The sequence below is a fragment of the Geospiza fortis genome, unplaced genomic scaffold, assembly GCF_000277835.1.
Source record: "Geospiza fortis unplaced genomic scaffold, GeoFor_1.0 scaffold192, whole genome shotgun sequence".
In the NCBI taxonomy this organism is placed as follows: Eukaryota; Metazoa; Chordata; class Aves; order Passeriformes; family Thraupidae; genus Geospiza; species Geospiza fortis.
The window spans coordinates 6,043,313-6,095,154 of NW_005054315.1; the positions used below are offsets into that span (position 1 = coordinate 6,043,313).

General features: G+C 38.0%; 1 protein-coding gene across 1 annotated transcript; it reads right to left on the bottom strand.

Moving 5' to 3' along the window:
• Nucleotides 1–18,105: 18,105 nt before the first annotated feature.
• Nucleotides 18,106–51,419, bottom strand: MRPS9 (mitochondrial ribosomal protein S9). Its single transcript, XM_031056144.1, has 11 exons — nucleotides 51,354–51,419; nucleotides 44,932–45,111; nucleotides 36,437–36,499; nucleotides 36,317–36,347; nucleotides 34,000–34,079; nucleotides 27,802–27,884; nucleotides 25,018–25,093; nucleotides 22,215–22,383; nucleotides 20,708–20,816; nucleotides 19,698–19,867; nucleotides 18,106–18,313 (listed from the first exon to the last, which is right to left on the bottom strand). Exons 1-11 carry the CDS (start codon nucleotides 51,417–51,419, stop codon nucleotides 18,222–18,224), a joined length of 1,119 nt encoding a protein of 372 aa, XP_030912004.1. The 3' UTR covers nucleotides 18,106–18,221.
• Between the last annotated feature and the right edge of the window lie 423 nt (nucleotides 51,420–51,842).

Below are 51,842 nucleotides of genomic sequence, written 5' to 3' on the forward strand. Positions count from 1 at the left end.
GCGCACCCAGCGCTCCCAGCGCTCCCAGCGCATCCAGAGCTCCCAGCGCTCCCAGCGCATCCAGCTCTCCCAGCGCACTCCGCACATCCCGAGCACCCAGCGCATCCCGCGCACCCAGCGCATCCCGCGCATCCAGAGCACCCAGCGCATCCAGCGCACCCAGCGCATCCCGCGCACCCAGAGCACCCAGCGAGGCTCCGGCAGCGCCGGGAGCACCGCCTGCTAGCGGGAGAGGAACAGAGCCATTAGAAGCAGGCAGTAGGAACGGCTCCTGTGGGAATTGCTGCGCTTACAGGGGAGATGCACATGGTCAGAGGCAAAACTCAGCAGGCTGCGGCTGGACAGATACCTCTGGAAAATCACGAGTGATGCAATGGAGAAGGCTGTAGGCAAAGGAGTGTTAGCCAGCCTTTAACCATGGACATGGCAGCTTCACTCTGCCACTCACCTCCTTCAGCTTCCTTCCTGCAAAAACAATTTCGGGTCTCTGACATGCATGAAAAAGAAGGATGTTGTCTTTTCACTGAGGCTGGCAGCTTGCTGCATTTTCTTTGGATACATTTGGGGTTTAGGTCTATAAAACCCATTAATGACCCCTGACACCTCATGCAGAGTGGTGCCAACAGGCAAACCTTTCCAGATCCATGAAGGAAAACAGACTCCACGCTGCTTCATGCCTCAGCACAGCATTGTCTGGCCCCACAGCACAGGCAGGGATGGGCACAAAAATGAGGCTCCCACACAACTCACTTCCCACATCTGGGAACAGCTGCTGCTCTGGTTCCCACATTACTGCATCCCTGAGTGGTGACCCCCAGGGTTCTGTGTCTGTTACAGACTCTATTGAAATGTGAGATGTCTGTTGAAATGAGAGCCACTTTATCTTACTCTGCTCTGAAGCAGGAGATGTTCTAATGTGGGTGTATCTTTTGGTCACCCTTCCCTGGTGTCTCTCCTGAAGTGGTCCTGAGGTTGTGAAGGAACATTTGTTCCCTGGTCATTTGAATAACTCCATGTCTTGGCCCAAGGTATGGAATTCCTATGATGCTCATTTTGCTTTGTGCTCAGTGCTTTCCCTGGCAGCCCAACCAACTGTGACACACCCTGCTCTGAGGAGGTTTGCAGATCATGTGTTTCACTTTTGGGTGTCAGAAGGGATGAGATATCACCACAAGCAGCGACCTACTGATGCAGTAGGGCAGGAAAAAATGTTACCAAGAAGGATGATAGTGAACAAGGATTGAAATCAGGTAATTCCCGTAAGATCTTGTTCACTAGCTCTTAGAGGATAATGCCTTTGCATGAATTAGAGCACATTTACAAAAAATACTTCCTTGTGCTCATTTTTGGACCAAACTCACAGTAAGAAGGCTGATCCTTTCATAGAATTGCAATGCTGAGGTGCCCAGAGGAGCCTGGTTTAGCAAAGCTTACTTGCATGGAAAATCAATATGATTTTACAGTGCTTTGATAACCACCATGGAGATTTTTCTCAGCCAGAGGTAAAGATCTGGACTTGGGAAGCAAAGGTCTTTGGCACAAGAGCACACTGGCAAGTGGGTTTTTTTTTCCTGCAGAAAATAGCTCCTTTGAGTACTCTAAACAATGCAGAATAAAATATTTTTTTCATCAAAATTCTCTGGACTCTTGAAAGTTAAAAATGTGAAGCTGAGTTTCATACAAGTTATTGGGCTGAAAATGTGCCCAGGGAGCCATTGACAACCATCTGAAAGAACATTTTGAGCTTAGACTATAAAATAAACAAAGAGGAAATGGGTTTGTTTCTTGAGGAAGAAGGAATTTAGTAATTGTCCTGTAATTCTAACTGCACAGACGAGCTCCAGGACAGGACCACTCCACTGCAAGAACACATACCAGGCTACTCAAAGGCCCACAGAAATATCTTAAAAATTTTTTTTAAAGAAGCTTTTTAAAAAATACTTTAAAGTCCAAGCTTTTTGGTGTTTGGATTAAGAAGCCTGAAAGTGTATCAAATTAATTGGTGACTGCTAATTTAGATCCCTCTACTAGCACAAAGACATATCTGTTCTCAGTCTAGCTCCTGAATATTCTCCCTATCAATGCTTAAGGCAAATCTTATTATTGAATTAAAAGCTGAAAAGAAGCTTCATTTTTATCTAACAAATTAAAAAACAATATGTAACCAGGAGGTACCTCAATTTATCTACATTTCACCTTCAGTTGCAAGCAAATCTTAATTAAACTGTCACCTTAATTCAGATGACATTAGAGAAATAATTTAGAAAAAATAGTTCAGATGATTTAAAACAAAGAAGCTTGCCTAATTCAAGGAGTTGATGTAGAAACTCTAATAAATTAACTAATAAAAAAAAAAAGCAAGCCCACTACCTTGAAAGTAAGATTGTTTTTTCCTCTGTATTAACATTGCTGTGCTAAGCTGGTTCTCCTTTCCAGAGAGGTGGAACCATTGGAGGTCATTGGTAATTAATAGTTTTAAAAGACTGAAGATTCAGAATAAAGAAAATCCATAATCTATTCAAAATACAGCTGGATCATGCAGACCTGTGAAGCAGCTATGCTAAAAATGCCATTGTTACAAAGCCAAAGGGGAACCTTTGGTGTTCCACTCTGCTGTAGGGTGGCAGTTGCTACAGTGACCATAAAAGGGGCAAAACAGGGCTGATAAACTGCAACAGCTGTGGTTTTCCTGCAAGCTTCAGAGGACAGCTTCACACACTGCTCCTGGGCTGGAAGCAGCAAAGCAGGACATTGTGCATTTGATGTGCATGTGTGTTCCCCTTCTCAACAAATTAATAGAAAAATATGTGCTAAACCAATTTAAGAGGAATCTGCTCTTCACTGAAAAATTCATTCAAATAGAGGAAAGCTCAACACAAGCAATATAACATGGAGAAATATTTTTTTTCCATTTTCAAGATCACTTGTCATTGACAGTTCATATGATTAATATCAGTGTAGGAGAAACTTGTTTCTATGGTGCTTTACTAGTACTCAACCACTACCATTTTATATTTAACAATAATTCCTAAGCCTACTTCTACCTGTGAAAACACAGCAAGTCTCATCTTGTAGCTCTGGTAACTTCTTTTGGATCCATTAACTTTGCCCACTTTCCCATCACTTCTCCCCAAGTCCTTTGCCTCTGATGCAAATAATTCGCAGTGGAAGATGCCCTATGATCACAAACAGCTTTTATTCCCTGAATAAGGGCCCATGCAAATGAGATGCTCAGCTAAATAAATCCAACCAGTAAAACAATGTCGTGGAAACAGACCCCCATAACCTGCCTTTGCTTTTACCCACCACTTGTCAGACATGATCACAACAATAGCAAATTAACTTTAGGGGAAAAAACACCCTGACAGGGCAAAGATACTTGGGCAATATTCAAATGAACCACTTAACCTTTTGGAACTAAAAGCTTCCTGCAATAATGACACATTAGTCATTAACTCAATATGTGCTTTGTTAAATATTAGACAAGAGCTCACATTCAATTTAGCTCTCACATATACTCAGCAACAAAGAGCCATCACCGCTGACTAGAATCTCCAGGATGGGAAGTGTGCTGTGAATGGCACTCCAGCCTAGCAAAACTCTGCTGTACTGGGGAAAAGTACACAGCAGCCAGTACAGCAGGGGAAAAGGTGATCCAGAAAGGAGAATAATCCTCTTCATGAGGCTACTCTCCCTCCTCAGTGCTACTGATCCTGTGCAAGCACAAAGGAGAACTGAAATAAAGGAGCTGCATGTGGCTGCTGGGTAAGCAAGGAAAAAGCCCTGCCCAAAGCAGAGCCCTGCCTGTGACACCCCCAGGGCTTCCACAGCAGGCTGCATCATCTCATTCCTGACAATGGCAGCTGCCATCCACCAGGTCACTGGATGGCACAAGCATCACACCAGAGACAGGGCTTGCATGTGCCCCTGAGGCACTGATTTCCCTTGAAGCTGGGGAAAAAAAGGGGAAGAGAATGATGATTTTAAAATATTTGCCCAGTTAAGTATGTGGACAAAAAAGCTGCATGAATGGGACCTATATATAAAGTGTTTTGAGTTCCTCTCCAAGTACAGGAAAAAAGGAAGAGTAGATTTACTGTCTGTCAAAAATTAATTTTTGTTTTCTTGTGTTCAGTGCAGAAAATTGTTGTGTACCCTCATTACCTGCTGGCTCTCACTTCCTTAGCCCCTCCTGGCCCCCCAGCCACCCTGACTGATGTGCAATTGTCAGTTGGTAGGTAAAGTCAGCTGGGCTTCATATCTTCTCCTATGTTTGACATGAGGTAAAAAACATCCTGACAGACCTCTGCTGGTCACCTGATGTTAGCCCAGAGCACATTAGTAGGTCCTCAAACAAAAGTCCTTCAAAATACCTAGGTCTGAATTTCATTTACTGTATGATAAAAAAGACTTCAAGATGAGCTCCTGGGCTATAAAACACCCCATTTCTTTGTTTTAAACATGTGTATTTATATATATATATATATAATTATAATTATAATTGCTTGCGTTAAAATAAGAAATATTAGTTTTCTGTCACCACATGTGCTTCAACTGCCTGAATTTTTCTTCTTGTTCCACAAGAACTCAGGAAGTGCTTTAGACAGCTCCTGACCAAGACACAGTACAAGTGTTATCTTGTTTGGATTTAATGATATTGCTCTGGGCAAGGTCAGATATTTCATGTTGTTCTGTCAAGAAAAGAAAACTTATAAGCAATAAGATCTGAAAGGTTTCAGGCCTCCTGGGAATCCTCCCTGTAAAGATCACTACAGCAGAGCCTCAACAGGAACAGCAACAAAAATATGTAGCAAGAGAAACAATGTTCCATAGCATAAATTTATATTTTCAATAATTTCTAAGACATTAGAATCAGAGGAATGTTTCTACACTTTCTACTGATCTCTCTACAGAAGGCTTCTCAACAGCACTTGAAAATTCAGAGGATTCTTCAACGTTACAAGTTCCTGATTTGTGCCATATATCCAAACAAAGTAATTCTTATTTGAACAACTCAATTAAATTTCTGGAAGTGAACTGAGTTCACTTAGTTAGATTTACAACTGAATCCCTCTACTGTGAGCCATGATTTCTGTATATTTATGGTTTCTGTGAAAGTTAGTTGCTCCCTTCTTTCCAAGGACAGAAACAAGCTCTACTGAATCCTGGAAAGTCTACAGAAACTTTGCAGTTGCAGGCCATAGAAGTTTTCAGCTGGTGTCTTCTCCTTCTGCTGGAAGATGTCAGACAGAAACACACGTGTTAAAAACAATTGAAAAACAGCAAGAGATCTGCTACAATTTGTCCTGTATTTGTTACTGCAAAGATTTCTCTCAACTACTTCTCTATAATACCTTGCCAGACACAGTGAAGAACTGAGAATACATTGAATGCCAAAACATAAAGCTGAACAGTTCTTGTCACAATACATTATGATATGATGATAGTGCTTTTTCTGAATTGTTCCATTAGAAAAGCTATTCTAAGGGGGAAAAATCTGTGGTTAGCAGTCAAAATATTAGGAAGAATTCTTAGTAAATGACACCTTTAAAAGTCTACTAGAATATCTATGGAGATTGCACACATATGGGAAAAAAAAACCCAAAACCAAACAGTACCTGGGTTTGACTGAAAGATTCAATCTACATTACTGCTGTATAGGTGAACAGGAAAATATATATTTTTTAGAAATGTTTATGGATTTGGACAATAATACACAGGGTTAAAGGTAACTATAAAATGAATCTGTAACTGAGGATATATGCCTATACTGAGAAATATAAGCAGGCTCCAGCCTAATAATGAGAAGCTGTGGAAACATCAATCCAACTTCAGTCATAACCTGGAAACAGGACCTGAGACAAATGTTTTACTCTAGGTTACAAATGAGCACAGTGAATTTTAAAAACTCACACCACCTCATCCCCATGAGGGGTTATTTGGGTTATGGTGACTGGTTTTACAGATGCACAAGTCTCTGTTCCCTATTACCACAGCACCTGGTATTAAATTCAGAATCACAAATACTGAAGTTCAGAAGCAAAGAAAAATCAGATCCCAACAGATTTCTCTACTACTTGCAGATTATCTCTCCTTTCTGGAGAAAGAAAAGCAAAGTTGTCCTGCCAGAGCCAGCACAAGATGGTTCTTGCTTGGAGAGCTACTGCAGGGTTGGATGCCAGGGAATCTGCAGACACCATCCCTCTCCATCATTAATCCCTTGCAAGCTCTCATGGGGCACTGCCAGGCTCAGGGTTAAGGTCTGGTCAGGAGCTTCAAGGCTGTGAAACACTGAGATTTGGAGACTGAACAGGGGGCTGTCATGGCATAGCACTGTCCCACCGCTGTGGAATGTTGCTGGTCAGCCAGGGGGGCTGGTGTCCTACCATTGACCCTCTTCAGTCAGGGTACTTCAGGTGAGGGGAATTAATCAACCTGAATTAATTCTGGTTATTACTTAGGGTCTGGGTATTTTCCCCATTTAACAAACCAGCACCCCATGTATGTGTGAATTGATTATGGTGTAAATGTTACTATCTCAAATCTATATATAGACTGTATCTTAACTGTGGTCATTGTTATATTTGTAGTGAATTGTATTGAATCGCTTTGTAAATGCTAAAGTACTCAATGATTAAGTGCTGCTAACACCTTTTCTTGAACCCATGCAACCTTATCTTGAACCCATATCCTTGGCACCCTTTTGCATTCCTAGCTTCCATGTAAATCATTCCAAATTGCTTCTAACTTTCTCATCCAATGGATGCTTTAAATTGTCCAGTAAGTCATAGAGTGAACCTTGCCATCAAAATTTGTAAGTCATATTTTCACAAATTCATTTAAACACTGCTTTTGCCAATACCTTTAACAGTGTTTCTTTCAGTGGCCAAATCATTCAATCATGACAAAAATTCACTGCAGTAAACAAACAGGTCCAGAGGAGGATTCCAAGCAAAGTTTTCCACAGCTTTGGAATGAGTTTGCTGCTCATTTCTGAGCTGCTCAGAGGTGGTAACCAGCCCCAGCTGCCCCAGTGGGGACCTGCCTCCCTTCCCTGCACTGACACTTTGAGGAAACCTGGCCAGGACCACCCCCAGGGAGCTCTGCTGGCCAGCTCCAGGGCCCTGGGGCTTGGTGGGGGACCCCCACAAGGGTCTACTGCAGGAAAGCTTCTCTATGTACATAACTACATGCACTATGTATTTCATCAATGTACGTACAACACATATATTATTTTTCATTTGCTTTTATATATATACAGATATATATATATATATAAATATGCATGTGCACTTATACATAACTATAGAATTGTCATTATTAATGACTGATTCCCACACAGAAGCAAACTAGGCATCATGTGGATGTCTCATATAAGTGTAACAAAGTTTTTCCAGATTTGGGGAGGGGGAAAAGGGGGAGAGGAGAGGGAAGGAAAAGAGAAACTGCATGTGAACACTTTTGTTTGGGGGGATTGAAGGCATTTAAGGGACCTTTACAAAAATCACATATAAGAGACCTCTCGTTCATCTTCCAAATAGTACAAGAGCTTGCAGGAAATGATAATTATCTCCTACTACCACTTGCTGGTACACTATAAAATATTCTTTTAAAATATCTAATGTGTTGAGGTGTGTCAAGTAGCTTTTTCACCACATGATGTGTGATAAACAGGATATCTCTCGTAATCAGAAATCTAAAGCACGCGGGATGTAAGGTTTAAAAGAGCAGTGTTTTTCCTTAAATGAATGTAATCAATGTGCTTATTAGTTTGCTGCAGCAGAAGGAGGGAGTGGGTGGGTGTTTCAGAGTTGGCACATGTCTATTTGGCAACAGTGAATAGCCTGAGTGTTTATAGAGAGAGCTCTGTGGAATCCCTAGATTCTGCAGATTTTCTTACCAATTTTGTCTCAGATAATTAAGGATTTTAAATAATAAAAGAAAAAGTTAAAGAGGAAGTATGAGCTCCAGCTGGATCAAATAAAAAATAATAAAAAAGAAAGAAGGGTGTTTAAATTCTCAATATTGCCTTAAAACTAAAAATCAGCACTAAGGCACAATTTGGCTCTTAAAAGTAACTATGGAAAACTGGCACCTGCTTCCTCAACAGATCTCCTCCCTGGGTGTATCCAGAGATATATCTTCTTAAAGTAGTGATTTTAAAAAGTTTCTACAGCTGTTGGACCTGCAAGATACAACCCATAAATGGGACAGGATTGAGCTAGAGATGTCCTGGTCCATACCTGACCAAACTTCTTCACTTCACTGACACTGCAAGCAACAACCCCAATGTCTCGAAATCCCACCCTCCCCTGCAAGTAAGGATAAAAGGTTACAGCAACCCTAAAATGAAAGAAACATATGTAAGCTTGCACAAATGCAGGTGAGTTGCTCTCTGGTCATGTCAGGGAATAACTGTGGCAGACTCCAGCCAGACAAAGCTTCTCTTTCCTGCCTGAGGAGCAGGACAGGTGAGGCTTGGGCACAGCATCATCTGTGGGAGGAAACTTCTCACTGCAACAACCTGGCCACGGTGTTAGTGCCCCTTTCATGCACACCACAGCCAGCTCAGGCACCAGTGCTGACATCAAGGAGGAGGGGAAGACACAGAGAAAGGATCTAATTCAGTTTTGAGGAATGATACCCTGCCACCCCAAGCAGTGGTCATTCATGGCATCTCCAGCATTGCTAATGGCAGCAGAAACAAAAGGTCTGACCTGGCCTCCTGCCCCACCTGTCCTCCTTTCTGTAGTTCAGACTCTCATCCTAGAAGCACAATTCTCTTTCATCTACAGCTCCAAAAAGCCATAGGCCAGTTTTGAGCATCAGCTGAAAGCTGTGTAGCCTTTTAAGGTTCAGTAAGCCCTAAAAGCCAGTTGAACTGAGAACCCCCCTCAGGGGTCTTGTGGCAGGCTTGGAGCAGGTGAGGAGGTTGTGCTTCCCTTCTCCAAGAGCAGCACCTCTGGTGTCATCAGACACAAAGACTTAGCTCAGGACATGCTGCAGCATGAGGGCTGCAGCAGAAGCTGCAGGCTGCCTGAGAGCAGCCATGAGGATGGACAGACAGGACCAGGGTGACTGGCTTTAGCATGCTCATATCTGGATTCTCTTCTGAAAGCCTGGACACTGCAATGAGCCAAACAGATCCCCTGTGCCATTGCCTCTGTTCAGGTATCACCAGAACCTGCAGCCCATGATCAGGCATTAAGCAATTTCTCCACAGTCACATGCAAGCTCTGGAAAGGAGCAGGAGCTGAACTATGTGCTTGCCCAGCATCATAACAACTTAGTAACTGCAACTTTATTCTCAATTGTTCCAGTCCTTATAGCTAAGTCATGACCATAGCAGAGTTGTCAAATTAGCTCAAGGAATAATTTATTTCTTTAAATCAGAAAGAATTATATATCTTCCCTAGTTCTAATAGATGTAAGTGTGTAATACCTGGATGCAAATGTGTGTTCTGTATACATCTATACAATACACTGATCAAACATTACTTTATTATTAGGCGTTAACATAAGGTTGACCACAATCTGTTTCCTGCTTCTATTCTGACTAACAGAGATTGATACTCTTGGGCAATTTATTCTTTTGCCAGTTATATTAAATTAAAAGCTAAGCCATACCAGCAGCTACTCAAAATAGGGAAAAACCTGTATATTGTAAAGATGTTATGTCTCATTTTGTCCAGTCAGTGACTAAATGAATGTAGATTATATTCAATAAAACAAAATATATTTCTTAAAATGCATACCTACTGGGTGTACTTTGCCCTTTTTTATTTTTAAAATTTAATGTCTAAAAGTTACACTGAGCCACTAAACCATACAACACCAAGGCTATGTGTAATCTTAATTCACATGTCACAGGTCTGTGCCAGACCCCCACAAGGGAGGCTCCTGCTACCATGAAGGCAGCTCATTCTCAAACATCGGCATCCTCCTCCTTCCTCCCAAAAAGAAAGATCCTGTGTTTTTATACCCTCTCCAAGAGCCATGCTCATGCACTGGTATCAGACCCAATGTCCAATGCCAGTTTAAAGCAATCTCTGTTTTAAAGCCATTGCACTGAGCCCTCCCTGCCCTAGAGGCATCCTCCCTCCTGGGGAAATGCTCTCAGGGATCCAGCAAGGGACCCCAAAAGGCACAGCAAGGCTTGCAGCTCTCTCAAGGCATTAGTGCTCAATGCCACATCGAAATGGATGGTCACAGCTCCAGAGGCTTTGCCAGCTTCCAGAGCCTCACCAGACTCTTCTGATCAACAGCTGCAGAGCATGGAGGAGCCTCTTAGCTCAAGACATTTCTATCTGGTGTATGCAGAGGGACGAGGGACAAACCTCCACTTCATTCACTCTCCAGTGAACCTGAAAATCTGGAGTGCAGCCCATAAACCACACTGTGCCACACACATTGATAGGAGTTCACCAGAGGGTTCTTAAATCCTTAAAAATGTAAGGACCTGATGTAAAGGTTTCCACTCACTTCAGATCAGGTCCTGAGTGTAGCACCAGTGGGATATTATCCTTAGGCAAGTCCACAACAACACTCATCTGGAAAGGTCAGGCTGAGGAAAGAGGTGTTGCTCATCCTGAGCTGTGGGGTACATCCAAAGCCCCATTCCACATCCTTTCTCAGCACACATAGCATCTGGATTGAACATTTTAAACTGTATCCTTCAAAGCACTTTCCCAACTATTCAGCTTTGGCAGTGACCATTTTCTCATGAGATTTTGATTACCCCTACCATTTCCATGACCATCTATTATACATAATGGCCATGCACAGAAGTGTGTAGGTGAAGCACATTAATTTTGATACTGCTCTGTGATGGGGGCATGCAAAGCTGCTTCTTTGGAAAGGTCCCTCCTCCCCTCCTATTTTGATTTTTCTGCTTCTATACTTGATGACTAGCAATAAAAATGGATAAACAAAGATCCAAGGGAAATGAAACTACATCTGCAGAACATTCAGAGCCAAAATACACAAGGTGGATAATTTGCATGCTGTATGTAAAAAGTAGTTATGCAGCTTTCTTCCTACTCTTTACATCTCCATAAAACATAATAATAGATTTCTAATTATACATCCAAATAATAGGCAAGCTGCAAGATGCTGGGAGAAAATTAGAAAGGGGGAAAGAAACCAACCAAAGGTACAGATGTAACTAGGGTAGTGACATTTCTATAAAGACGCTTTAATGGTTGTTAAGTAGTCATTTTGAAACAGAAAATTTTTAAGTGTCCTAATAGGAGTTTTCATTTTCAAACAATTTGCTGTGCAGTTAAGTGATGTCAGACTACAAGCTGCAATCTACTACAATGACCAAAGAAGAGCTGTTTTCACACCCATCACAATATGTAATTGATTCCTAAATTGGCTTTCTACAAAAGAAACCAATCAGATTTATGCCAAATTTAGGCAGTGGATGAAGTCTTGACTTTTGATGTTAGACATCTGATAAACTTTATGCTAACATAACAAGCTACACTAAATGATAAGTTCCTTAACATAAAAATAAGCTCACAGTGGATCATGAAACACAGCCAGTGTCCTCTTTTTGTTGGCAAATAAAATCAGCTGCATTGCTGTACAGAAGGGGTATATCCTCTGCCCTGACACAATGGGAGAGTTTCAGCCAGCAGTTCCTCCCTCCCACAGTGAAACGCTTCCCTGACTTTGCTCTCCAACCTGAGAGCAGCCCAGCTGCCAGGTGGGGGAGATCTGGAACCCCATCCTTCATGATTGAAGGGTGATATCCCAAATAGCTGAAGCACTGGACACCATCACTGCATCAGTCAGTGCCACAGCTTCCACACTGAACAGCAATTCACCCCCTGAGGTGGCTCCTCTCCTAGGGCTTCTCCAGACTTCAGCAGCTGGCAGGGCTGGCCTGGTGCTCCTGGAAGTTCAGTTGCCCCTGACTCTCTGCAGCTGCTCTTTGCTGTTCTGTCTCCTGCCCAGTTTTTGTTTCATATTTTGGAGTATCTTCATGGGGCAGCTGTTCTGCACGTTCCTGGTGTGAGGCAGGAGTCTTCCAGAGGGTGAAGTGTATGCTTTGCACTCAGCCCATCAATATCAGCTCAATCAGCACACCTGCTGCAACCAGCTATCCTGATGAATTAAGGCAGAGATCACACAGAAATCTGGCTGTTAGAGAAACAAAGAAGAAAATGTCTTTCTAGCGAAATTTGCTAGATATTGTTTTCCTTTCTCACTTTGCCTTAGTCAAATAAAATCATTAAGGGATCTTCACAACTTGAGTACAAATGAATCTTTCAGCTTTGGAAGCATGACACAGAAGAAAATAATCTGCCCACTTGCTTAACCTCTGAAATTATACAGAGTTCAGAGGTAATACAGGGGGAAGAATGAGAATAGGTCTCAACATGACTTTCTCACAGGGAAGGAAACTCTTTGAGGGAAGCTGAATGTTAAACCTGTGTCAGCTCTCCTAGCAGAAGCAATAGCTACCAGAGATATCTCAGATGAAAGATGCAGGAGGTACCCTTGTAGCCTTGGCTCAAAAACACCCAAGAGATGCCAGCATGTCAAGGTCTCACTCAAGAACATGCTTTTTAATTCCTAAGAATTTAACTGCAGCTGAGTGAGGAGAAAAGCAAATTCCTCACTTCCTTGTGGGCAATAACAGCTCCTAGATCTCTATTACATGAGCAGGGGCAGCCCTTGCTTCAGCATTGCTGGGGTCCCTCCCCACCAGGACACTCCAGCCTCAGTGAGATCTTTCTGAGCTTCACTTCCCTCTCACAGCAAACCCAGACACCAACACACCAACACCCAAACACACCAGCACCGTGCCTGAACTGCAACACACCCTGCAGCAGCTGCCTGGGGCTTTCCTCAGCTCTGCCCAAAGGTTATTACTGAGATGGGAGTGTCCAGCTCGGGTTAAGCATGACAGGTGACACATAGTAGAAAGGTGTAAGATCCTGACAGCCTAGCTGCCCATTGGTTTTATTTGGGAGCTGAGCAAGGAGGATATTGTGCAACCATGTGCTTGCATTCTCCTTTTACAATGAAGTTGAAGGAAGCAGATGTTGTCTCACACAGCCCTGTCAGTATTCATGTCACAGCCTTCTGGGGCATTGCTGCTCCTGCCTAAGAGCACTCTGTGAGGATTTTGCTGGCTCACCTCACACTTGCAGCAATGGGTATACCATGCTCAGACCAAGGGTGAAGAGTTTTGTAAGACAGAGACACAAGGTCCTTTACAAAGCAACAACCTCTTCCTTCTCTGTTACACAGTCTGTAACAATATTCCTACCTTTTGATTGTTGACAATGGATAATCTATACTCATTCTTGCTTTGTAAAATATTTTCCCCTAAAACCTCATTTGATGTTATATGAATACAAGTTTAAACCAACAAAAATATATTGTTGATATCTCCACCAGTACAAAAGCATTTCAGCTGCCACTGCCCATACGCAATCTAGCACTCAAGGAATTAGGTATATTTGGCCAAAGTTCTGGTGGTGCCACCAATCCAAATCCTGCAGGGCTACTCTGGGACTTGAAATAAGAACTGTACCAAGACATGTTGTAATTTTTTGTAATAACTTCTGCCCTGGCACTGTTAGTGTAATCAATTTTTTCTTAGCAATATGTCAGTTACAACAGTTACTAAGCTAAAGTATTACCAGGCCAGCAGGAAGGGGTCAGGATTGGTTCTGGAATCAAGGAGTTTTCTTTTGTTGACCTCAGAGGCAAATCAGCACTTTCAGAAATATTTAACCATCTTGTACCTCCTGCTAATTATCTCTCAGTCTGAAGTTGGTTCTGTGATGTACTAGGCTGCTCAGGACATGTGACAAGCACACACTACTCTGCTTGCATTATTATTATTATGTCAGCATCATCAGCATCTGAAAGTGACATTTATTAAAATGATTAAGAAATAGTCAGGGCACACCTTGAATGCCTCAAAGATTCAGTGTGTTGAAATACACTGTGCTGGGAGTGGAACACTCAAGGTTTTCTTCCTTCCTTCAAACTGAGCAAGTGCCCAGCAGAGCAGTAGAGTATCCATCACAGCTGATGGGGCTGGTAACTAGGAGAGAAATGGCAGGTGGACTGGAATTGCCCACCAGACTTCAACAATTGGGTATTTAATACTGAGAACTAACAGAGAAGGTGATTTCTGACACAGTGGCTCAGGGCAGATACTAAGTACCATGAAATCTAAACCCATTACTGCCCATTTGTTTGCTTGCTTTGTTCTGCTCCCACACTGTTTATGTGGGCAGGTACATGGGCAGTGATTTATGTTTACTTGTTTGTCTGGACACTTAGTAAGATCCCACAACTTAAATCCACCGTGCGCTAGCACAGCATAAAAAATGCTTTCAATTCCAGCCCATGAAATTTTATCCATATAAAATATCAGAGAATACTCAGAAAAATTAATTCAAATATTTACAAGAATTTTGTGAAACTGTACAGATAAAACAGAGTTTCAGTAACAAATCTCCCTCCCTTTAGCCTGATTTCTGGCTTTTTATTTAAATAATTATATTTATTATGTTATGTATACATTTGGTATGATTTCTGAGGGTAAGTTTAGGTTGGACATAAGGCAGAAACTCTTTACAAATAGGGTGGTGAGATACTGGAACAGGTTGCTCCAAAAAGCCATAGCTGCTCATCCCTGGAAGTGTTCAAGGCTGGGTTGGATGGGGCTTTGAGCCATTTGGTCTAGTGGAAAGTGTCCCTGCCAATGACAGGGAGAGTAGAATTAGATAATCTTTGAAGGTCCCTTCAACCAGAACCATTCAATGATTTTTGATGACTGGCACAATGCTACAGTACCATTTCCAGTCTTCAAAGAGCAGCCGGCATTTCTCAGCATAATGTACTACTAATATGAAGGCATTACTTACACACTGAAATTAGATTGCTGAAAACCAGTATTAACTGGCACTTATTATTTCTCACTAAAACCTTTTCTCTTGTCATGAGAAAAAGAAGTCCTGGAAAGACAATTCGATTATACCCTTTTGAAACCCAATACATTTATTCTCATATTAACCTGTGGTTATGGAAGCAGCGCTCATGAGGAAGATTCCTCCTTTCCTTCCCAAGCATCCTCATCCCACTCCCGGCTCCACATTCTGTTGCGAACTGCGCCACCTCGTGGCGGCGCGGCAGCACTGCCCGCACCGGGGACAGCTTAGCTCTGCCCGCAGAGCCAGGGAACGGGACGAGCACACAGACAACTTCCATTTATCTCACAGAAAATTTTGGTATCTTACAGCAAAACCATCCGTTTGGTGGAGAGGAACGAAAAACAAAAATATCCTGGATGAATCAACACCGCCCAAAAAGCATGGAGGGCTTATTTCTTTTTGCCCACATTCAGAAAATATTTTAATGTTCAGGGTATAAGAACCTGTCACAGGACAGTAAATTATGAAATCTTGCTGCTGAGATAGATTGGTCCACATTGCAAGTGTTCAAAACTGAGACCTAAGAAGCCTGGCTTGAACACAGAAGCCAGGTGTTCAGGGCTGCTTCTCTCAATAACTTTGGAAATGCAATGGAGTAAGAGGAGCAGGAAGGTAAAACAGATTATTCAGATTGACTAATTGATTCTACTGCTGTGCTGCTGTCATAAGCAACAATTAACAACCCTGATAAATTTGTTTCTCCCACATGATACTTATTCTAATGTCTACAAATATGAGTGAAAAAATGCTAGTTTCACCTCATCAGCTTTAATGCTACAGATAACAGTAATATTTCTTAACACAACAATTTAACTTCCTAACTCCTAAATGTTGACACATATTGCAGATGATTGAGAGGAACGTCCTACAAATGAAAAAACTGTACAATTCTGTGTTGTTTTTTTTTCTCTTTTAAAAATGCTTTTTGGCTCACTTTCAGATTTAGTTGAAAGCCTGAGCGGGTAGCTACTAAGCAAGTGACCTGGCTGCATAGCACTAACTAGTATTCCTAGTGACTTTCCTAAAAAGTTGCGGTAAATTCTGAAACTTTATCTCATTTTCTTTGCTCAGTTAAAACATCAAAAGCCATGGTCATACTTTTTTGAGAGGTAAAACACTAATAATTCCTTTAAAACATGATAAAAGGCTTTGCATGTTTTAAGTGCTGATAGGCTGTTGCACTTGTAGCTTCTTGCCTAGAAATGAGGCAAGTAATGTGGCCAAAGTGAACAATTCTCATTTGAGAAGATGATACAAATTCTACTATTTAATCTTTTCCACAATCTTCTTGATCTAGCACCTTCAAGACTACGTGATTATGTTCACTTCACCATGTGAGCACAGAAAAAGGATCCTTAGGTACCTGTCCCAGCATGGATGAATTTTTTTACTACATATCACAACTTCTGCTGATACACGACATAGAGTTATTTAGCTACACACAAGCAATTCAGATTTAAATTTAAAGAAGTGCTAGTTAAGCCTTTCTGTACTTGCCTTAGTAGAATCTCTCACGTAAAACCCCCATTTGTTTTTCAAAGGGAGAGGTGAATTGCCTCAGCTGTTGAATTCAATTTAACCAGTCACAGAATCCTCTGTATTGGAAGAGACCTTTAAATTCAGAGTCTGACCATTTATCCAGTACAGCCAAGTCTGCCACTAAACCACGTCCCCAAGTGCCACATCCCCATGTCCTATAAATACCTCCAGAGATGGAGACTCCACCACTTCCCTGGACAGCCTGATCCAGTGCTGTCCAGTGCAGACAATCCTTTAGGTGATGAAAGTTGTCCTAATATCTAATCTAAACCTCCCCTGGCACAACTTTAGGCAGTTTCATCTCACTCTATCACTTGCTACTTTGGAAAAAAGGCCAACATCCAACTTACTACCATACCCAGTTTCTGACCTCCTCCGTTTTGCTCAGCTGGTGAGGTCTATTTATTTGTTACCCCCCTGAATGATGCTTGGGAAAATAATGACTGTATACATCACTTACAGTTGCTTATCACCAGCAGTGACCTGCTGGCACCCTTTGTGACCTCTGAGGTGTGGCTTTTCGTATGACCTACAGCAAGTAAGAAGCAGAGCAGGTACTCTAGCACTTAAAAAATCTGGCTGGGAGAAAGAATTCCAAGTACTGAAATGTTCTAAATTTAAAAAAAGCTGGAAAGTGCCCTGTTGTTAAAACTACTGAGTTGTGTTTTTCTGCTTTTCCTGGTGAGATAAACTATCTTCTTTTTTGCTGTGGCCCACTTCCTACAGGACAGATGAAGGATATGCTCTTCTTTGAAAGTATTTGACCTCTGTCCCAGGAAGGAAGTTGGCAATAAACCAAAACCTTAAGCTTTTGGGTGAGCACTGTAACCACTAATCTATTTTGGAAGGCTACAATTATAGACAGGAGGTGGGCAGCACTGTCATCACCTCCTGCTTCTGATTTTAAAAGAGAAAAGTTATGACTCTATTTGGCAAAGAGTCCAATGCTATCTTTGTGCATTAGCCATATTCGGAGCACGCCTCCTTGAACAGGCCCCTTGAGATTTAAGGGGTGGAGAAGAGTGTTCTAAAAGACAACTTCAGCTTAATCCCTCCAGCTCTTTCTGCATTTGGGGGAAGAACAGAAAAACTGACTCCTCCAGAGGATGATTCAGAGAACCTAAATTTAGGTACTTGTTCTGAATCACTCCCTACTTAACCTGGGGAAGCATCCTGAAGAAAACTGATTCCACAGGCAAAGGTTATCCTCTGTGACAGTTCCTCTCTCCATATCCCCTCAGCTGTCAGTACTATTCTCACTGGCTTCTCAACTCCACCACAGTCTAGGCAGGAAGTTGTTGCTTATCCTCAGATACCTGCAAGGCACAAAGGGAGGCACATTGAAGATGTCCGAATACCTGGTTAGGAGCTGCCTAATTTCAGAATTTAAACTGCCAAATCATTAAACAAATAAACTGATTTTTAGAAGTTATAATCCACCAACAGTTTCATAAAATGTTATTGACTTCATTGGAGTTAAGATGCAAAGTTGGCACTTAGCAACTATTTTAGATTTAGCATTCCATCAAATTGCACCATGATTTTCCGCAATTTTAAATAAATTTAGAGTTGTTTGTTGCTCTTTAAACAGAAGACATAATAATTATAAAGGGAAAAAAAGTCTTTATTACTAAATATATTCATACAACACTTTTAAATCATAAATCAATAGGTTTTGAAATTGTGGTAGCACTTTTTCACTCTTTAAATACTCAAGACTTATCGCTTTTTCCAGGTGAATTTCCGTCTGGGTCCCTCTTGACCAGGCTTTTTTCGTTCCTTCACACGTGGGTCAACTGTTAGTAATCCAGCTACAAAACACAGAAAAGCATCCATTTATTTACTGCTACCAGCTAATATTACAGGTATGCTATGTGTGAGCAAATAACTCCGACTTTCATCCAGAGGGCTAAAGGTTCAGAACCACAAAACACTCAAAGCAGTGTCATGAGACCCTCTAACTTCTCTTTAGTAACTGAACTTCATTCATATTTTCCTTTACACAGCACTAAAATAATCACCCATTGTTTCTTATCTACCCATATTGCTTAAGCCCTTAAAGCAGTGGTCTCCAAACTTTTTTAATCATGCAGTCCTAGCAGCATTTCTGAGCATGTACTCCCAAATATATTTATATATTCACTTATGAATTATATACAGCACATTCTTACTGAATCCCAATGCATCAGTTGCACAATCCCCAGTCTAAAGACCACTGTTATGTGGTATATTTATATATAAGTACAAATACATTTACATATATAAATATATTTAAAAGTGAATTTGGCAATGTCCCAAACATGTTCACAATTACCTGATCTTAGTAAACATAGCAAACTCATTACAATGTCTATTTACAAGGCTTTTCCTAGCAAGTTATACTTGCCAGTGTTGAAAAGGTACAGTCAAAGCTGTTGCAAAGCATGAACACAGCTTTTGTTTCATGGCTGGTAATAGAGTGAAAAAAATCACAGCTGCTCTGCCACTAATACAAGCAGGTATTCTTGCTACTAGTCCAGAAAGAGCAGAGTTAAAAGCTCACTGTTCAAAACTCTGTTCATAACACTGTTCATAACAGTGTTCATAACACTGTTCAGCATTTGCTGAAACAGCATAGACATCACCGAGAAGCATCAAATCCTGCAGTTATCTAAATAAATCCTATCTTATCCTAGGTAACTTGTAAACACTAAATACTGCAAGAGAGGAAAGAAGCTCCCTCAGTTTGGCTTGTTGCATGTAGTATGTTGCTCATTACTCTCTCTTCAAAGCCAGCCCTACAGCATTTATGTTGGAGAAGAAAACTTTTTAAAAGATGAACAAGACATGAACAGCGAAGTAAAACAAACCACAATCTCAGTGTCTTACAGCTCACTAATGTCTGATTCAAATTTATTTAGTATTGAATACACATTCATGTTTTGTGATTCTATGTTGAGGCAATATAAGCTGGTTAATAGACCTAAAAGAGGTCATGAACAGATGGAAAAATGCTTGAGAAGTCATCCAATACATACACAAAGGATGCTAGGAAAAAAGTGAAAACAGTCTATAAATCAATGCACATCCCTTTCATACAATACACAAGGTTTCACTGGGATTATTTACTCAAATCTGATCCTTAATGATCCTTGTATGTATTCTGTTAATTACCAGAAACATATTAAGAAACATTGAAATAATTTCAATTCCTACCTTGCCTCATGAATTCCACCTCCTTTTCTGTCACAAAACTCCTTAAGGCTTTTGCAGAGGCTAAACGTATTGCTCCAGCCTGTGCAGATCTTCCTCCACCAGAGACTGTGCAAACCATATCATGTTTTCCAATTCTGCCAAGAAACTGGAAAGGGAACAATAACTGTTCCCTAAGGGAAAAAAAAAAAGAAGAAAAATTAAAACATTCATGTGCATAAAGTTCTATGCTATGCACATTTCTTATCATTGTATATTAAAAAACATAGTTAACTTTTGGGCAGAGATCCAGAAAGACATTCATATCTCATCCAAATCAATAGGAAGTTAGCAGCGAGGAGCATATTCCAACTGCCAATGGTATGTACTTTAGGTTCAGTTTTACAACTACTTTTATTCCACTACTTCTCTAAGGAAGCCAAGATCCATCAGCTCTGGATATTGAAACTGAGCAACCTCTCCCTTTATGCTTGAGCTTAAAAATCACAATATAAAAGAAAAATAAAAATCACATTAGGAATAGAAACTTTATGTCAGCCTAATGACAAGTCTTCTCTATATCAGACTGCGCACATCCTCCAAAATCTGAAGCTTTATATGAAAAGCCTCACGTTGTTTGCTTCCACTATGTTACTGTGTACCAGAGTAATTACACATGCATGCAATTTGCAAATCTCTTGTGAAATACTTAGAAATGATAATGCTTATTATTAATTTTTAAAATAAATTTCAAGCCCTTTCTAAGGGGACTAAAATTTGAACTATTAAAACACTCCGTGCTCTTGGTTTTTGCATCCCTTCAGAAAAGGTGAGGCAAGGAGCACAGAGCAAGGCTTGCCTATCAGTAAATTCCTGAAAATTAGGAGGAAATGCAAAACACATTTTTATGAAACAGATAGTTATACAGAGACAAGAACACAGAATCAACATAGCATCAACATGTAACTGTATGGCATTACTTTTGCTGGAATAATTTAATTACAGTAAACTACAGCATTTCATAGTGCTCTCACCTGTCCTGCAGCACTGGGAAGTAATGTAAAATGTCTATTCCATTCACTGTAATTTTTCCAGTCCCATTGTCATAAACTACTGCAGTAGCTCTGGCAGTTTTTCTTTTACCTTAAAGGAATTAAACCAAATCTCTTATGAGGCTTCAATATTCTCCAGAACTTCAAGTGCCCAAGTAGTTAAACAAATCTCATCACATTCATACAGTGCCAGCTGTTTGGTTTTACCGGCTGAGGTAAGAAAGAAAAATGCAAACAAAGAACAGCTATCTTTCAATATACTTTAATCAATGTCTGTTAAGTGGAGAAGCGTGTGTTGGGAAACCCAACTCCTTCAGCACAAAGGAAGCAATCATTCTGATAAAGAAATTATGAAGCAAATAAGACATTCTTCTTCATTTTGGGGGTGATGGGGCACAAACAAGACTGGTTTTGAACTTATTAAACCTGGTGGCTTTTCTTAAATCACACGGGTTGCGTGCTCATCAAACTTCATTAACTAATGTTCTGAAGATTCTACTGAAAACCAGTGCAAATTAAATCACAGCTTGCTGCTCTCACATCTTTGCTGTCATGTAATCTTGAAGACAACCCAGGTAAAGCAGCTCTCTAGCCATTCTGCCCCTCAAATTCTCTGTGACCTTTGTTCTTATTATCATTGCTGCCTGCTGCATAATACCCATCATCTCTAAAATTCCTTTTAAATGTACAGCATAAAGTGTGTGTGTACACGTGCTTTGTCCAGAAAATCACCAGCCTTTTCTATACATGTTGTTGTACATTTTTTCTATGCAATCACTCATATCCTATATCCTATATTGCTTTCCAGCTGTGTGTCTCTCCAATGAAAACATAACAGCCTATGTTTGGAAGATACAGAGACCTTCATGGCTTTTGTCTAACATCCCCTCCATCTCAGTATGAATGATCAATATCCCATTGTCCATCTCTGTCCCATATTTAGAAACTTCCTCTTCGCATTTTCCTAGGTGTTTGTAAATATCCAAATGCCTTGCTATTTATTCTTTGCATATTCAAAGTTCTCCTTTGCTGGACTGCCTACAAAAATCACGATAAAGGTTACTCACTAGTCTAAGCATGCCATTTTTATACTAAGCAACAACACTGTTACATCCATGGAACTATTCATATTTGTTTGTGCAGTCCTCTACTCTTTATGTTCAGCAGTCAGCTTTGCCCAAAAATCAAAGTCCTTTTGTATCCTACATCCTGTAACCCAGTGGGGTCCTCTCTACAGAGCTATCACTGTATAAAAATACATATAAAAAACAGATTATAGGAGTCTGGGCCAAAAATTTGTGCTTTCTGACCAGTCCATGTCTTAAGTTGGTGTTCCATAACATCACTAACAGCTATACGTGCAGTATACATACATATAAGCAAATAAAATGAAGTAGTGACACTTTCAGCAGCGATGCACATAATATAAAGAAAGCAGTGTGAAGAGGAAAAAAGTTTGCATTGTTACAAATCAGCATGAAATTATTACCTTCCCCAGTGCTGAAGGCCACTCCTCGCTCGTCATGCTGCAAGGGCTCAGGAACCACCTTCTGCAACTGCACAGGAACTTCTTTGGAAAACTTCTGTATATACTTCTCCTCGATGTCAGCACATGGCAATGCCACCAATTTTTGTAAGAGTTTAATAAATCTTGAATACTGTAAGACAACAAGACTTCATTAAAGTATGCAAGTGTAATTGCATTTGCGAAAACTTTCTATTTTTATTTAATGGATCTTTCTTACTTCACTTTCATTGATGATTTCTGACAAGATGACATTTTTGCACCTACATGCTGATTTAAGAACAGCATGCAGTTGCATCATTTTCAGTGTGACTAAAGGCATCTAGTTCTTTCTTCAGAAAACAGTTAAACTTTACTCCAAAGCATAACCAACCCCTTTTTAATAAAGGATTACTGTATTAGAATGAAGTTCCTCTCACTTAAAAAAAAAGAAAAAAAACATTGAAGGGATGTCTTAATTATTTTATTATTGTCTTATTTAAATAGGAAAAGATTTTCACTTGCTTTTTAGTAAGTCAGCATATTCACTGATTTGGAAATAATTTTATTTCACTGAACTGAATCTCATAAATGATTATATTTCATAACATATACAAAAAATGCCTATCTTTGGCTGTTCAAGCTGAGTTACTTTAATGTTTATGATTTCCTTTAAAACTGAACAATCAAGGTATTTAAAAATTCAAGAGATACTTGACTAAAAGGGCAACCTCTTGAAATAAATTATCCTTCGCTACTGTGTGGTTCTCCTTCCCCCTTATACCTCCCTCCAAAGTTCTTCAACATGTGATTAAAGAGTACACACCAGTGTGTTAACCCATTTGTACCAAAAGCTGGGATGTCCTGTTACCAAGAGTTACTGGCAGGAGCTCCAGATAGCTGTCACCAGATATAAAGTTATCATACCATCAAAAATGGATTTTTCATATAGATATCATAACCTGATTTTTGAAGTTTTTTTCACTTACAAGCAGTTATTACAAGTATTTGTTCTTTTCTCTTTTACCAGAGTCTTCTCTAGCACAAAATTACTACTTTTCTTGTAACTTAACAATAGTCCCTGAAAACTACTTTTACCTAACAATATGTGCAGACTTGTGGTAAAGCCTTTGAAGAGCAGAAATATGGAAATAAAAACATGTAGAAATTATAGATACTATAGAAGTAGAAAACTTCCAACAGTTTTTACTTGGAGAGTGCAAAAGGAAAAGAATCAATAGCTCTGAGTTTGTTTAATAATGTAAACATCACTGAAATTTTTCTTGCAGTGGAAAAGGTAAGAATTTAAGCAGGAAAGACTGGCTGCTTATACTGAGACATTTCAAATTTATTTAAACAATGTATTCTACTATAGACTCAGGCTTTGTAGTCTTACATGGGAGAGGCCAGTACAGAGAAGGGTTTAGTGTAGGTTTTTGGTTGGTTGGGGTTTTTTTAAGTTTATTGCAATGTACTTTCACAGATGTAAAATGTACTAATGTACAGAATGTACTAAAACCAAGCAGTGAAGAACACCAAACTGTTTGGTTGTACAACTAGACCTGGCACTTGGAGAGGAAAAATAGCCATTCCAAACGCAGGAGCTACTGAAAATACTGAAGTCTTAATGGCTTCTACTGCAAGTAAGGTAGAGAAAGTCTCCTGAGTATTATCAGGATGGAGAATTTACAACAACTACTTCTAACTGATGCTTATGCACCACAATCTGCTGGAGACCTTTTTAAATCCCCCACAGATGAGGAAGCCATCACATGCCACTGCTCCAGATGACAACTGAGCAAAGGGCATGTTTGCTGCGGTTATGCTATTTTTGCAAAGCTGTTGTTCACAGGACAGACAAGATTGAGGAACACTGCTTCTAGGTGAGAAAATACTTGTGATGTTCAGACAAATAGAGTTACATTCTCTGGTACTGTCATATTCAAGCTTCCAAAAGCTGGCCACATAGAATGAACCTGCTGTTACAAAATCTAATGCTCTTCAAAGCTCTGAGTGAGAAAGAAGTGTATGACTATTAGGATAAATAGTTTTATACCCAGAGATAGATGTAAAGGATGACTCCAAACCTACAGAGTGATACAGTTTGCAGACACTGAGGAAACTGCAAAACTCTCCTCTCTTCCACCATATTCATACTAAGGAGAATGTAACAGGAGATATCTGTATCAAACCACAGATCTATACAGCTTTTTGTCTTCTGTCATTTGATTTTGTAGTCAATCACTAAGAAAAAGGGTTCCTTATTTCTAGTAAGCCCTCTGTGATTACCATGTCATCCTTAACATTAAATAACTCTGCGCAGGTTAGCTATTGGTACAAATCCATTGCATTTCCCCATGTTGAATATTTATCCCTTCACTACAATTAGTAACAGCAGTTCTAGCCCTATTTTTCATCTGTAACTACAATAAATGACTATGTTTATAATAAATTCTTATAACCCATTCCTGACCACATGATTAGATAACAAGGAACAAGTGCTCTAGGTCTCACAATGTTGCCAGGAGAAAAACTAAATTATGGTAATAACAATGGAAAGTTCTTAAGAGTTCTGTATTGTGCTAGATAAAAAATATCAACACAAGTCACTTCAAAACAACATGAATGTGACAGTGCTGTGAACATATATGGACTTCATCAGAAGACAGAAAACTCTTTTGAAGAGCACCTCCTTCTGCATAATACTGTTCCAGTATCTAAAAACACACCCAGAGTCCATATTTTTAAGACACAAGCCTCCTTAAAATTGGGAAGATTAATTACTTACATCATCATCTGACACTTTTTCTAACAACATTTCTTCCAATTCAATCTTAGTCAGCCATCTGCTGCCAGCCAGGTTTCTGTTTAAAATACCACATATATTCTTCCTTTAATTAACCATGCAATTAGAGTTACATCACAAAAGACCACATATACAGACAGTCTTTGTTCAGAAATACATTTTCCATTAAAAATGAATGCAGATCACATTCCTATAGTAAACATGAGAAGGCCTACATTAATTTAAAAAAATTACCTTTTGGAAGGTGTGGTAACTTCATGCATTGAATTAACCACATGACCATTATGAGCATCAGCTATGCATTATTCATATTATTGAAGTCAGTGATTGAGTTAAAGTAACACTGTAATAGGAAGCGATCTTCCCCCCAGCTTATGACTTACTTTTAAAAGTCTGCTGCCAGGAAAAATTTGGTATACTAGCAGCACAGAGCAAAATCAAAGGCAGAATGTAAAAATCAAATTCTTTTGCCACTGGTCTTTTCTGATCAATATAAAGAACAGCACTAGCAGTAAGCATAGTCAAAGTACTAATGTAGCAGTGACACCCTGTGTTCTATCCACTGTGTAATCTTGAGCTGCTCAGCACAGTGACTCCACTGATGGTAGCAAAAGCAGAAATTTCTAAGATAACAGCCTCAAACATGAGAGATGCAAAGGCAAAGAAAAACCAGTGCTTGAAGTAAATCTCTGAAATATATATGATATAAAGTGACCAACTAAACAGCCATAAAAATACATAACAACATTATCAGGTAAACTTAAGGCAAATATGTAACTAGCTTCTTAAACTCCTCGGGATTTTAGAAACAGTGTTTTCAGCAGCATGAAGGAAGCTGTGATTCAGTAAAACACTCCTTCTGAAGGTGTTTTTAAGGAGTACTACTTCTCAAGTATGCATATTAATGCTTTTCTGAGTCAGGACATGAGAAAGGATTATTTAGAAACAATGCAGATTTTAACAATGATTCTTAAAAGCTTCCAATCCTGACCTAGTGTATATAGGTATATACTTACATTTACATACTGTTACTTGCTACTGAAGCTGGAAAAAATTTCCTCCATGTGAAAAGCTATAAACTTGAAGTAGTTCAGGTTTAGCAGACTAGGTCCTAACCCTACAGTTAATATTACAGAATGCATTCACAACAGATTATTTTCTGGGAAAAAAACCCTAAACCAGACCCCAAACTCCATGCCTCTCAAACAAAAAAAACCACCCTCTCCCACCAACCCTCTACCTATACTTGGAAGATAAATTATCCTATCCAGACTAATCTCAGAGGAAGTACCATATCCAGTGTGAGAAGTAAGTATCAAAAATTCTTTAAATTCTCTGAGCTTTACAAACCTAACAGGGAAAAAGCCTTTCATCTCTGACTAGCTTTAGGTCGTTTTTCACATCAGTAAATCCACTGGCTGAGCTCTGTGAGGAATCAGGCTATTTTTCAGCAGCATGCAGCAAGAAACTAAATTCATTTGTTTTCTTGTCTGCTCAGAACCTAACACAAATCTATAATAAAACATTTTGTGGGTCACAGAATGCTATTTATATCATGAAGAAACATGAACTTCTGTTATTTAAGAAATTGAAATAATCTCAGCAAATTAATCCTTTCTAACATAAATAACAAATGGCTGAAATGAAGTGACAAACCAACACGATGTGCTCCTGGAGCAATGCATAAATCTGGCTAGAAAATACACAGCAAGAACAAAGATAAAAACAACTTGGGACTGGGAAAAAAGTAACTATACAGAAAAGCAGTAAATGCCTAAACCAAAACTTCCTAGCTGCAGCCATTTCTTTTAAACACTTGCTTAACTTAATTTTCTAATTTAAAATCCTTGCAAGAAATCTCAGAAAAATCAAGACTACTGTCTAAGAGGAGCAAACAGCACCTACAGGCATATCCTGATTGGATACACCTAGAAACCAAGAAATGTAGATTTCCCATAGCTTCTGGTTGACATGGACCTTTTCTGTCCAGTGGCTAACTACATGCTGTGCATACTAGGGAAGTTAAACAGAAAAAACCAGACACTAAATTCAATTCCTAATAGCAGTAATAATTAAAGAAATCCAGCCAAATGAGCTTTTCTAAAATTACTAGGTTTTGATGATTTCTGTTCAAAGCCAAATAGTGAAATTAAGTATTTTGAGACTCTTAAATACAAATATTGGTAAGTTAAAATACTCAAGAACTGTAATTAAAGACTGTTAAAGAGCTCAGCCTTAGATCTTGAGATTTTAAAAGCAGGAACAATGTAGCTGGTACTTTAAAAGCCCATGATTTTTTATAAAAAGTTTACCTCTTTTTTCCTAAATGCTTTAATAAAAGACATAATTAGAAAAATTCATACAGAATTTATGTTTTATATATATATAAAACATTCATATCGATGAATAGACATGTTTTATACAGAAACATAGAATTCTGGATATTTTCAGTTTATTTTCAAATCACACTTCAGAACTTTTACAAAGCAAAGAATATTGAAAAGAGCAGAGAGAGTTTAAAGAGTAAGAGAAATAGATGGGATTTCTCTACTCTAACAATGAGAAGTGAGTGCTCCACACATATCTGGTAAAATTTTCAGCATGAAATTACCATACAAATATTACACAAGGAATAGAGCAAAAGCCTGAAAATGTGTTTGAGGAAAAGAAGGCAGGTAGCGTGGGGAACTACCAGAAGTGCCAGAACAGAATATGAAAGCACATTAAGAAAACTACTACCAATATTCATTCTAATTGGAAGCTTACCTTTTTTCCTTCTGAAGAGGAAGGTCTTGAGCTGTCAGTTGGTCTTGATGTTTCTGAACATTCAGAATTTTTTCATATGTTTCCTTAAATTCATATGGAAGAAGTATTTAAATAGATTTTTTCATTTAAATTTTGCTACTTAAAACACATGTTTAAATGGTTTTACTCTTCAAACACTTTTAAAATACAGAGGTCAGAAAACAAGCAGAGCTCTGAAAAAAGAAATCACGGTTAGTTCAAAATGACTGATTTTGAATTCTGCAACAGTGCTTCTTGCCTTCTTACATATGTTTGTAAAAAAAAAAATCTCAGCTGTATACAGAAAGACAACTACATTTGTATAATGAATGCAACTCTAAAACATACTGCACAATAATTTCATCAGTGCATTCACATTTTGGTTTGACTTCCTCAGAATACTGACAAGGTTTAAGACGTATTTAATTTCATTTAGTTAGGATTTTTGTACATGTAGAAGTGCCAGATTTACTGGTGGTCTGTATCAGTCACAACTTCTTACCCTGGCATGTCTACATGGATACAAAGTTGCACATTTATCACAGTAAGCATTTCTGTTCTTTCAACTGTGCAGATGGACCTACTCTGAATTTTCAGTATTTTTAAATAGTTTTCTCAAAATTCTTAGCTATATTATTATTTTCAAAAAATGGTGTGACAGTGATTTTAGGGTTTTTTTTCAGTTCAGAAACTTATAAAGACTACTTGTTCTAAAATAAAACCTCTAATACTCTTAATTACAACAGCGATCCAAATGCAAAGGTAAATAGGATTATTTGGAGAAATAATTATAAATTATACTGAAACAACAGGACAGTTGTACTACAACCAAGTACTTCTATGCCAAATAATTTGCTTTCATTTAGGAGCGAAACAGAAAGCTTATAGTCACTTTCCTATACTGTACTAATATGAGTTTTAGCAAATACTACAGAGAAACAAGAGTGCAAGAATTAGCGGGAAAAAGCAACAATAGTTTGGGGATTTTTATTTGTGTTACTTAAAAAAACAGTAAAGAAAGAAACATGAAATATCTCTGTGCTGTCAGATATTAACTAATGAAATATTAGTTCTTAACATAAAACTGGGATTTATAACAGGATGCAGTGAAATATCTGCAGCAGCTTAAAAATAACCAAAAAATAGAAGCTCCTTGCTTAGTTATAAACACCTACTGTTCAAGCTGATTTTTTCACTAATATAAAATACACCTGCACATACACTAAAAATATTTGTACTAAAAATGTATGAACAAAGAACAGATTGTTATTTGAGCTGCACTCGAAGCATTTAAATAGGGACAACTCACTGAAGTCTCTGACGCAGGTCACTGATGACATTTTTAATGGCACAATGGAACAAAATATTTTTAAAATAATTCCAAGGTTAAAAATCTTGAAGTACAAAATCGTTCACTCTTGAGACAGCATGATAATTCATATATTATAGCAGTAAGCCTTTCAGAAATCATTTCTCTTTTGTAAGGTAATTGTACTAGATAGGAACTAGGAAAAATTTTCAACTTAAAAAAAGTTTATTTATCCTCAAACACAGGCAACATTACATAAAAGAGAAGAAATCCTATTTTCAAGTATTTCCAAACCTCACAAATATAACCATAGTCCTCTAAGGAAACAGGATACAGTATTACTACTGTGGGCAAGATTTATGTCACATCACTCTAGTAATCTTAACAACTCCATTCAGAGCTGACCATTAGGCTTTAAAAATTAGTGCCTATACATTAAAGCTGACATAGTTTGGGTTAGACAGCAAGAGGTGTGCCTGCAGCAAACAATTTTTAGGTATCTGTAGTTGAGTATTGGTAAAGAACAAGTATGGAAGCTTCTGCTTGGGACTATGGAGTGAGGGAAGAGAAGGGGAAGGAGGGCTGTGTCTGTCCCCTAGCAGCCTGGGGAGAGCTCAGCTGGAACAGTCAGAGACTGAATCTGATGAGCTCCATGAGTGTCTGCATTTGGAAGAAGTCAAGCCAGGCACAAAGATGGTATTTTGGTGGCAGATGCTTAGAATTCTGACATACTGGATCATGTCTTATGAATGTGTATGGAGATTTTTCACCCTACTGCTACTCTTGACTTACCTCTTGCCTTCAAAGGCAGAGGGTGTCACCACTCTACCTGCAAAAGCAGCCTCCTGTCTGCCCCTCACAAACACCCAGCCTCCTTCAATACATTCTGGCATACATATTTATTTATTAGTATGGTCAGCAAAAATACATGAACAGGAGCTCAACACAGCTACAACACAGCTCCTTAAAAAAGGACACCTGAAAGTAATCACAGCTGTGACCTTAAGAGACTGACTACAGTCAGAATTGCTTCTAAACAGCAACTCAAGTATTTTCAGGTAACATGACACAAGTCAGAAGAAAACTTAAGGATTTTTTTCATATTTGGAAATGACTGATAAACACAGGCAAATAAAATAAGATATGGGTTATGATCTACCACTTTCTAGCCTCAGAAATTAATTGTCAGTTACAATGACAAAAGGGTTTAGAACAGTAGCAACAATAAAATTTTCCTGAAGACCCTCCCTAGGTAATCCCAAAGAACACCAACACTCCACAGCCTGTTTAAGAATGTGCACTTTTAAGAATTAAAATTATCTCTTTAAACTCTTCTAGTTAAATTACAGCAATCATGTCTATTCAGACAAAGAACCCTTTACTCGGGAGATGAAGTCAAGCAACATTGAAAAGTAGCATTTTAAAGTAATTCCAAGTGTAAGAGAAATGTTAAATATAATTTCCGACATATTTCTGGCAATGAAAGTGGACTTGAAACTCTTATAAAATTTTGGTCTGAAGTACTAAAAAAAAAAATAAAATTGATGCATGTATCTTATCTCTGTATAGAGATAAAGCCAACAGACTGAAAGAACCACTCACGTGTGAAGTAAAGTATGTGGATGAGCCTTTGCAAAATCAGGAATCACACGTAATGCCCAATAATTTATCTGACAAATCTTCACTCCCCAACGGCTAAAGAAAGCTTCTGAAGACACACTTGCTTTTTCAAAGCTGGCAGGTGAAGATTTTACTAATCACTTGAGGATTCAATAGTCCAATTCATGACTGTACACATCTGTGTGTCTTGTAAACTCAGCTATTACACAATCAAAATAGCTGATTTTACAAGATTGACTATGTACTGAAATGCTTCCATTTCTAATAGAGATCAAATTTAAGATCTCTACAAGGACACTTAAAATAATTAAAAATTATTTTACTCTGCATTAAAAAATAGGGAAGAAATCAGCAAATGAATCTCTAAAAGAGATTTTTAGGGGGGAAAAAATTTTGTCAACATTATAGTTCAGATATGCTGTAGAGCCCACATTTTACTTCAGTTTGCACTTTGTTTCTTGTGTTTTGAATTCAGCATACACTTTGAATGGTTTTAAGTTTTGGAATATTTTTGAGACTTAAAATGCTCAATTGTTAGAGTATTTACCACAATCCATAAGCCCTGATATTTCTAAAAAATGTACAAGCATGATTACATGGAATTACTATTTTCCTGTGCACAATGGTATGAAGATACCATTTTGTCTTGTTCTGCACATTACAAAAATGGTATTATTCCAAAAAACTTTTAAGTGAAATGATGATCAAATGCACTATCAAATATTTGGAAAATGGTGTTTCATGCAATAAACAGTTTTTTGTGTATCAGAAGAAAAATAAATGGTCCTTTTCCCTACAGCTAAACTTTATTCAACAAGCAGAACAACAATAATACATGTAACAAGTATCTTGTATAATAGTTCATTTCATATTGAAAGCCAAACATGTATATTGGCAATTATAATACATACAAAGATAGCTTATTTTATACTTTTTATAAGCACTAACTAAACAATAATGCTATGCCCAGTTATATAACTAACAGGTAATAAAATTCAAGTTCCACATGAGCCTATGTAATTAATGGCATACAAGTTTAAGCTAAATAATATGTTTATCCTGTTTATTAGATTTAACGTAGCAATTTAAAAGACATCTTCAAATCAGATTGATTACTTATACTAGGCAGTATTAACATACAAATCTTTTCTGGACAAATTAATTAGCTTTGAGACTTAGGAATACATTTTGTTAAATACACATTAGTTTAATAAGTGGTTAAAACAATGTTGGGAATTTCATGCAGATTTTGGCTTTCATTTGGCCAACTTAGAAAAAAAAAACCTGTTAAATCTCACTTAATGGATTTACATTTAAAGAAGCCTATTTAATGAAAATATTCAGAAGCAGTTGAAGAACACTCAAGTATCCTATACTAATGAAAAATGCATTTGTCAAGGCCATTTGTTTGAAGGTGGTTGCCACGCTCTTAGAAACAAAACGCGCACTATACTTCAGAGATTTCCAAGGCAAGCTTGCATACTCTAACTGCTAGGAAGAGCTAAAAATAAACTTGTGCTCCTTGTAAAATTTGTAATTTCTTCATTATGATGGAATGCAACAAAACATCTTGCCCTTGGGTTGCTCTGTTTCAGCCAAAACAAATGCAAATGGCTTGTCAGATGACAGCTGTTTGATAAGGCTCCTCTACAAGACCTGCATGCTTTACTTTTTTCCGTGAAACTTGGGATGAAAGGCAGAAGGCAGGAAGAGAATTAATGTAGCATACAGTCTAAAGGCAATGCTACAACCGTGATTAAGTAGAAAAGTTAAAAGGCACAGATTTTCCACAGCCTTGCTGTGTGCAACCCATCCGTGTAACAAGTTGACAGGCCTAGCGCGTCAGCTCCATCATCCTCTCCGACAGCTAAAACGCAGCATTGCATCCCTTTTCAGAGAAAATTTGCGTCTGCACCATGAAGCGTTGTACATTATTTCTTAGCACTGCAGGGGGCTCAAGTCCATATGGAACCTTCACAAATATTACCACAGATCAAACCAGCGGCGTTTCGAGGCAGATTTGACATACCTATTTAAATGAACAGCAGGGGTCCTCGGGCTGCCTCGGGCTGTGCAGGAGAAAACCTCTGTGGAAAGCCTATGCTGCAGCTCCATTACTCAGCAAAGACATTCTCTACATTTATCATTCATTTCATTTCTGCCAGGGCAAGAAGCTCATTTGCCCAAGGTCAGCAACAAAAAAAAGAAAAAAAGAAAAAAAAAAAGTGGGGGTGTTTTTTATTCTCCCAAAGAAATAAATGTACCTGACAAGAGGGGATTTTGTCCTTTGGGTACACAGAACTCAAATAAATATCAGATCATTCTAATAAAAAACACTATACTCAGTATAGCTGTGCACTGAATTTGTAACCATAAAGTTTGTTTTTCTGACAACTGACTAACCATAGAACTAACTTCTTACAACTTATCTAATGAGGAAACAAAATCTGATGTGAATATTCAATTAAATATTTCTGCATTATTATATTATACATTATCAATGATTTTGTCTTCCATAAGTACATGTAAGAAACATTAATGTCTTCTCACAGACTCTTCTAAAGATGCAGATAATGCTTGTGCTACTGAGGGTCACAGATATGAAAGGTCTGCTCACAACCCATGTCAAGACTCAGGGTCTAGTGATGTTCTATTAGATACAGCTTTTTTCATAAAGGTAAAAGATGCAGATCCTTTACTCCTGGAACCATATTAATCAGAAAAAGCCTTAAGTTTGCATGAATGGAACCATTTTAGAAAAATCAATTAAGCAGTTTAAATGCAAATTTTCTTCACACCAAATGTCAGCACAAATAACATTTCCTATAGCTTTGCCCTTCACAGAGGAAAAAAAAAAGAACTATTTTTTATTCTACAATGAACTTTGCTAGAACTAGCCATTTTTGCTCTATGTGCATTCTCCACTACTAATCTTTTGCTACCAACTACAGTTAGACAGAGCCTACAGGAAAGTGTTCAGAGTATTCAAAACCAGTCCATAGTCAAAACTGTAAAATGAACCAAAAATTAAAGGAAGAACTATTATGTAGTGTGTTCTCTTAAATGTGACATAAAAAAGTTCATAATAATGAATATTGTGACACAAAAATATACATTGTATGTAGCTTCAGATGTGATAGTATGGCCTTCTGTGAAAACATAACTAAACCCAGGAGATCCTGGGTGGCACCTCCAGAATAACATGCACTTGACTGGGAGCTGACCTTATTTATTACAGATAACATACTTACATGCATTAATGAATAATATGACTGCTTGCCAGTATAAAAGAGGAAGTGAAATGGTCGGCCATCTTCTCCCCATTGGATTTCTAATGGAAGGCAAGATTAGACAAGAAAGCAATATACAGTCCCTAAAAAAAATTCCCTTGTATCTAACTGCAGTTATAAACCTCTGTCATAATACTGACTGTCTTTCTAAATATCAGAGAACAAAAACATTTTACAGGTGTTCAATCTGCCTGGAAATCTAATAGTTCAGACAATCTTTTTTAAAGCTAATCTCCCTCTGCAACAATAATAAAATATTTAACATTATAATTGTAAATAACATTTTACATAAAGAAATCTCTTGTGTACAACTCTGAAAGATTGTATAGGTGGTATTACAAATAGAAGTACACATTTTAGTGTAAAAAGAAGTACAAAGTAAGAGACAACTGAAATCTACACTGAAAAGTGAAAGATTAGCAGCTCTGGAAAAAACAGGGCTAAAACAAAGATTTTACTCTTTTTATCAGCATAATACATCTAAGCTAAACTAACTATGTGTACACTTGTCTTGTGGGCAACAACCATATTCAGAACTTGGGTAATTTTGGAACTCATTTGTGTTATTACATTTGGGATATTTAAATACAAAGACCTATCCTACAGTTTACATAATTAGTTCAGCAAGAAAACAAATGTTTCATATTAATTCAGAATATCCAGTGCATTCTATTATTTAAAGTCAAATTTCGACTTTGGAGAAAAAAAGAGGCAAACTGAGATAACATAAAGATCTCTTTCAAATAATGAAAAACTACAAAAATAAAAAACTGAGAGCTTTTTACAAACTGAACTGTAGAGAAAGCCACAGCCATTTTATTCAGCGAAGTTAATTAAAGCTACCTGTAAACTGAGGGCAAAGATAAGACTCCAGAAACCTGTCTGATAAGCACAATATATATTGGACTGGAACACCAAGATATATATACATTCAGAAGCTGAATGTAAAGATACAAAACTTAGCAGAAAAGAAAGGATACAGGGGACTTTACCCATATACACTACTAGTGTGATTTTCCATGTATGCAGTTGTGAAACCACATTTTGTTGAAAAAACTGTTGTGGAAAATTTCCAAAGTATAAATTTAAGTTTTTGTACTTCGAAGTTATTGAAGATGCAATACATAGACGAGACAAAGCTGCCTTAAGAGATACTTATTGAATGTGTTATTTTTAGATTTAAATACAAAACTAAACATTTATACTAATTTGTTCTTACAGTCCTCAGGATATTGCTAGCATTTCAAAGAATGCTTTAGTCCTGAAAGCATATAGAATAGTAGCTTAGTTCTTCCATAAAACAGCCCTTGGATTTTAAAACTACTAAATGATTAACTCTCTCCTACCCTTTCACTTTCTACTTTTTTACTTCACAATACAGGGACGTTGAAAAATAAGGCATGATACCATTTGAAAGCTGAAAATCCAAAATTTCAGATCATTTAGACTGCTTTCCAAAGACATTAAGTCCTCCAAAAACAAGTATCAATTATTCCAGCAACAGGAGAAAGGAAGGAAAATTTTAAGATTTTAATGATAATCAGAAATGTTTATCTGGGACCTGATAGCTCAGTGAATGTAGAATTTCACACCCATGCTACTAGTTCATACCAAATACTAGTCAAAAACAGGTAACAGGTTTTGACCTTATCTTTCAAATGTTCTATTTAAAATTAAATTATTGATTTTAGTGAACTGACCAACATACTGGCATATCACTGACATCTGGGACTCTAGATGGTGTTTCAGGAGCAAAACCAAAGACAGTATGGACAGATATGCAGAGTTAGGACTTTAAAGTCAAAGAAGTGATTAGGAGTGGTTCTACTCTGTCTATTATTTGAAAAAATCCAAACCTGTAGTTTCTAATCTTCTAGAGCAACAAAGTTACAAAGAAAACTTTTCGTTTAAAATAGTATTAATGAATATTTTATGGAGGTGATAGACAGCTCTGACAAAAAGCTACTGAATTTAACAAAAGGTTTTCCCATGACTTCAAGAGATTCTATGCATCATTCTATTTATTGCTTATTTTTAAACAATGAAAAACATTTATCTTAGTCAGTTAATGCAATTCCTGAGAAGATCAGTGGTACTCTGGAATAGACTGATAATTTTTATCCTAAACCACAGAATATCAGAATAGACTTTTACTGCTCATGTCTTAACAGTCATTAGGAACATAGGGAAAAGAGCCAATCCATAAAAATAAGAAATTCTACATATGCAATAATCCTAATACTTAGAAATAATAAAATAAATATCTAAGAACACTTACTTCTCTGCTCTGGAAAAACTTCAGTAGGATGCTGTAAATAAATGAAAAATATCAGCAAAAGGGAAAAGTTACTCCAAGTAACATGCTACAGTTATTCAGAAATGCAACAAGAAATCCTACCTTCATCAGAGGTCTGGCTTGTTTGTCGAATAAGCCAGAAGGAAAGAGATAGGCAATAGCTCTCTGAAAACAAGAAGAAAGATCTCGTATGTGACTTTTTTCCCACAAAAGCATCATCAAAAACATAATGTATTTTCTTCTGCAAAAAATAGCATAATTTTTGTACAGTAGGCAACCAAATCAGTAAGAAAATATGACGCATATGTGATGTGCTGAAAAGAAAAGCAGATAATTTCTTCTGGAATCCTCAGAGGTAAAACCTCATTCTGAAGGCTGTACTCCATTGCATTAGAATGAGTGAACTTTCTTCTGCCAAATTTAGTTTTTATAGAATGCATTTATCATAACTTACCATAACTACTCAAGTGCAAAGGCCACCTTTATACACAATGATTTTCCAGTAAAATTTCAACTGCTGTGACTTCCAGAGGAAATCACAACACTTATTTATTTATCTTTCTGAAAATATCAGTGCTTCCTAAAAGTGCCTACTGACAGACCAAGCATAGAAATTTTACTTAAGGCAACAGGAAAAAGCCAAATTTTAAACATTTGGAATCCCACTTTCTACAATTTCCAGACATAGTTTCCTCAAGTCTAAAAAGCCATGTTTGTTGTGGCAGTAATAGCTATTTTACATAGCCTAAATAAGCATTTCACTGATCACTGCATTTGGAAACAACTGTGAATTGCTAAATCTTTGCTGAACTTGAACTGCCCAGAGAAGAAAGACTCAAGTGACATCTTTTTTTTTTCCACTAGATACCTGAAGGTTTGATAAAACACTTTAGAAAAATATATGACATTCATCACACTCATTGTTAACTGTTTTCACTACGTACAAGGTACATACTATTTTGACTTAATCAATCTTTACCAGTATTTATGTGATATATAAAATGAGCATTATTTGCCTACAACAAATGAAGTTAGTATACCAATATTCCAAACCATTCTGGCCAAAATTTAAGGCAAAGCACCTTACAAAGTTAAGCCTTATGACATACATTTCTGCTCAGTATCATCTTACTCTCCATCTTAAATGTAACTAAATCATAATTTAATAATGCAAAAACATGCATTCGTCAGAGCTGTTTATTTTAATTTGTTTGTAAAAACAAACCAGAAAAAGCTAGCCACCAAAAGCTCCCAGATGTCGGAGTCTGGCAAGTGTAGCCAACTTCAGACAGTGGGTAGCAGAGCTTCAGACAGAAATATTGTGCTTGTACAGTAAAATGGACCAACCAAATAAACCCTTCTGGCAATGGTCTCATTTATATTTCTATTAGACAGTACAGAAAAGTAGAATTACAATAAAATCTGAGGTTAAAATCTTCTCTCAAGAAGAATGGCTCTTTGTTAGCTAGGCTACCTTACGGCTATTACTTGCTGATAATTTTTTCCATAGACTTGGAGTGCTTTGTCAGTGCTTCAACAGATTTAATATGCATGGAGTGTAAAAAGACCTAACCTATTACTTTCATTAATCCCCTACTGGCATTCTGAACAGAAATTTTCAGAATTCTGAAGCAAACAAAAGGCTTAACTTGATTTTATAAAATGGTAATTTTGTTTCTCTTAGTGACTACTGTATTCCCATTTGTTAGTCAATGGGCATTTTATGCATACACACAGTAGGTGAACACCTATTTATGAACAAATGGGGATTAATTATGATGACAAGAGAGAAATCTACTGTGAGCCAAATGATGTTAAACCAACACCTTATATAATATATTAATAGAAATTATTACAGGGTCCTGAGACTGTGTGTGTATTTAAGACATAATCTTTATACAAGCATTTCCAGAATCTCAGCCAAAACAGTTACTGTAACTATGACACCTTAATAAATGCCAAACATAACAACTTAACATTTACAATGAAAAAAGTAGCTGCCATCTGAGACCTTCTACTTCTTGGAAAGTTTATTTTATTGCTAAGTGTATACTCACGTCTTTCACACTACAGCATGAACACATCCTGTATTAAGAAAACCTAGCATCTACTCTCATATCTCACACAACAACCAACCAAAGAAGAATGGCTCATTTTATAAGCTTATTTTTTTGTTGTTGCAAAATGGAAATAAATAGTCTTCCTGACTTCTCTCTTTTTATGGAAAAGTAATCGAGGATGAACTATCTTGGAATGCAACAGATTCCAGTTCAGCTTTATTCAGAATTCTCTTCTTACTTTCACATAGCTAGGTTCTGAGGCTGTACTTTACCAACTACATAGAAAGTCAGACTGCCTCTTGGGAGCTTCATCTACAGAAGCTGATTTTGTCTATGCAAATGTTTCATTTTTGTAGAAAAATCTTTTTAGAAAGCCCTGTACTAGCAATATAAAAAGATGGTGGATCAATCTGAGGAATAACATCAGAATTAGTCCCTCCAAACTGCACCTGAAGCACATAACCATGAAATTATTTTCCCGAAATCTTTTTAAAATGTCTTCAGATATGGAACATAGGTTTCCTTTCATGAATCTCCAGGTCTCAAACCAAAATTCCATAGAGAATTAATTGCACGTTAGTTGCATTTTCCTGAACAGAAAAAGCAGGTGAATGTCCCTCTTAAGACTTTATAATCAAGGTGTAAATGCTAGCAGTAAAGTTCCCAAGAAACCTTTACATTTAACTGCAGTTTCCCATTCCAGAAGTGGTTTTCACCTCAAGGGTCCTGGCTCATACCCTTTTTTTAGTGCTTATTTGGACTTGAACTCCAGATTAAAGAAACTGTTGTGTTGAATATGAAGAACTACTTTCTCAGTGTCATCATCTCAGCTATAGAAGATATATTCCCCCCATTCTAGACTCCACAGGTTCTGGGGCTGCTATTTCACATTCTGTTTGATAAATCACACTGTTGCCATTGTCTTTGGAAATAAACCACAACTTTCTAAAAGTGAAACATCCATAATTATTTTCAGCAGAATCACAATTAAAAATCCTGGTACCTTATAACACAACAGTATTTCCAAAAATAACTACATAAATTATTTGAAAAGGTGGAATGGGTACAGTCTGCCTCTGCTATGAGTTACTAAAAAAAAAAGTCGTGTTTTTAAGGATTTGAAAATCTTTGTTTTTGAATTTCACTGGTGATCCACACAGAGAAGAGGAAAATACCCAGTAGTCACACCTTTAAAAGCAGCAGATCATAATGAACACATTAGTAACAAGGTAGTTTACATCTGACATTTCTTAAACTGTACAGTTGGTAAACGTAAATTTCCTGTACCAAACTAAAAGAAATCCTGTTATATCATCATTTGTTGAGGGACCAGAAGAGTCAATATACTGCCCACAGGACAAAAATGTCTTTCACTTGCAGCTTTAAGTTTGAATTCAAGCCAGTTGGAATAACAAGCACAACCTTCCATCCCAATTAAGAAAAAAAGCCCAAAAACAGAGAAACCCCAAAAATCTGGCATTCCTTCAAACATAAAAACCAATTAATTAAATAATCTGTCCAGCCCTGCATGGGTATGTCATGTAAATTCAGTGTACCTGCCACATCCTCACCTTTCCTCCTCCCTGTGGATGTTGCACATCCTGACTGCTGATCGTCATTGCCTTCCTACCACCTCCCTACAAGCCAAGAAGTTGTTTGCTCATTTTCTCACACGTCAGAGACTAACTCTGAATCAAACAAATTCAGCTGGGTCAGTCAGAGTTACATTTTCTTTTGCTTTTTATTTCCCAATGTCTTGAGAAACTAAGAATTCAATACTTTAATTCAAATAGAGTTGACTGAGTCATATTGGGATAGGAGACTTCAACAGTTCAGTTCTTCAATTGATCTTGCCCATTTTTATTGAAGCTCAAACACAAAACATTCCACTAATTCCCATTGCTCAAAACATGTGCAAAGATAGTTATCTAAGTAACATCCAGTGAAAAAAGGTATTTTAGGGAAAAGGAAAGAAGAAAAAGAAATCTGAAAAACCAAACACCACCTCTACCCCTGGGGCTCCTTTGCAGCAGCACCCTTTTTGGCAGCAGGCTCAAGAATCCAGCTCATTCCTTTTTAAATATACACGAAATTTTAATCATCAAAACACTGAAGTGAGAAGTGACACTTTATGCCATAACATTTTAATGAAACACCTGAGCAAAAGCTGTTTCAGCTTCTACTCCTCAACTTGATCATAAGAGAGCCACTTCCCTTCTTAAACTGTGCCTCTTGAATCACATCATTTAGTCACTGTACTTCATCACCTCTTAGACCGAGATGTTTTCTGGAACAGCTGTTTTCCTTCTAACCACACTAGCAGTATTCTTTAACAGTTTTCAGCATCCAAAATCCAGAATATCAGGGGTAAACCCAGGAATGAATGAAACAAAAATGGGACACAAAATGTTAACTCAGAAATATATGTCTTTTTTATTTAACAGGACAGAAAGGTTAAGAACAAAACAAACCACAATGCCCCCCCGCCCCAAATAAAAAGTGACACAACAAAGTTTATATTGCAAAACAAACCCCTCCTCTAACAACTAACTACTAAATTTTATTGAAACACCCCCATCACAGTTCACCTACAGCTAAATTCTAGCTTGTACAGAAAGAAGTTTCAAATCCAAGGTGACATACCATTTTAACTCTATCACTTGGAAAAAAACCAAAACAAGCAAAACAATCCACAGTCATTATATTAAAAACCCCACATTTTTAATATTACATTATTTTTATACTATGTAATCACTTTCAAAATGAAAATTAATATCTTGTCATGAGCTTGCAGAGAAAAAAAAAACCCAAAAAATCTGTTGAAACAGCCTTTATTTCTATCTTCATTTCATTTTTTCAAAATATGGAACAGTATTAGAAGGAGTAAAAAAAAAAATACAGCAGTCATCAGCTCAGATTTATGCAGAAGTAAAAAAATACTGATGCAGAGTTTGCTTCCACTGGGAAAAAAATTAAAAATACTTGAAAAAAGCATTCTAGCTTCAACTACTTAAATAAATCCAAAATCCATTATTTATTTTAAGGACAATGCTGGACAAGACACCCTTCTTGCAGACAACAGGCAGTTCAGAAACACATTTTGTTCTGAATAACATTTCTGACATTTCACATTTGCCAATATTCACTCATTTCTAATACTCCGTGTTGCTAAAATTTGAACATTATTTAGAAATGAGACGTGCCAAGTCACCTTTAAAAGCAACTGGATACAAGCATTTTTTCATGAAAGAAGCCTTATTTTTTTAAAAGAAACCTGTTGAGGAATTAAGTCTTTCAACATTTAACATTTTCACAGTTAACTATCTTACTGGTATTTTCCCAACAATTTAAATGCTAGTAGAGGAAAACATATATTTTATGTTCAAATTATTCCATCTGCTTGACAACAATCTATTAGGTCATAAGACAGAAAACAAGCAAAATGAATGCAGATCTTTAGCTTTTGAGTTTTACTAACTCTTACATGGAAAGAGTATTCCTTTATGATGAGCTGGTATCTGAGAGAGCATTTAGTGACTGCATAAAAATGAATAATAAAAATACTGGCATATAAATAGGTCATGAAGCTTAAGACACTCTTCTTATATTAATCTTACTTAGATTCCTGGGCTTTAAAGTGGAATATCACAGAACTGACAGTGGAAAACGGCTGTGGGCTGTTTACTACAACTGTAAGTTAGAAGTTAAATCACAAAATAAAAGGATTACAGATTCAAACGGGGAAAAGCACTAGGTCAGGACTGCAATCTCTATTAATTAGGTATCCCAGCTGGGCAGTGGGTATGCAGCTGTTAACTTGATCAATGACTTACCTAAATGTCATCTCTACTGATTCGCTTATAAATTACCAGCAAGTGAGACTAATGTACAGGTGCTAATTTATTTAAACTGTTCTCTGCAGTTCTACATAGCTTTATAAACTGCATCTGGCACCTAATGTTAGCTGTCAGTTGTACTTAGACATGCCTGTCCTAACGACTCTGTTCATTAGAAATGAGCACAAATTATGAAATATTGTGAAAAATGATACATCAAATGGAATGGGCAAAGCGAATCAATTAGAAAAACTTCATAGCACATATTCACACATAGGAGAATAAAACATCCTAGCTTCAGAGTGAGGTCTATAATACCAATTAAAAAGCAATTGGTAGACTTGTGCAGAGTTATATATCAATTTGCTGGATTTTTTTTCTCCTCCAGAAATACTGTTGTAATGCACAGCTTAACTTTTCATTCCTAAATAAAAGTATCAGTAAGAGGCAATTCTGCTTCCACAACATCCAAGGATTAGCAAGTAAGTCAACTTATTTTCCTTTTTTAAAACTTCACAAGGTTTAGCTTTTATTAAACTCTACCTAAAATTCCAGTGAAGGACAGAATCCTAGGATGTCTACTTTTGAAATACACTGCAAAGACTGATTAACAGCAGAAGACATGGAGGTATATAAGTACTCATCAGAAAGAATTACTGCTGTTCAAAATGTAAAGCTTGGTAATTCTCCTGCCAGTGCTTAAGGAGCTTTTATATTTTTATAACAGAAATTTAATTATGCATAGCAGACACTATTACACACTCTAATTACTTCCCAACACCTGATGGAATATGAAGAAATCAAACCACAGATACTTGGTATCACCAAACAAAACTACTCTTTTGGCCCCACTTCTCCATCATTTCAGAAGCAGTCTGCAAAGCAGTCTCATACTTGTCACCTACACTGCATTTGTAAAAGCTAATTTCCAGAATGAATCTGTTTCTACTAATGGTGGAGCTTAGTTAATGTTGCGCAAATGATCATAGCACTGTGGCTTTATAAAGAAGAAACCACTACATAGATACAGTAATTTTGCATTTCTTGTTTTCTAGAAGCCTTTCCCCTAGACCCTGTCAAGGAAGGAAGGAAGCCAGACTACAGATTAATGCATTCTCCTACCATTAACCTTTCAGGCAAACTGACCTATCAGCATCATCATTGTACTGTATTAACATGGGAGCTATTCTGACATGGTAGATTGGTGCATGTTTAGTCTACAAGAAAGTAACTAAAAAAATAAACGCCATTAAAGGTAAAAAAAAAAACACCTGAAAAATACATGGAAAGGAAATTTTACAGTTTGCAGAGAAATAAAATAGCCAATGTAAAGAAACAGACTGGTATTACTGCTGACCTCAATGAATACTTTTACTGTTGACCTTACCCACTTACACCTAGACTGGCAGGGTCTCTGCACTGGCACTTGTTTGTAGAAGGGCAGAGAAATTCCTATGTCTCTACACAGACAGTATCAGTGCATAGCTTTGCACTCACAAAGCTTGATTTCCTGTGGATTTGTGACCTGAACTCAAGCTGTCTTTATGGATTTTCTGATACCTGGTAAAACTCAAGTCTCATTTCAGTCTTTTTCTCAACAGGCCATTACTCTGGATCGCTGTACCTTGCTGCCTATTTTTAGAACTTAGTTTTGAAGCCTGTCAAACATGTTTGAAACGAGCTTGTATCACAACCTACAGATTATTTCTTGGCATAAGCACACCGCCAAGACCTTTCAAATGGACACAGCCAAGCAGACAGAATTTTGTCACTGAGGGAGGCAACAAACAAATCTCCTCTCCCTGAAAAAACTAAACCATGGACGCCTCTTGCTTTGCACATCCCTATCTCTATCCTAAGGGCCCTGCTGGCCCACTGGGCTGCCTTGGCTACAGCAGCAGAGTGGCTGCTGTGCAAAGAAAACTTCTGCCATGAGACTTCACGCAGCTTCACCTAAGAGTGAATGTCACTAAATGACATTTCTCCTTCCTACCTCTGATGTATGATAAAATAAGACAGATATGACAGAAGTGAAGGCCAGGTGAGACATAAAAAAAAAGACAAAAGAAAAAAAAAGAAACATCCATGCAACAAAACATTTTTCTGAGTGAAAGGGAGCTTATCTCTACATGAGCCTAAATGACAGAAAGAGGAGGCCACCCATCTGCCACTCATGAGAGGGAATGACAATAAAACAGTATGTTTGTAGATACTGATACGAGCTTAAATTCACATCTACATTAAAATCCTCAAGCTAAACCAGTGCACTGGTTATAAAATATCCTATAAAATTTAATATACGTTACCAACAACCACTGTATCATGCAAGAAAACCCTAAATATACACAGCAGGCCAAATTGAGAGTAAACGTTTTGAAATGCTACATAAACCTTTACAGTGCCTCTTATAACCTGAGATCAAGGGGATTACCCATTAGCACTTTTCAAAAGAACCCACTGTGCTTTAACAAGATATAGTATACAGCTCTATACAGGGATGTGTGACCTCACATGGTAGCAGAAGTAGAATGTGTATTCACAGTCACAGTTGCAACGTTTGCAATGTATAGCAGCGTTCCTGCTTATTCTGACAGTTTGATTAAAATTCACAGAGAGCTGAGGGGCTCATGCTGAAGTAAAGTGCCTTCAATATCTGAAACTCTACAGTAAATTACTTCTCCAACAGAGCAACTGTACTTACATCAATATCCTCTTGGGTAAAAGTTTCTGGATCTTCTCCCATCATGTTGGCTAAATGTCTCTTTCCTAGGTTGAACTCTTCAATCTGTTTTTTAATAAATGCCTCCGTGTACTTTTCAGGTCCTGAGGCTCCTACATTTCTCTTCTGCACTGCTGTAGTGGTACAGATCAGCCTTAATGTCTAACAGAAATAAAAAAAAGTGAGAGATTTATTTTACATTTCTGGCATAATGAGCACTAAATAAAATTAATGCATGAATACTATAGCAAGTTATTCATATCTATTACAAGATTCAACACACCACAGGAACAAGTTAGGAAAAGCATTATTACTCATTAAACCATTTTCTTCCAATGGTTTAACATCCATGAACAGATAAACACATTCTAAAACCTTCAAATTTTCACACATTACAATTAATTTAGAAGATTTTTTTGATGGAAAGAAACATAGTATATCCTAAGTCAGGAACATCCAGCAAAAGCAAAGAACAGCACTGATCACAGATGCCATCACAAAAGAAAACAAAAACCATCAGCAAATAATCAGGTTTTGCCTTCACCTAAAGGCAGCCCACAACAAAGTATGATAAGAATATGTGGGGCAGCTGCCTAGTGGCTTTTCAGAAGCCACTGATCAAATACTGATAAAAGCTCTGGAAAAGCCAAGGCGTGTTCCTTCCTTTTTGTGGCACCAGAATGGTGCTTAAGCTACTTCACTGTCTCAAGTAGACCTATTAGAAAACTAGGAGGGCAGTCCAGCAGCCAATACTACTGAGCACTGTACCAGCTCAAGTCATAACCCAAAGGGCAGTTACCTTCTCAAGCACACAGGTTCGGTCTCACTTCTATCAAGACAATCAGCTGTTTAAATGACTAATTTCACTCATGCTCTCTGCCAGACAAACTGGAGCTTCACTGACAGAGCTGAAATGTCTCAATTCTGGCCTAGAGTCAATATTATGCACTATTTTGGCTCTTCAACATTAGTATTAAAGTTCTCTGCAGCTTAACTATTCCACAAACTGAATGAGAACTGATTATTTGTGTGGTCTTCTGTGAGTGGGAGGAGGGAGGGAATCACAAGAAAGAAAGCAATGTGAGACAGAAAAGCAAAGACAGAAGAAGAATCACTTCTGATTCAGAAAAATGCCAAGTTTTGTTCATCACACAGTACCCTGAAAGACTTCACCCCCACCCCTTCAACGTGCCATGGCTAGGCTTTGTGAGGAGACAGTGCAGCCTCACAAGGCAGAGAGCACCCATGGCACAGTTCAGCCCTGCCAACATTCTTTGCTCCACTCCCTTTACTCTCCCTGTGCCAGCTCTGGGCCAGGACTCCTCTGCAAGCCAGCTCAGCTGCCTACATGGGGCAGAACACTAACTTCTGCTTCATCCTAACAAGCAGGCAATTCTCAGCCGAGCTGGTTAAGTCTGAGCAGCTCAGAACTCACTCTTCAGAGAATTGCCAAAGCTGCAACAAGGAGGCGGCTGAAACACTGTACTGGAAGAAAGAAAGTAGAGGGGGAGTCCTTTCTTTACCTTCATTTCCTTCAGCAAATTATTAAATTGCCCTGATGCTCTGGGAGCTGCAGCCTCAGTCTACCTTTAGCAAAACACTCAAAACCAAACACATGCAGCAATGTGAAGTAGTTAGGGTTCTGATTACGAGGAACAGAACAAAGATAGTATTCAAAATTATTCTATGTTCTCTAAGTCATGAGAATTGTCTTCTTCAGAGCACAATTTAGACATGCTGAGAATTTTGATGGATTTCACCCTTCTGAGCTCAGCTAATATAAATAAAATAAAACACTTGCTACCCTCCTGTAACTATCACAAATTCAACAGTAATCTCAAAACCCAGTTATAACCACAATACAACCGCATGTCTCATCAAAACAAGATTACATAAATGTATTTGCAAGGCAAACAGAAAAGCAGATCAAATTTGTACCTTCTGCTAGCAACATCAGTTAGCTTACAAGAACTTCTCCTGTGACAACAAGCTTTTGGTGTTCTCCATGACATGGTCAAGTCCTACATTAACAGGAAATGAAACACAGCTTTTCTTTCTACTTTCAGAGTGCCCAGTTGATATTTTGGACATCTGGCAGTCCAGGATGGCCTGATCCAACTCATCTAATTTGCTGCACATATGTAAAGCTGTTCATGACAATTTACCCATCCATGCCTGTGTCAGTGTTCCATATACAAAACGTAACAACTCACCTTGAAATTTCAATTTGAAATATAGACTACAACATGCTGCCTTAAACCTGTGTATAGCCCATGCCTGGGCTGCAAGATAGGGCCCATGAATTCAATCAGGTTTGATATAGAAGGTAAAGTAATCTTCGAATAAGATCACACAAGTCAGAAAGGACTGACCCTACCTCTATGCTTTCACCTGACAAAGATTTGTCCCTCAGGGTATGAAACTCAGGAAAGTAACATACACCTCTGCTAGAAAAGATTTTAAAATAGGTCTAAGGTAGAGTTTGGTGCTGAAGAGCCTGTTGCTGCTTCATTTTCTCCACAGCTTATATATATTGCATGTAGACTAATCTTGGTTTGTCTCTTCCTTTTCCTTTTCTCTTTAATACTCATGTTTCCTGTGAGGAAGCATTGACATAATGAAAAGAATGAATGAATAATGAAATAATGACAGAATGAGAAGAAAAATAATCAAAATTTTGAATATTCACATTTTCCACAGGCAAGGCTCTGGTGATTTCCTTATAAAGCATTGAGGAAAGAAAAGGTTTCTCCACATATTCCCTATTCTTCTCTCCTAGTCACTCCTCAGGAAAGAATTCAATTCATCTTCTAACTTGTCTTAATAGTAACTAATTAGTTGTAATTCTTGTTAATGAACATATGATTCCTTATTACTTGGCCCAAAATAGCTTTCTCTCTGGTATGCTTTAAACAGAATACTTTAAAAAAAGATTGCTTTCATCTTATTCCTGTCAATTTCTATTGTAATTTTCTCATTTTTGTCATTCTTCCCTCAAGCTATTCATATTCTTCCCTAGTTTCAATTTGTCACTAATCAAAAGTCCCTGGACACACAAACTGTTCATAATTAGAAAACAGCCTCTTATGTAAATTAATATCTATTGTATTGGGTATCTCTTCTGGGATAAGAGCACTATTTCATGGGTGGCACAGGCGGAAACTGCAAAGCACAGCTAAATGCTTCTGGCATTTCAGTCAAACAAGAAAGCATGCTCCTCTACTCTGTAGAGGAAACCACAGAGGTTTGCATTCACTTCTCACACATTTCATAAAGCATTACTGAAGACAGCAGCCTCACCATTTTAAAATAATATTAATGCTTATTAACAATGGTCATGAAATAATATGCTCTTCCACCAGAACATGGGAGAAGGGAAAGCCTTTACTCCTGGACACAATTCACTGTGATTAACCCTTCCTTCCCAACTCCTTTCTGAGCAACCTAGAATTAAAACTGTTTGGCAAATCCTGATTTTACAGGAGACCATAAACTTATAGAAAATCAGCTTATGTTAAATTTGCCTTAGAAAAAAAATTAGCATTTTCAGACAACTGCAACTTCTCTGGCCTATTTTCTTCCAAGAAGAGAAGTAACTAGGACTGTCTGTTTACTCATCCTGTTCATTTTGCTTCACTGGAGTTACACAGATATAAACCAAACCAACAGAGAAGTCAAGTTTCCCGTACTTGTGGAATGGGAGGAAAGGTGGACTGGAGTCAGGAGATTTAAATTCAAGTCCAAAAGTTCTTTGTTTTACAACAAGACACAGTTACAGAGACAGAAGATTACACCAAAAGACATGGCACATATACTGTTGCACCATTTCCATGATTCTTCCATGCTCTAAACTGCACACTTCAACCACCTCCTTTTCAAAAACCATGCAGTGCACAAACAAATTTGTAACAAGTTATCTCTGGGGTAGGACTCCACTAAGAGATGTGGAACTGGAGCTGTATAACCTGCATAATCAGTATGCAGGACTAAAGCTGCCCAGTGCCCAGTACTCCAGCTACAGGCACAGCTGCTGCTACTGAAAGCCAGTAGACACGCAAGACAGTCCTCTGTTAGCTTGTTGCACAAGAAAAAAACACTCTTTACATAGCAATTATACAGAATATAAATGCTTAGAGCCATGCCAATTTCTAAATAATTGCTTTTTCCTCAATAAGTGAGTTTTGGATTTCTAGAGCGCTGTTTCGCAAAAATGTGTTTTAATTGATTTATTTAAAACAACATTGGTATAATCTTAGATTTTAGTTGGCCTACAAACTAATTATGTGAACAAGTATCAGACTGATGTCTCAGAAGCATTTTGCAAAATACACTGGAAAGCATCACAAGATGTCAGCAAATATGCGTAAGTGATTTGATGGTTTTTTTAATACCTGATTTCACAAAGTATTTTATCAGAAGAAGCTTTTTTTTCAAAATTAAGTCCCTTGGCAGGTAACCACAGAACTGCATCTCATCTGCTCAGAAAGCTTTCTGTGCATGTTTAACCAAATCTACATATTAAGTTTTGCTGTACAGTGGGGAAGTAAAAAATAGCTCTAAATGCATCAATGCATGGCAAAAGTCAGATGTGTATAACAGGGAACAGAATTCAGATCTGGTTGTTTTTAGGCTCAAATTTTCAGGTACTAAGAGGCTTTCCAGCTGTATCTTAGCTAACAACTGCAAAGGTTGTAGTTCTGAAAGTCTGTCACCAAAGTACCATAATCTCTGTCTGATATCGGTACATTTAGCATCCACAGTGATTTAGATAAAGTACTCAACCCAATCAAATTAAACAGGAACTCTGAACTCTTCTGCTGAGAATAGCTATTCAATCACATCAGAGTGAATGATAGATAGTAACTAAGCTAGACTCTCTTTTCTTTGTAAATAGCACTACATCTCTGCCATTTGCTTATTGGAAGAATAGGAAACTACACCTGTTGCTCAGTCAGTGCTAAGGCAACTGAAATTACAAAGTTCCTCTTCCATTTTGCCTCTCAATGCAAGAAACTTTAAAGTTAAGAAATCAAACATTTTCTCCCACTAAGACAGACAAGAAGTAACGAACTAAACAACTGCAAGGTATTTTTAGGACAAGCATCATAAAAAAAATCCAAACAGTCAGGACAGGTAAGTGTTTAACATAAGAAATTGTTATAGCAGGTCAGAACATGGATACAACAACTTCTACCCTGTTGTCAAACACAGCCTGTATGAGAAGCACAAGGACAGGACAAACAGGTAGTGATAATTTTCCCAGGGCACTTGCCTGGTTTCCAGTAATCTGTAGTTCATACATGCCACTATCTTCTTTTTTAATGGTGCTCAGTGAAATGTTCTTCCAAGTTTCTCAAGTTGCTTTCTGCATTCACATAAACACTTACCATCCTGAACATTCTCACCAAACAGTTCCCCAGGTTAACTACACCTAATGGACAGAAGAGTCTCTAAGGTTTCTGGGCCCTGTCTCCCATTAGTTCTCCTCATATCCTTTGGTTCACAGACAGCTAGACAATTTGTGTATAGCCACAGGCTTAGGTACTGATCCCCTCTCTGGGGGCGAGAGGAATAGATAAATGATCCCTCAAGGCTCCTTCCAGTCTGGCCTTCCTCTGTGACTCCTCCTTTGAGAACATTCTCTCATTTACAATACCAATCTTAAAACTTAAGCATGTGCCTCGCCAGGAAAACCAAGTTACTGTCATAATCATACTTTCTACACAAGGCAACCAAAGCAACATGAACTATTCCAACTGAGAATGAAATCAAGTATTAGAATATTTTCAGCTTTATTCTTTGTCATTCTTTGCACACCTTAATAAGAGCACGTATTCCTGACGGCTGCATAAAGAACTACCCACATGGGCACCAGGCCTTTATCCCTAATGAGTCAAGTTAATCTAGATGTAACCAATATAAATAGCTCAAATTGCTCCTTCAGGTATTACATGTCATTTTCTTACTGCTTCTTCTGTTACCCCATGGCTTGGTTTAGTTCAGTCACCAACAGTTCTTCAGCCCATATTATCCTAAATTACTTTGTAACTTGAAAGCATTACCAGCAGGCCTTTTTATCCACTTGCTGCTCACTAATTAAACATATATACAGGTGTATCAAATACCACTGAACAAACAATACTGACAGCAGCTAAGCTTTTTAATTAAATGGCAATCAGCTGAACACCCCTACCCCACAAAACAAAACGATTCTGTTTAATCATAAGTTACCTTACTTGTGGAGCACATTTCCCTCTCCACTGCAGGTATTCAGAGACTGGTCCTGTGCAACCTGCTCTAGTGGGACATGCCCCTGCCCATGGAAGGGGGTTGGGACTAGGTGGTCTGTAAGATCCTTTCCAACACTAATCTTTCTGTGATTCTGTGCCTCATGATCTACTCACCTGATGACCGAACACCATTGACAGAATCACAGCATTGTCAGGGTTGGAACAGACCTCTGGGATCATCCGGTCCAACCCCCGTGCCAAGGCAAGGTCACCTGGAGCAAGTAGCACAGGAATGCTTCCAGGTGGCTTTGGAAGGTCCCGGGGAGGGAGACTCCAGTCCCTGCCAACATCAGTGTTAAGAAGTTCTTCATGTTGAGGTGGAACTTCTTGTGTTTTAGCTTATTATTCAAAATTATCAATCTAAAACCTGCCATCTTTTGCGCTGGCTTTGCTCTATATACGGCTCTGTCAATTCTAGGCTTAACCAAGCTTCTTCTGCTCCACACCAAGGGAAGCAAACACAGCTCACGGAACAGACAACCTGAACGCGGCGCCAGCCCTCGACACTCCCCACGCAGGGCTGCCTCAGCCGCGCCGGCCCAGGAGCAGGGGCAGGAGCACACCGGGGCCTCCCAGGCAGCGTCGCCCCGTGGGGCCATTCCC

Excerpts from the sequence above, each read along its gene's own strand:
- MRPS9 (XM_031056144.1), bottom strand. The coding sequence starts at position 51,419 with ATGATCCCAGAGGTCTGTTCCAACCCTGACAATGCTGTGATTCTGTCA. Across the intron at positions 27,885-33,999 it reads CATATTATTCATTAATGCAT|GAAACATATGAAAAAATTCT; the intron begins GTAAGTATGTTA and ends TATGAATTTAAG. Across the intron at positions 18,314-19,697 it reads GGTGGAATTCATGAGGCAAG|CTGGATTACTAACAGTTGAC; the intron begins GTAGGAATTGAA and ends TGTGTTTTGTAG.